This window comes from Pezoporus flaviventris, unplaced genomic scaffold (genome assembly GCF_033815535.1).
Source record: "Pezoporus flaviventris isolate CSIRO_AGI_PZ_B2104156 unplaced genomic scaffold, CSIRO_AGI_Pfla_v1 ptg000047l, whole genome shotgun sequence".
NCBI classification, from domain to species: Eukaryota; Metazoa; Chordata; class Aves; order Psittaciformes; family Psittacidae; genus Pezoporus; species Pezoporus flaviventris.
Window position 1 is genome coordinate 8882844 of NW_026892595.1, and position 58788 is coordinate 8941631.

The window sequence follows — 58788 nt, forward strand, 5'->3', positions numbered from 1 at the left end:
AGAGTTGGGGTTATTCAGCCTGAAGAACAGAAGACTCTGGGAAGACCTTAGTGCTGCCTCTCAGTTCTTAGAAGGGGCCATTCCAACCCAAACTATTCTATGATTCTATGATTCCATGATTCCATGATTCTATTTCCTACCTTCCCATCATTACCAGAGCTTGTCTCCACCTCCTGTGGAGCCAGAAAGAAGCTGGCTGTGATAAGTGGTCAATTTTTATTTTCTGCCTTATTGAGCTTAAAAAAAAAAAAAAAATCAGTAACCCTTTATGGCTGTTTTTTACAGTGAAAACATTCAGCTGGACCCCCTCTCTTCATGTCTGCTCTGTTGTCAGTGAATCACTCATGATCTGATCCACTGCCAGATTATCCTAGAAGTCTTTTTGGTGCCTGTCTAGGGGGATAGGTGTGTGTCTGTAACGTATTCCCAAACACAGGTCTACTTTTCTCTGGAGTTATCTCCAGTAAGGGAGGTGACCTTTTCCAGCTGGGTAACTCTTTGACAAGAACTCAAGTGTCTACATGACACCAAAAAGCCTACTCCCTGTTTTACTGAGGACAGATCCCACCTATGTGAAGAGCTGTTACTTGTGCTGGTTTGTTAATTTTTCCACAGTTAGTATGGGGTGATGTTTTGGATTTGTACTGAAAACAGTGTTGATAACACAGGGATGCTTTCATTACTACTGAGCAATGCTTACACAGGGTCAAAGCCTTTTCCACTCCTCACACCACTAGCAAGGAGGCTGGGGGTGCACAAGAAGCTGGGAGGGGACACAGCCAGGACAGCTGACCCCAACTGACCAAAGGGATATCGCATACCATACAACATCATGCTCAACATATAAAGCTGTGAGAAGAAGAAGGAATGGGAGGGATGTTTGGAATGATGGTGTTTGTCTTCCCAAGTAACCATTACAAGTGACAGCCCTGCTTTCCTGGAGATGTCCTACCTATGGAAGTGGTGAATTAATTCTTTGTTTCACTTGCATGTGCAGCTTTTACTTTACTATTAAACTGTCTTTATCTCAACCCACGAGTTTTCCCACTTCAACCTTTCTTGTTCTCTCCCCATCCCACTGAGGGTGGATTGAGCGATCAGCTGTGTGGTACTTAGTTGTCGGCTGGGGTTAAACCACAACTTTGCCCTAACATGATATAAATCTATTCAAGGAAAATGAGAACAGTGTGTGGGAGACACTACCAGTCTGGAGTCAGATACATTAAAAAACTTAGATTTCAACAAGGTAGGAGCACTGGGAAACAGCTTCTCAGTACCCCTCTCCAACAGAGAAATTCAGAACCGATGTACCTGTCTCAGAACACCTGCACATGGGAAAGGGAATCGCCAGGATCCAGCCTGTGCTAAAAGTTGGGACAATGGGAGATGTGTAACACTGGTCAGAGCCTGGCCAGCTGTTCTATGCTCGCAGGTGGCAAGCCTGTCTCTTTAGAATGAGGGAGAAGTAATACCTACAACTTTTCTTTGCAAGTACTGGCAGGAGTTGCAAAGAGAGAAAGAACAGGACAGAGTTGCTCTTTTCAAAGGAGGGCAAGAAGTGCCTGCCTGTGAGGCATGAGCTAATTGTCTAGGCACCTCTCCACAAGCATCACATCCGAGCTCAGTGTTCTTAGCCAGAGGGCACGCAAATCACCGTCACTTACCAGTGTTGAGATCACCGAGACGCAGGGTATTTTCTGGCTTGTGGAAGATGCTATCCTTGTTACTGCACAAAGTTCTGGCGTACCACAGAGATTTTTGTGGTTTGTCCATTGCAATCACTAAACCTCATTTCAAAGTCTTTAATTTCTTCTGCTCTCACTTTCCCGTTCCATAAACTTGTTTACTGAGAGAGAAAACACAGCAAGACGTACATCACTACTTTCTGTGTTTTGATCCCAGGCAGAATGATCCTTAGTGACAACTCCCTTAAGATGTATTTATTGCCTTTTTCAGAAATTAAATGTTCCTCAGTAGCTACAGATGACATGCAAAACTGAACTCTCTCTTACCTCAGAAGACAATTCTAATTAAAACTCACAGAAGGTGTCCAAGGTGTTCGCCATTGAGAGTGTTCAAGGGGAGGCTGCTTGGGGTTTTGGGCAGACTGATGTAAAGGTATGTGGAAAGGGGCTGCTCCCCCATTGCAAGGATTTGATTAGACAATCTTTAAAGGTCACTTTCAACCCCCAAGATTATATGATTCTATGAAGCAGTGACTGCAGCAGATTCGGGGAAAACAGTAAAGAAAAGGGCTTTGAGCAACCTGGTCTAGCGGAAGGTCCCTGCCTGTAACAAGAGGGGTGGAACTAGATGATCTTTAAGGTTCCTTTCAACCCAAACCATTCCATGGTTCTCTGACTCAGTTATATAAGTTTGGAGGATGAAGTCACGGTGCAGGGCCGCGCACAGCAGCTCAGTACCCGCAACCTGCCCCACAGGAGCGGCCCTGCGCGGCGGCAGAACCGCGGCACTGTACCGGTACCGAGCCCGCTGAGGGGCATGCCCGTCGGAGACCCGAGCCCGGGCCTCGGCGCTGCGGGGGGAGCATCGCGTCCCCGCATGCCCGCCCCGGGGAGGCGACGGAGTACCCTGTGAGTCAGAGAGGGGACGGCCCCGGCCGCGCCGCTGAGAAACGTTCATTGCCTCCGCGGCCCCGTCGGGCAGAAGGCGGCTCTGCAGCGGCGCTGCAGGACACCTCGCAGCAGGAGACCTCAGCGCGGGGCCCCGGCGTGAGGCGCGCAGTAATCCGAGCCCCCGTCTGGCCCATGGCGGGGCCGCAGCATCCCGGGGAGGGCTGCTCCTACCACAACACTAACTGCTTGGAGCGGCCGCTGAGGCGGCTTTTCGAAGGGCTGGGGAGCGGCGTGGCTGCCTGCCCCTGGCCCTTCGTGCTGGTGCCGCTGCTGCTGTCTGGCGGGCTGGGCTCCGGCTTCCTCTTCTTACAGCAGCGGCAGGCAAACGACATCGAGGGGCAGTTCACACCGACCGGGGGACCCGCCAAGGCTGAGCGCGATTTCGTGCTGCAGCACTTCCCCACGAACGACTCGGAGCTGTTCTCCATCCAGCAGCTGCCCACCGAGGGTGCCTACGCCGCCCTCATCGCTGTGGCGGCGGACGAGAGCTCGGTGCTGGACGCGACGGAGCGGCACGATGTGCAGAAGCTGGACAAGGCGGTGCGCGACCGCGGCTACGAGCAAGTCTGCGCCCGCATCAACGGCGTCTGCGTCAGCCCCAACCCGCTGCTGCCGATGCTGGGCGACGTGGAGGCGGCCGACCTGGGGGAGCTCATCTTCCCCGGGAGGGGCCCGTTCTTCCTGGGCACTGCGCTGGGCGGCGTGCGGACGGACCCCAGCGGGCGGGTGCTGTCGGCGAGGGCGCTGAAGCTGGTGTATTACCTGCGGGAGGACGGCCCCGAGGCGGCGAAGAGCAGGAGGTGGCTGGAAGACTTCTTGCAGGACGCCCCGTCGGACCTGGCGGCGATGAACTTCACCTCCATTCAGGTAGCAAAGGGGAGGGTACAGGAGTGAGGGACCGCCGAGATCAGAAGTGCCCCGGGAGCCCCGTCGTCGGAAAGGAAAGGAGAGGGTGGAGGGAAGAGCGAGGATCGCGTGTACGTTGCGAGAGCCTGAGTGCCAGCACGATGTTTAGTGTTGCCTGTGCATGTGTGTATAGACCAAGAAAGAGCGTAGAAGTGCTTCATCTTTTCTTTCCTTGTTGTTTTAACAGGTGACTTACTTCACCTCGCTGTCCAGACAAATGGAGTTTGAGGGAAACACCAAGAGTGTGATCCCACTCATCTCCATAACGTATTTCTTGACAATAACTTTTTCAGTTGTCTCCTGCCTAAGGTAAAATACCTTTTAAGCTAAGGATATTCCAATGTCTCACCACCCCTCACAGTGAAGATTTTTTTTTCCAATGTCTAATATAAATCCCTCTTCTTTCAGGTTAAACCCATTCCCCCTTGTACTGTCACTACATGCCCTTGTAAAAAGTCCTTCTCCCATTTGTCTGTTGTCAGAAGCTATCAGTCATTTCTGTAGTCCCCACCTCATAAGAATCCTTTTTGTAGTAATGGTTTGGGAACTATTTAAATTGACCCCCCCTACACTTTACCTTTTGAAGAGACCTGAGGTGCTGCAGCTTTGGCACTGAAAAACGCTGTGCCAAAGTAAACAGTTTGAATTACGACCAGGTTCTACTTTACCCTGTGCAGGGAGGGTACAACAGCATGATCTGGCCATCCTGGCGGTGGCAGAATCTGCACAAGCACTTCTGTTGGATAAAACTTAACAACTCAACTTGGCATGTGGAGACATTCACCGTACAGATGCAGAAAAGTTGTCATCTGAGGGGGCGGGAAGAAATAAGTCGTGCTGCTCCTAAAGTTGTTCTTCTACTTTCATAGCTTCTATCCTCATCCTGCGCACAAGGGTCAGTTAAAAAGGGGAAGGACACAGGGGAGGGGGAGAAGGAAGTATGCCATGTTAAGATCTGTTTGCACACTTTTTCTGCCACCTGCTCAGTTGTACAGCTGAATGAGTTGTACAGCTCAGAGTACAGCTGAATGAGCACAAGCTTCATAGATTGCTGCAAGTCTGGGTACAGCTTTAGGTATTCTGCTTGCTAGGAGAGTCTGAGCCTTTAGCTGCTCCTCACAGAGAACTCAGCTTGCCCCTTCTTTGTGCTGGTGGAGGGTGAACCATTGCACATTTGACAACCCTACGGCTGTGCTTGAGAAAGAAAGTACTCAGAGGGTGGGCTTATTGGTTTAGTGCTTGCATCAAGCATCATGCCCTTAGGTTGTATGATTTCTGGGTATCAACTGCTTCACACACGGCCATTTGTGAGCGTAGACAGAGTAAGGGTGGTTCTGCCAACACACGCTTCTTGCCTTGGAAGTGAGAGTCTCTTACAACTCAGAAATGGTACAGCCTGGAAAACATTACTGACCAGGCAAGAAGTAACCCTTTACCCCCTCAGTGTGGTGTGTAGTTTCCCACTGGGAGCATTTCTTGAGGAATCCTTGAGCCAGTTCTTGGAAGTGTCTTAGCAAATGGCTGTCTGAAAAGAAAGATTCTCTACACAGCACTTTCTGCCTGGGATATGCTTCTGTACTACAGTGATGCCACACCAAGAACCCATGCAAAAGGACGCAGCTTCTAAAACTTATAATTTTTTTGGGTCACCCTAAATCTGACCTCTAACAGGAAGAGCTTTCATATCTTCCTTTGCCAGCTCTCTTGTTTCTGATGCAAAGACTGGTACACATCTTTACACTTATCTACATAACTGGCCAGCGTTAATAATGTATTTAGCAACTCCTGCATAAGTTAATCTTATTCAATACACCTCCTAGCAGCTTTTATCAAGAGTTCTCTACACATAAAGGGTATCACTGATATCTCTGCACTTGTCATGACAGGTAGCTTGGTGAAATATTTGACATGTAACTAATATATTCCTTAAAATATTTTCAGACTGAGCTGTATAAGAAATAATGTCTGGCTTGCATGCTTTGGAGTGATTTCTTCAGGTTTAGCTGTATTAAGCAGCTTTGGATTGCTGCTCTTCTGTGGAGTGCCATTTGTGATCACAGTAGCGAACGCACCATTTCTTATTCTAGGTAAGTAGAAAAAGTGAGTCACATTCAGATATAAAGACTAAAGCAGAGTTAAAACAACCTGGCGGTATGGCTTTTACTTAATGTGAGCATCAGGTCGTATGCAGCTCCGTCCCGCAGTGAGGGGAGGAGACGCTCAGCTCCTGCAGGCAGGGGCACTGCTCAGTTCAGCGTACCCGCTCTGGGACTGCAGCTGGGCTACGGCAGAAGGGCCGCTCTTCCCCAAAACTGATGCCTGCTCTAGTCCCACTGCTACAGCATGAAAGCTACAAATGAGAGGGTGGTAAGGTTAGCACTTCTGGCGTTGCTCTAGTATCCCTGGTAATTTAGCTACGACGATTAGTTATTTAGCTAGTGCTAATACATGAGGTGAGGTTCTGTCACGGCTGTTTTCTGTAGGTGTACTGTAAGTATTTCATAGAATCATAGAATAGTTAGGGTTGGAAAGGACCTTAAGATCACCAGATTCCAACCCCCCTGACATGGGCAGGGACACCTCACACTCTCCAGTACTTATGCTGGATAAGTTTGTCTACTCTGAACCAGTTTGTTGTAATACCATTCTATGGGGCTGCTGAATTTGTCAGAAGTTTAAGCAGGTGCAGAGGTCTTCCCCAAACCATTCACCCCCTGGCCACCTCTTTTTGCAGTACAGTGAGAACTTCCTAATTCTCTACTGTTACTCAGCCTCAGGATAGCTCAACAGCAGCACCATGAACGTGTGGCCAGCATGCAGCTCGTGCTAAACTAGAACTGACTTAACCCAGTACCTGTATTATGAAGGGAATATGGGGAATAAGTTACCATGAGTCTTTGTATCCCATTTTTAGAGTGTAGTCTTTGGTGGGATAAACTTGGGCCTGAATATGGCTTAAGCAATGAGCAGGACTTTGTAATTTTAAATAAGAAAACCATTTTGTTTTGTTAAGATGTGAAATTTCCTCTGCAATACAATGACTATGTACTTAATGGTCTCATTTAGCTACGCAGCTGAAGTGATGCACCATTCATGTCACCAGCTTCCCAATGCAAGGAAGTATCATCACATCACATTTGCACAGACTGCTTGACAGCCAGTGCTGAACTTTCCAAATAACATTGGATAATGTTGCTGAAAATAAATTACTGCTTTTAAAATCCTTAACTGGTCTCCTATATGATAAAGGCGTATGATATTTTCTTGGTCTTGGTCTCAAGCAGAGGAAAGCACATGGAACTCCTGGGATGATAGAGGCTCTGCATCATACTAGATGTCTAATGCAAATGCTCCTTGGGATGACGCATGACATTTCTTTGTTTCCTGCGTAAATCAAATGCATTTTGTATTTGCTTTTGTTTGCTTATCAATTGCAGAAGCTTCAGAAAGACCCTTTTGTATACTTGGGAAAGGGCTTACGCCAGTCTCTTCGGATCTTTGTAACTAACATGCAGACTTTTCCTTGCGCTAAAGCAAACAAATTATCAGTACTTTAGATGAATTGCTTTGAAGCCTGCCTGCTTTCTGGAAGCAGCCTGCTTGCTGCCATCCAGCTGTACCTTTTGACTTGCTGCCTAATTAATCTTTGTATATCTACTGGCAATTGCCTGTTCAGGCAGCACATAGTGACTTCATTTATTCTTTTATGCTTAGCTATATCATCTATGCTTGTTCCTCTGTTCATGTGGTCTCACTTTTTTTGTGTGATTAATTTTCAGGGAATACAAGGGCCCTTGATAGAGCAACATTGGCAAAATATTGAGAGGTCTATGATTAAAATCTTGAGTGCTAGCAGGGCTGAGAGAAGCACATTGGCTCTTCCTTTTTGAGCTGCAGCTGACTTACTCTTGTGTCTTAGCAAAAACCCTAGCCCAGGATCCAGTCTTCCAGGCAGGATTTCCCAGGACTCTATGTGAGCACAGCAGTATAAATGTGTAGACAAATGAATAATAAATCATGAATAAAGGCTCAAAGATAAACTGGAGAGAAGGCAAGTGGAGAGCAGAAAGCATGAATAAATGAACCACTGGAAAACTGGGATCACTGTTCTTCCATATGGTAGCAACTGTCCTCCCTGTCTGCTGAAGGCAGAGAAAAAAATTATCTGATTTGTTATAGTGATAAAAAAGATTCCAGGGGTAATGGGGAACACTTCCAGTGATGAGGACAGTTGAGCATCAGAATAAAGGATTCATTGAAATCTGCATCACTGGACACCTGGGCAGCAGGTATAACACACGTATCAGAGCTGGACTAGGTGTGCTCAGTCCTTCAGCAGACTACGGTGAAGGATCAACACACATCAGGCCACCAGGAGTTTCTGAAATGTAATAAATTCAGCTACACACAAAGGATTTTTCCCCCTGCTTCAGCACTACAGCAATGTCAATAGGCTAGCCTTCTTTTCCAAAATTTTATGCAGATTTAAGTGTGAATAATTTTGTACTTGTGTTGGATGTTAGTGGAGGTTGCCATTCACAAAGCAGCGTTAACATTTTCTGCTCTTGCAGGAGTTGGTGTTGATGACATGTTCATCATGATCGCTTCCTGGGAACAAAGTTTAAGAAAGAAAGATAAATCCGATGTTAAATCTCTGCTGGCTGATACCTACTCAGAAGCAGCACTTTCTGTGACCATCACCACCCTCACAGATGTTTTGGCCTTCTTCATTGGCACCTGGACTGCCTTCCCATCTGTGAGATCATTTTGCCTCTATACAGGCACTGCCTTTGTCTTCTGCTATATATATACCATGACCTTCTTTGGGGCAATTACTGTATTAAATCATAAAAGGGAGCAAGGAAACCGTCACTGGCTAACTTGTATGCCTGTGGGAGTAGGTAAAGACCAGGCTGAGAAGTCCTGCCTATACAATGCTTGCTGTATAGGCAACTGCTCTAGGCAGTCATCTCAGCCAGAAAGTGAACACCCAATGAGCGTGTTCTTTACAAAGTATTATGGCCCTTTTTTAACAAATAAATGGATCAAGCCACTTGTGGTATTGCTGTACGGAGCGTATTTGGGTGGCAGCATTTATGGATGTACTCAGATCAGGGAAGGTATCGATCTTCGAAACCTGGCAAATGATGAATCTTACGTTATTCCATACTATGACGACAACGACAAATACTTCTCAGCATATGGGCCCAGGGTCATGGTGGTTGTTACTGAAAGTGTAGATTACTGGAATGAGACTGTTCGTCTTGGCATTGAGAACTGCATGCAGGATTTAGAGGGCATTTCCTATGTAGATAAGAATTTTTCAGAGTCATGGCTAAGGGCATACACAGAATATGCCAAACAACAGTCACTAAATATAAATGATAAGGATATCTTCATTAGTAACTTACCTGAACTGTTCCAGTATGTTCAGACTTTTGAGTGGGACATTGACAAGACTCGCGATAAAATAGAAGCTTCACGTTTCTTCATCCAGACGGTGAATGTGACCTCAGCCATCGATGAGAAGAATCTTGTAACTCAGTTGAGAGAGACAGCCGAGAAGTGCAGTATTCCATTAATAGTGTACCACCCAGCATTCATCTACTATGATCAGTACCTGGTAATAGTGCAGAACACCATCCAGAATGTCATTGTTGCTGCTGGGGCAATGCTTCTTGTCTCCCTTCTGCTTATTCCCAACCCATTGTGTTGCTTGTGGGTGACTTTTGCTATAGCTTCTGTTATAGTTGGTGTTGCTGGCTTCATGACATTTTGGAACGTCAATCTAGATTCCATATCCATGATCAACCTGGTCATTTGTATAGGGTTTTCAGTGGATTTTTCTGCTCATGTTTCCTATGCCTTCGTTGTGAGTAGAGAGTCATCAGCCAACAACAGGGCAATTGACGCTCTGTCCCTGCTAGGTTACCCAGTATTACAAGGTGCAGTTTCTACTATATTAGGAGTAGTTGTCCTGGCTGCAGCAAAAACCTACATCTTTAGGACATTTTTCAAGATCATGTTCCTTGTTATTTTGTTTGGGGCTCTTCACGGTCTTGTTTTTATTCCAGTGTTTTTAACCTTTTTTGGAAACTTTGGCAGATCACCCCACAATACCAGATCTAAAACAGAAGTGCCTAGGTATAGAGATAATGAAGATTGTCCGTGACCAAGTTAAAAGTGAAATATTTATATTAATTCAATGTAAATGTAAACAAATCATTTGTAAATGTGAAATACGTATATTTATTATGCGTAGAATAAAATGCAGTGACTTTCAGAGAAGAGAATGGAGAAAATGAAGGACAGAAAAATAAATACACCAGGGAAGCAAAGGCTTCAGAAAAGCCAGGCAAGAGAAACAGAAGAAAACACAGAGAATGCATTTGCGTCTCTCATTGTTGTGTGTGCTTGACTAACACCTTAATGCTGCAAAATGTATAAAATTATTCTAAACACTGATCACTGCAACAGCTTCATGGATTATGTTACAGGTTTGTCAGGAAATGCACACAGGGGGGGAAATAACAACTCCCACAGGTTTGCATTTCCTGCCTGGTTACTTTGATGCTGTAACTCAGACCAGCACTGAGCCTGGAGACAATTTCCCCCCAAGAGGGGAGACTCAGACATGGAGGTTTTACAGCAAGATTACAAGAGGTCAGAACTGCCTTGGACTGCAATGACTCATAAGCTTTCAGGAGACAAAGTCCCCTTCATAGGATTCTAATGCAGCACAAGAAACCCTAGGGAAGAAAAACTCATCTTCTATTCAAATCCTTCTTTTCTTGGCGTCCTGTTTTCTAACTAAGATTAAAGATCATGTAGCTTTAAGAAGGTCGTGTGTCACGGCTGTTAACTGCGTTTGCAGAGATGCACTGTAGGTGATTGAACTTGTGTGAACCTCCTGGGTGACTAGGACAGCAGAAGCTGTGCCATGGCATGACCAGGCAAGGATGCACAATAGAGAATCACACCCTTACTGAGGACAAAGTGGAAAAGCAATTCAGGTTTAAGCTTCATAAACTCTACTGTGCTCACCAGTGACAGCCCATCCTGTGACATGTCGATAGAACAGAGGAGCTCTCACTGAGTAAGAGCTAAGACTGTAAGAGGTAGTCAGCATTACAGTCAGCAGCATTACATTTCCAACTTACTTCCAATTCTCTACCTCCTGCACCACCACCACCACCCCCATCAGTGCAGAGGGAATGGGGGCTGTGCTCAGTTCATGATGACTCTGCTGCTCCTTCCTTCTCAGAAGAGAACTCTTCACACTCTTCCCCTGCTCCAACACAGGGTCAGTCCCTCTCATGGGAGGACAGTTCTCCACAAACTTCTCTTCAGCTCCTGGATGCACCTGAGAACACCAGTGCCTAAAATAGGTAAGTTTCTTTGAAACTCCACAGACAACACATGCACAGAACCATGTAGGTGCATTAGTGAGGTCTAACTTATTTTTCTCCTTCAAAAGCTTCTTGCTATATGCAAGTTAGACATCACTGACTTCCACCTCAACCAGATCATCCACTACAGGTTTTGGGGACTTCACAAGTGAAAAGTTTTTTCACTTTTGTTTCTAAATGCAGATTCACATTATTTAGCTGGAAAGGTCCTATTCAAGTCCCATTACTGAAGCAGCAATTGAAAAAAGATTTGAATTCCTAGGGAGAACATCCCCTAGAAATCTAAGCAGAGAAAGTGCAATTTGGCTGTCATTCTCAAATTTATTTACAAGTTCATATGTTTCATACACCTCAATTTACACAGTAGGGAACTTAGTATTACATTTTATAGCCATTTACAGGGAATAAAAAGAAAACCAATATGCATAATTAAAATTAACCTTTATTACTTCAAAAACAGATGAAAAATTTGCAGTATATTTGTTGGCATAATCCTAAAATACATGTACAACTGTAACTAGTCAGCCTACACATTTGGTATACTGGTTTATAACATTCAGAAGTTCTCCCACACTGCACTGGGATGTCACTAGTAAGCTGACAAAAATAGGCAAATAGAAAGTCATCCTGGTTTTGAAGGGGGGAAAAAAAGCATGTGCTTTTACTAAAAGACTAGGTTATAATCAAGCATTACACTCAGAAAACTGTAAAATACTATTACTTCTAGTTTTAAGTGTAGCTACCAATTTCCATTCACATTTATTGGCACCAGCCCAACTATTTTAATGTTCAATATAGTAACCTCCAACATCAGTACACTCATAAAGGCCCTTTCTGCAACAGAAGTCTACAATTAACTGTGCAGAAGGATTATGATCAAGATGTGTTATTCCTAAAAACCAGTTCCATGATACCAGAATAATACTGGCATATGATTGTTCGCAATTACTTCCACTTGATTGGAAACTGCTTGTTCTCAAAACCTTTTTGTTACCATCTCAGGAGTTCCAGAGGTTTCTGTAAGGGTTGAAAGACAAGGTTTTTTCCCCTACCTCTACTATAGAACAGAACTGGGAATGTTATTTGAAACAACACATGCTCCAAACATTTTCCGAACTACTCTTCAGTGAGCAATATTACCCCCTTGGAAGAAATCATCTGTTGGATTATCAAACGCCCATACATAGTATTAGCAGAATTTAGTTCTGTAGACTCTCCAGCAGTGTAAAAGCACTGTCATCAAAGCACTGTTATCCATTTACCGCAGTAATAAAAACTCTAAGACTCTTGTCAGCAGCACATCAGAGGTCACAGGTATTTCTCTTATCCCTGCCATGGTTCTGCCCAAAACATGGTCCAGAGAGGCTTAGCCACATTTAGCCTGTTGATTTTGCATTACAGATTCTCTCCCTGCCATACATGTGTGTATTTTAACCCCAAGAGCACTGAAAACACAATCATACTGGTTGTCTAACATGAAGTTTCAACACTTCCCTTTAACAGAGATGCACTATGTAGCCGCTTCACTCTTAGTCAATGCTTTGCTGCCTAAGAAGTCTTTAAAAGTGACCTCTAGCTTCAGAGTATGAGCATTAGACAGACTAGTTAACGAATCAATCTGTCAATCTGTCACACAAACATTACACAGCATGTATTGTGGGGTATCACTTCAAACACACACGCAGCAGCATAACCCAAGCAGCTCTGCCAAAACACACCAGTGTATCTGCATGTTTTTATTCTCAGCTTCAACACATTTGACTGAACCAGAACACTGAATTCAACCCTGAGTTTTATCCTCCTGAATAACTTATTGTGGGAAGAGTAGCAGGACCAGAGGATGAGAAACTTGCTTTATTTTGTGTGCCTTATTTTGATGAGACACAACAAACAGATGAGTAACAGAAGCTCACAAGAGACAGAATATTAAAAAGTCGCTAATGCCATACACATCAGGAAGGGAAAAAAAGGCTCTATGCTGCGTAAGACTACTGCACTGCTAGATGTACATTCTTCAAATTACCAGCATCCCAGAAGTTATCATCTTACTTCTAGTTTTTTTCCCTCTAGAACAATTTGGATTTCTTTGGCATCCAAAGTCTCATATTTCAATAAAGCTTCTGCTAAATTCTTGTGTTCTTTTGCATGGGTCTTCAGGATGTTCTTTGCTCGCTCATATGAGTCCTAGTATTAGGGGAGGCAAAAAAAAGGTGGAAGGAGATTATGAGTTTAGAACAAAAAGAACTGCAAGATTTCACTTTAAACATCATTTCCAGCTTGAAGCAAGCATCTGAAGTGCATACATTCATAGCTAGCACAGCTCTTCTCTCAAAGATTTAAAATCTAGCTGGCATAAATCAAAAAACCCAAACAACAAATAAAAAACAACACCACACTTGGTGCCACCTTTGCATTTTGCAGAGGTAGGGACTAAAAAGAAAATCCTGAGAAAAACCTTAGTACGTATGACTTAGAAAAGACTTACTAGATTTCAAAACTTGCCAATTGATGTATTTGATTTTACATTATAAGCAGTGTTATTCAAGGCATGTTCCTCAAAGACTCTAATTTTTAAGTTTATGAAACGCTCAAAGTATTAATATGTGCTTTTAGAAAGATGGAAGATACCCAACAAGTTACTAGTTGCTGCAAGGGGATGCATGCTGCCAGCACTGCCAGCTTCAACTTTAACTTCTAGTTCTACATAGATGGTTCTTAAGTGACCAAGTCAGCTCAAAAACAGCTACAGCAAAAAGGTGTTACTAATTTAAATGTTATGAAGAAACAGTTCTCCTGCCTGTACCAGCTCAGATTACCAGAACAGCCATCTGGAAGTTCTGTGGTTATTGATGTTACAAACTTCCCCAAGCAGCTGGTACTGACCACTGCAAGGAACAGGCTATTGGAAAAGGCAACTCTCTGATCCAGTATGGCCACTCCTGTGATTCTATACCAAACCATCTAGCTGCAAGTTATGAAATGTGGAAGTAACAAAAAACATTCTCACCTGTTCTAAAATATTTTATGGCTGTATTTTTTTTTCCTATGAACTGAATAGGAAAAATACAAATCCTGACCAAACATAAGAGGAAGTCTTCAAGAGCATATTAAAGAACACAACACCATCAGCTTGTTTCTCATCACTTGTCCATGACAATAACCAAGAAGTTTTCATATGCAGGGATTTAAACTTGCACCTACATTAAGTAGGTGTGAATGCTTTCATCCACCTATTTTCACCAATACACATTTACCAAATGAATGTATCAGAGTGGAGGAGGAGAGAACCTTACCCGTAGAAGTGTTCTTACTTCCTGTTCAATTGCAGATTGAGTTTCAGGGCTAACTTTCCCCGCATCAGTATAGGTCATAACACCAAGCTAAACAACAACAACAAATACCTTTATCTTGCCACTGTTGCAGTAACACACATAAAACACTGTTAGAGCTTCATCACCTATTGTTTCTATGTGCTAAGTCAGTTGTACGCTTGTTGAAGTGCTTGTAACAGAAGCAAAACAAGAAGCCTATTCATCAGCTACATAGTCAGTGCAGAGTTCTATTTCAACAGGTCACAATACAGAACCTGATTAAGCATTTTCTTATTAAAAAAAAAAACAAAACAAAATCCTAAACTATTAACGTTTGGGTGGGTAATAAAGATGACTAAATAAGATTCTTTTAGAAATCTAGAAAACCCATCATTGGTGTCCCAACCCCCAAGATAATCCTCTATTCCAAAAGAGATTTAATTTTATTGTAAGCATTTTCTGCAGACATTAGTAACTTCCAAGGAAATTCTGAGGTGAAGATCTTGCAGGGTGATTTTTAAACTGTCAAAGGTTTTCTACTTGAGCTCTCTATAGCAGGGACAGCCAGAACTACCTAGTGTCTCTGATCACTGACAAACTGACATTCAGTTACAGAACATTCATTTGTATCAAACAAATATTTAAGGATTGCTGATACTACCTTCTCGCTCATTCCAAATCTAGTCACCATCAGTCTGGCAATTTTGGTAGCATTGTCAAAATCACTGGAAGCACCTAGATAGAGAACAGAGGTAAGTTATGTTACTGAAAGCAAGTTAAACATGCCAGTCCACAGCTTTGATCACAAACACTTTTAACTACCAATCAGCTGACCTGTTGTGATGTGATCACTTCCAAATATGAGTTCTTCTGCTACTCTTCCTCCCATACAGACATCCATCTGTGCAAGCAGCTGGGATCTAGTTTCACTCCATCTGTCATTTTCTGGGAGCAAAGACACCTGTAAGATTCAGAACTGTGGTCAGGTAACAACAAATGGAAGAAATACTGAAATAACCTGAAAAACATTCTTGTTTATATCCAAAAACAGATATAAAGGCTTTCATGCAACAGTGTGAATGCTCTGGGCCTGCTCCTAATCTGGACACGCATCAGGTTTGCTTGGAGGTGCTTAGTCTACCAGCTGAAATAGCCTCCTACAGGCCACAAGCACCACTTAAGCAACTTAAACCTACAACCAGAAGAAACAAAACAACCTATTCTATTAATTTCTCCTTACTCCCTACACTTGTATTGAGCACAAATGCACTTGCCTGGAGTATTCAGGCCAATGGCTTTCTTTAACTGAACTTTATTAACATTACCTTCAATAAAGTCCAACAGAAACAGACATTAGAGGTATTTTTCTGTTCAAATGCTTGGCAGCTGAAGGCGGAATAGAAAAACTTAGGGATATCTATGCTAGAAACAGTAGAAACAAGGTAGGTAACCAGTTAGATTTAGAAAAAGTCACACTGGGCAAAGAAGAACTTGATACAGGATGTCTGTGTTAAAAGCACATTTGAGCAATGCTTCTACCTTCCAGTTCTTTAGATATTCTTCAAAGTTTTGCTGTTGCGAGCTATCTGAACTGCAGCAGAATCAGACACACTTTTATTTCTTTCCTTGTATATATGTACTATCATAGCAGCACAGGCTATTTAGAAATGGAGAAAGAAAGCTTTCTCCATCACACAGAAAACATGACCAGAAAGTTTTCCAAGAGACTGTTACTACAGCCTGCATTAACATAATTACAACAAATATTGTTGGCAAATTCTTCACCAATATCAAAACAACATAAAATAGTCACATGTCCAAGTGTTGTTCCTCGCGTCATGATTGTAGCCTTGTTGATCGGCATTGCATCTTTGGTGTAATATGCAATGATAGCATGTCCAGATTCATGGTAAGCAGTGATAGTTCTGTTTTTCTCATCAATTTCTACACTTCTACGTTCAGGTCCTTAAAAAGAGGAACATAAATAAACTTCTCTTTTACAGGTACCCACCACAGTCCACACATTGCATACACTCACATTACATACACTCAAACAGAGCACGAAGCAGCTGAGGAACAGCATGCAAGCAAAATTAACACTCATTAACTGCAAATGTTTATGAGTAGGATTTTAATGTCTAAAATACACCCTAGAAAGAAGCTGCTTTTAAAGGAAAAGGTTTAAAATGCAGTTTAAGTATCTGAGAAAAATCCATTTCTTCTCTCAAGTATGAACAGACCAGATTTTTAGTGCGTAAGCCTCAGATGTTTTAGTTCTGTGTTATCATGTGACAAGCTAGTAAAACAGAAGTTCCAGGTTTCTGGTCTTTTATTCTCCCCTTTAGGAGTAAGTAGGGGAAGGGTAAGAAATTAAGCCTGTGTCTTCCACTATGAAGTACAACATGCAGCAATTCTGATTAAAAAAACAAACAAAAAAAAACCCACGAAGTCTTAAAGAATGAATTCTGTATTAGATTTTACATACTACTCTCTGGTCTCAAAAGGTTCTATTCAGAATTAGTTACCAGAAGACTTATTTGTTTAAAAAAAAAGAAAAAAAAACCAAACAGAACACCAAATTAAAAAAAAAAACAAATAACAAAACCACCCCTAACAAATCAGAAGACAACAGCATAAAAACTCTTTGTCTGCAAAAGTCTTAACCACACAAGAAAAACCCTGTGTAGTGTAACATATATGTGTCTTTTGTATAAAGCCCTACCCATTAGAATTTTGTCCTTGGAGAATTCTAGTTCTTTCATGGTTACCATATCTTTTCCATCAACAGCTGCCTTTAAGGCAGCTTGATTTACAAGATTTTCAAGCTCTGCTCCAGAAAATCCCACTGTGCCTCGTGCAATTATTTCCGGATCTACAGCTGTGGAGAAAAACAAACTTGTCATAGGGTCCATGCTCCTCCTGAAAAAGTTTTTATCGTGAAGGTATATCAAGAAATTATCAAATTTTAAACAAAATTCATGTTCTATTAAAAATAATGAGTTAAATAAAAAATGTTCAGCTTTAGAAGAGCTGAAGTCTAATTCTTAAAACACAGTAAACTGCTGGAGACTAGAAAGAAATACTGCCTCAACAAACTTGTAACACTACATACCAGGCAATTTTTGTATTCTTGAGACACACAGTAAAGCCACAATTGCCAGTGGAATAAGGACTAATACATGAGTGGGCTGATTTAGTATAACAACTGTTACATAAGGTGTTACAGTAAAGTACTTACTTACATGGATCATACTTTATTTTATTAAGGTACCACTTCAGAATTTCTGTACGACCTCTTACATCAGGCTTGGGAACGGTAACTTGCATATCAAAGCGACCAGGACGTATTAAAGCACTAAGGGAAAAGACAATTTAACACACTTACTTAAAAATGCTGCAGTAGAGTGTTACTAACATATTTAAGGAACAAAAATCTATCTGGTATTTCTGAAGACATCTACACAGACTATGTCTGGTGCACAAATGCAAAAAATACATTTTTCTTAACTTTTTGTAAAAAGACAGATGAAAGATGTATAGTACCAACCCATTCTAAAGGGTGTTTTGGGTTTGAAAAGTCTGCATTGTGAAGAAGGAATGGAGCTGATCAACTTAAGCAGAAAAGCTTCCAGAAATTTTGGGTGCTTAGAAACATGCTACTTATTTCTTCATATTTAACTAAACAACCTTTTAAATACCCCAAACTGGTCAAAACACATCATTTTTAAGGGGCGGGGGGGGGGGGTGTGGAATCAGCCACGGGACACTGGAGCAGGCTGCCCAGAGCAGAGCCCAGGTGGCGGCTGCTCCATCCCTGGCAGTATTCAAGGCTGGATGGGGCACTGAGCAACCAAGTCTACTGGAAGGCATCCCTGCCTATGGCAGGGGAGCTGGAACTAGGATGGTCTTTAAGGTCCCTTCCAACCCAAATCCTAATCTGATTATCATACACAATTTTGAAGTTGCAGTGTTTTGGGGGTTTGTTTGTTTCTTTGATTTTTGAATACATACTGTGTAAAAATGATCAATTCATTATACTCACTTATCTAATGCTTCAGGGAAGTTTGTTGCACCAATGATAACAACACCTTCATTAGGTTTAAAACTGCATGGGGAAATAAAAAGGTAAGAACTTTTTTGTTTTGGAGACAGAATTTACACCTTTTTTTGTCAATAACTTATCCAGAGAAGAGATTCAGAGCAGCCCTGCAGAGAAGGACTTGGGGGTGCTGGTCGATGGGAAACTGAACATGAGCTGGCTTCAGTGTGTGCTCGCAGCACAGAAAGCCAACTGTATCCTGGGCTGCATCAAAAGGAGCGTGACCAGCAGGTCAAAGGAGGTGATCCTGCCCCTCTATTCTGCTCTCATGAGACCTCACTTGGAGTCTTGTGTGCAGTTCTGGCGTCCTCAACCTAAGAAGGACATGGAACTGTTGGAACAAGCCCAGAGAAGGGCCACGAGGATGATCAGGGGACTGGAGCACCTCCCGTATGAAGACGGGCTGAGAAAAGTTGGGGCTGTTTAGCCTGGAGAAGAGAAGGCTGCATGGAGACCTCATAGCAGCCTTCTAGTACCTGAAGGGGGCCTATAAGGATGCTGGGGAGGGACTCTTCATTAGGGACTGTAGTGATAGGACAAGGGGTAACAGGTTCAAACTTCAACAGGGCAAGTTTAGATTATACATAAGGAAGAAATTTTTTACTGTTAGCGTGGTGAGGCACTGGAATGGGTTGCCCAAGGAAGTTGTGAATGCTCCATCCCTGGTGGTGTTCAAGTCCAGGTTGGACAGAGCCTTGGGTGGCATGGTTTAGTGGGAGGTGTTCCTGCCCATGGCAGGGGCGTTGGAACTAGATGATCTTAAGGTCCTTTCCAATTGTAACTATTCTATGATTCTATGATTATTTTGGATGACCTCAACTAGCCAGTCAAAATCATGCTATCAAACAATATGACATCCAAGCATGACCATGTTCAGCCCAGCAACTGGTTAAAAACATGTCTGGATCTGAGCTGAACTTCTTCCTTTAGATATGTAGGTAGCCTAAAAAAAATGAGCAATTATAAAAATAATTGCAGTTATTGTGCTACTACAACTCCAAAGCTTCCATATGCTTTACAGTAAGGCCATTAATGCTACTGTTGGCAGTACTAGAAAGCGGTCATAAAAGCATCTTTAATTTCTATTCTTTAAAGCATTAAAAAAAAAAAAAAATTACAAAAGGAAGAAAAATTCACCCTAATATTCAAAATAGTCAGTCAAGGACCTTCTGTGCCCTCAGAATCCCTATATTTACCCATCCATTTCAGCAAGAAGTTGATTAATGGTCTGTCTTGAATAGGGATGCATTGGAGATTCAATTCTCTTCCCACCAACAGAGTCCAACTCATCAATAAATATAACACATGGTGCATTTGCTTTTGCTTCCCCTGACAGAAGAAAAACAGAAGGACAATTCAACCACACAAAGAGTGTATCATAGGACTTAAGATTCTACTATTTCTATTACTCTTGGATTATAAAAAGTTCTATTTGATTATCACCAGAACTGTCCTGATTTTAGCCTTAAAAAATATTCAATCTATTTCTCAAACGAAGTGATGCAAAGAGAGGCAAGGTTCTTTATCTCTACATCAGCTTATTGTTACCATGCTACAAGGCATTACTACTAAAATAGGTACAAAAATTTATTGTATTTTGCATCCACTCCCTACAGCAGCGTATTTCATAGGCTTGGGTGGTAGACAGCATTGAGGTATTAAATAAAAATAACATGAAATGTGATGGTATTAAAAATATAAAATAAAAAAATGCAATAATAAACTTTAAGATCAATGACAGATATATGCATACCAGGATGCAACTCATGTCACCCTGCCAGACATATCTGTAAAATATTAACGTACAAGTCAGTCATCTGAACCTCTGTAGTCAACAGAAAGTAATGCACACTTAAAGGTACAACACGTTACAGTTTGCATCCCCTTGCACGTGAAGCAAATCGCATTTCTTCTACAAATGCCAACTAGTTTCCTACATTGTATATGCCTGACAGCATCAATCTTCCATTTAAGAGAAAATTGGATTCCCCCCCTCCCCAATAATATTTATGTGCATACTTCAAACAGAAAGCCTCTTCTGTTAAGGTTAATTTGAGAAGTTTATAATGTCCTTCTTACTCTGGGCCCATTGATGGGTGTGAGAAAGGACATCTTAGCCCAGTGCTACACTGTGATGCTGTAAAGTTCCCATACAGATTTAAAAAAAAAATAAAAATAAAAATTAAAATATGAGGGAAGTAACCGAGAAGGTTAAGGTTTTTATCTTAAATTTACAATTAAATTCAAATTTACAATAATTTACATATGACAGTAAGCAAATTACAACATAAATTATTCCATTTATTTTACAGGACACTGCATTTCTAATTAAATTACTTCTCTCTAGGAGTGCTCTAACATCAGTTGTAATTCTTCTGTAATTTTGCCTGACGGGCAAGATTTTACAGTTAACTCATGCTCACAGAATTCTGAGATCTACCTCCACAATTACTGTTTTATTAGCCTCATATCTTACTGTCCAGTAACCAGAACTGTACCTAATCAACAAGGAATGCTTAATCTCACATATGAAAACACTTCAAAACCACAGAATATTTAACTTACTGAATAGGCTTCGGATGCGACTAGCTCCTACACCAACAAACATCTCATCAAACTCTGATCCAGATGCATAATAAAAGGGAACATCAGCCTCACCAGCTACAGCCCGTGCAAGAAGAGTTTTACCCGTACCAGGCGGTCCAACTAACAGAATACCTGAAAAGACAAACAAAACCCCAAATAACAAAACCACCAAACCCACACAGTCTTATTACACAGGTACTGTTTCTTCCATGCATTAGGGGAAATAATTTACACTTGACTTCATAAGCATCCCTTTTCAGGTACTGCTCATCACTTGCCACCTGAAGAATCTTCCTATAACAAATCTAGATAGATGATGATCCATATTCAAACAACAGACTTGTAAGGCTATCAAAGAGAATACTTCAGGCTTCTGTATCTATTAATAAATAAGCTTTCACAACTCTTTGAGGATTCATTTGTTCCTCAAGTATTTTAAACAAACAAGGAAATCCACTACCCATGTCTAATATTATTTCAGCATTTTTCCAGATCCAAGCTAAATAAAACAGTAGTATTTAGGCCCATTTTGTTATATACTTTTCTGATTCCCTAACTAAAGGAAAAAACATTCAAAAGTTAGGCTGTAAATCAGTCCTTCAGTACAAAACAAAGCTACAAAGACAGCCAAAGTGACATATGAATTTTACTTCTGCTGAGAATGAATTCTTACCTTTTGGAAGTTTACCTCCCAGTACAGTAAATTTATGTGGGTTTTTCAAGAATTCCACAACTTCTTGCAACTCCTGTTTAGCTTCCTCAACCTACACATAAAAAGCATGCCACAAAATATAACCAAGCATTTCTACAATGCGTTTTGTAGGCAAGTTTTGTATTAGAGACTAAGTCTCTGAGTATTGATCAAAAATACACATCAGAAAGAGGAGAAAAAAGTGTACCACAGAATTTCTGTGGATACCAAATGTTCATGAATTTAATTCAATCTATTCCTAGAACTGTTCATAGGAATCAATAAATACTAAAGTTGTTAATACTGAAAGAATAACCAAACGGTTCAAGACCTGATCTGACCGACAATACAGAATCAAAACTACTACATCAAGATTAGTCCAATTAGTTAAAAAGAGATTAAGTCTATTTGCCAAGGGAAAGGAGAGGGGGGGGTCCTCATTTGGCCACTGACAGCCAAAGAACAGCTGAATAGAAACAATAAAGCTATCCCATCAGCAGCGACGTGGCCACTTTTTTCTGGGAATCTCTGTATCTCCTGTCCTAACATCAGAAATCTGACAGAGATGGTACTAAGAAAGAAATGATCAAATGGCATTACCACCTTCTTGTACTGGTCAACTTTTGCAAAAAACAGATTAACATGGATACTTATGGCCTGGCTTTTGCTATTCTAACCTTTAAAATTGCAATTCAGCAAGTCAGGAATGCACTTTTTATAAGGTATAAAATGCCACAAAGATACCAGATAGAACAAGAATGGTTAAAACCCTCCTTCATCTTAGGTGGTCAATATATACCAGGCTTCTGCTCACACAAAGTTTCATGGACAGAGTAAACATTCTTCAGGCTGACAATGATTAGTTAAGCAGAAACTCAGACTTTACTTCGGAACTTACCCCTTTTACATGTTCGAAGGTGACATTTTTCAACTGGATTGGATCAACTGCAGCATCAAAGATACTCGATGTTCGAAAGCGTACTGATAGCAAACAGCAGATGATGAACAAAAAATTTACCCAAAGTCACTTTATTCCACAATGAAATTTGCACTTGAATGCATATCACCATTAAGCCACTAATTTTACACCTGCCCTTTTAACAGGGCATGTTTCCATTTACAAGTGCCCAGCAAGAATTAAGTTTTATTTAAACAAAGAAAGGAAAAAATATCTGTAAGTTATTTGGTGATGTCAGAATCACAGAATCCTAAGGGTTGGAAGGGACCTCAAAAGATCATCTAGTCCAACCCTCCTGCAAGAGCAGGGTAACCTAGAGTACATCACACAGGACCTTGACAAGTGTCCAGGCGGGCCTTGAATATCTCCAACGTAGGAGACTCCACAACCCCCCTGGGCAACCTGTTCCAGTGATCTGTCACTCTCACAGTAAAGATGTCATTAGTCATCTGTAGTACAGAAAGCCAGAAGCTTTCCCTCAGTGTTTCTGCACATAACCTTTCTTGAGACCCAAGCTCTAATTTAGCATGAAGTTGAAATTCTCTATTTATGTTAGCTCAGCGTTTGATCATTCCACTATTCCCAACGGGTTTCTAAGATGACAATTTGGCCTGCAATTACCTAGTTGCTGTAAACTAAGCTGTGATTACAAACAAAAACCAAACTGCTGACTTAGATAACACATCATCTAAATTCAAAGACAAACACATAACTCGTGAACAGTCTGACAACTTCTCCGTCTGGTTCCATGTAATTGTTTCACCAAAGAAACTGAAAAAATTATACCAAGAGACAACTTTTTGTCTCCATAAACGTTTTGGTACACCATTGTCTGAAAGGCTGTACACAAAAGCAGCAAACACCTCTTCCCTGTCATCCTAAAACTATCATAATCAAAACACATTTAATTTGTGCTAAACCTGCCGGAAGTAACAACACAACAGAAACAATGCAGGAAAAAAAGTTAACTAACCAGCATCAGAAAAGGAACCTTTCCCAGGTAAAAATGATGAATATATAGCAAGGTAAAAACAAAGAACAAAAAGAAAGAAAGAAAGCAAACGTGATCTTCTCAAGGAATCTGTAAAAGATAATAAAAAAAAAAGTTTTAATATGGGCTGAAATAAGCTACTTTCTGAATGCAAAGACAAAATACATGAACTAAAACAACTTACCAAGTGTTTTTTGCAGGAATACCTGTGCTTTCAAAAAGCCTTCTGCAAAACCAGTTTTAAAAGCATCCTGGTGTGCCTCTGGGATGTTTTTTGTTTTCATTAGTGCATCCAAATTTTCAACATCAATCCTGCGCTTTCTCAGGATAAAGCCCTGAAATATTTTCCACGTTAGCATGCACTGAGTTTTGCTACATAGTTAATTTGCTACCATGTTAGCATGGGTGAAAAAAAAAAAAAAAAAAGGCACATAATTCATGTGCTATGGGGTTAGTTAGATGACACAGGGCCCTAGTTTGAGTGTGGAATCACAATGGCTCCCACAGGGACACCCCTGAACAGGTCCGAGCCCTCCTGGTCAGAGCCCAGTTTCAAATAGAAAACACAGCCAAAGGCAGATATGTACACAGCTAGCTTTGTACATGGGATACACTGGGAGTTATTAGCTTAAGCTTTTTGCTTCATTAAATCAACTTAAAACATATCTTTGCAAGTACAGCTCTGACAGAGCCTAATACATCTCATATACCCTAACAAATTTAAGACTAGTACTGAATGGAGCTAGCTCTGCTTTATCTTCACCCACAGTATACCTAGACCACAGATGACATAACATACATATGCCTAGAAGAAAGAAGAGTTCAAAGCTAATTTACACACAAAAGTAAGATCAAATGCTTTAACTAGCCTGACTTCTGTACAACCAATCAGGAGCAAAGATTATTTCAGTTAACTTGGTTTATTAAGTCCTTTGCTACTCCAAGCCTGAAGTCATCTGCCAAATTAAAAGTATGTAAGTGAGTTTGTAACTTATAAACCCACCGAATTTCAAATTTTTGTATCTTAAAAATATACTAGCGACAAGTAATGATATTTTCTATTCTGAAAACATCAATCACATGTTGAACTGCTTAAAAAATGCACATTCTTGTATGTTAAACTAACTGTATTTGTTTAAACAGTTTCATTCCAAGCTATTTTTTAAAGCTACAAAAACAGAACACAAAGAATTTTATTTCTAGAATTTAAAACTGAAACCTACTGAAACTACTCTCCTAAAAAAATTCAAATAATCTTTAGAGTGGTGATATATGAAGCAAATCTACGTATTAGTAAGAAAAAAACACTATGCTGCCACTAGCTCAAGTTTCAGAATTAGGAAATTTTTTCACACAAGTAAAACAAAACACCCTTGGTAAATTGTGAAGGTTCATTCAAGAGAAACAGATGGCCTGAATAACCCCAAACCAACTTCATAACGTTATTTGTATTTACCTTCAGAATTGAAGAAAGTGAACTTTTTGTTTCTGTGAATTGTTCAGATGTTGACTGCAGGCGCCTTGCTCTTGATCTCAAAGTCTTAAAGTTCCGTGTTTGTATGTAAACTTAAAGTAGTAATAATCAAAAAAAGTTAAAAATTATCCACAACTACCGCTAAACAAAGGCCTAAGAAATTTCAGACACTATTACATGAAAAATACTATTGTGATTGAACCGAATATAATCTTCCCAATATATCCGTAGTAAAAAGTGAAAAGAACTGCAAACAGCAATATGTTTAAGATGCCTGACCAAAAAAGCAAGAACAGCAAACTGTATGAAAGACACCTCTGTATTTAATAGTAATAACTGGATAAATAAACCAATAAATTTCAGTATTGTAAATGTACAGTTAAGTAACTGTGAACCATGTCTGTAACCTGAACTCACAAGCAAACTACTGACTGTTTCACTGTATTTTCCCAATATATTTCTCTGTTAAAAGAATCAGGAGTTCATGCAGTGAATTACAGGTAACTGCCTAACCCCATCACCATCTCGGGGAACAGAAAAGGCATACAGCCGAATTAAATCCAGGCTGGCTGACAACCATGAAATATTCAGAAGTTAATCCAGAAGGATGGGAATGAAGTTTCCTATTCCAAGATAAGCTTTATCTAAAAGCTCAGCTGTGATGGAGATTTTATCACATAAACAGCAAAAGCCAAGAATATTTACCTTTTTTCACAACTACATGTAAAAATAATCACTAGTACCAGTGAATTATATAGTTTTCACTACACCTTCTATTATAGAATAACACCAGATAAAAGGAACTTCTGGAAGTGATCTAGTCAAAGCCCTACCTTCAACAATCAATCAGGTACTGCTGGACTTTGTCCAGCTCAGTTTTGAAAATCCCCAAGGATTAGGATAACCTCAACACTCCAGGCCACCTGTTTCAGAATTTAGCCATTCTCATTGTGACAATTTTCCAAACAAGAATTTCCTTTGCTTTTACTTGTAATTGCTGCCTCTTCATCAAGATGTACAAGAGAAGGGCAGCTAATATGGCTCAAATATCATTTACATCATTCCTTGACTTCTCTTCAGCTAACTTTAAAATGTTAAAGCTTCCCCTGTACATTAAATGCTCAAAAAACTGTACCCTTCCTTTTGTCCCATCACTGAGCGATAGGATCCATTTTGTCAGCATTTCTCTCAACCATAGGACACAAAACCAGACACAGTATCCAGATGTAGTATCAAAAGAACTGAATAGAGGACAATAGCTGAACTCCCTGAGCTCCTGATTATGTTCCTGTTAATGAAGCCCTGTTGCTACCCATCCCATCACACATCCAGGAATAGTTTAAACTAGTCATGAAGCACCTTAGAAAGTTCATCTGGATGAGTAACAGATTCAACATACTTATTGATTCAAAAGCAGTCAGCTCATTATCATCTTTTAAGAATATGAGCCAGAGATAATGTTACCTTTGAACAAGATTCTATAGTTACACAATGTTTACTAACTTAATTCTGGAAACATACTAGTCAAATGCAAAAATAACTTCATTATTTAAAGTGTTAACATCAATATAAAGCTCCCCCTGGAAGTTTACAGTATTTCCTGAGTGATGCCTCTAAGACAAAAGTAAAAATACTTTCCCAGAATAAGAAGATACTATAGAGATTAAAACCAGTGTAGTTTATTGTTTCATACCTGGCCAACTCCGAACATCTGAACAGAAGTTTTGGAGGGGATTAGGATGCTGTCTGTACAAACAAGATGAGCGCAAAACACTGAAAACATCCACGAAGCCTGTAAAAAGATGCAGCAAAATATAAATACACCCAATATTAAACAAAACTAAACAATATTAAACAGCTAAACATTTCTTCTTCCAGAGGATATTAATTCTATTTTACTGTGGCCCTTCAGGCATCTGTAATTAAACTGTCATGAAGCTGAAGGACCAACATTCAAACATTTAGTTCCAAAGGCTTTAAAGAACAGATTGCTCAGTGGCACTTTAAAACAGGCTATGTATAAAGTATGAAAAAATTTTAAACTACACCAAGTCTACTTAATTGTACGGTCCTCATTCAATACAGAAGCAAGAAGAAACGAAAGAGGGCTGTCATTTATCTGTTGTACAGTTACCAAAAGTTAAGAGAACTCATCCCATTTAGCAGGTGAGAATTATTTAAGAAACATCAGAGACCTGGGGAGGGGAAAAAAATTGAGGCCAACCCTACATATGCTGTCATCATAGTAATTCAGAAGCTAATGTAATCGTAAAAAGAGTGAGGCTTATTTTTTGGTTTATGTATTCTGAGAAAGTTATTACATCAATTAGACATATCTAGGGTAGCAAAAAGAACCCTGAAAGTTCTTAATATTTTTTGAAGTTATATGATTGTAATAACAGCTTACAAGCTACCAACTGAAATGCTGAAGAACTATGGGAAGAAGAAAAAAGTATTAGCTGTTAATTCTACAATACTTTATAATCCATTATCTTCTATACCATTGCACATTAGCTAATTTAATATAATGTGATTATGAACACATTAGTTTAATAAAACAGAAGTACTCTCCTGATTTCATGCAGAAGTATATGCACAACATACATATATCAATAGTAAGTCATTCACAGCCTGCAGTGTCACCTACACAAAAGTACCTTCTTGAAGATTTAGCATCTCCCTCGCCTGTGGCAGTTTTCCACCTATAACCTTGCTTTGACAACCAGTCCGGTAAGTTTCCAGGTCAATCCAGCAAAGCTCTGAAGAGTTTGCAAGTCTTCTTAACATTTGGGAAACTGCCTCTGGGCCGAATTTTTTTATATCTAACATCACAGTGCAATTTAGTACTTCTTCTCTAATAGTAGCCCTGAGATACTACACTTCTTTTTCTCCCAACTGCAATACTATATAGGCAGTACCTCAAATGTTAGCTATAATGCTTCTGTTTCCAACACATTATTGAGCACCTACAATGGCCTTGCTTCTTGTATTTTAGATTAATCCCAACAAAGCATCTTTAACTGTTAAGGAACCACGCTTTATTTCAGTAATTAAATACTCTACATGGACTGTCAACAGTGTGCCACCCATAATTCCTTTCTAATTAAAGTCCTTGTATAATGTTCCTTCAAGCAAAAAACCTTTATGTAAATTGGAGATGTTCATGACTGCGTTACGCTCTTCATCAGGGACTGTAGTGATAGGACAAGGGGTAATGAGTTTAAACTTAAACAGTGGAAGTTCAGATTACATATAAGTAAAAAGTTCTTTGCTGTGAGGGAGGTGAGGCACTGGAACAGGTTGCCCAAAGAAGTGGTAAATGCTCCATCCCTGGCAGTAGTCAAAGCCAGGCTGGACAGAGCCTTGGGTGACATGTCTAGTGTGAGCGCCCCTGCCCATGGCAGGGGGTTGGAACCAGATGATCTTAATGTCCTTTATAATCCTAACTATTCTATGATTCTATGACTCTATGTTAGTGTATTAGTAAAATCTCATTTCTTCTACTTAGTCAAAAAAATCACAGGTCATCCTTGGGAGACAATGCACTTGTACTACAGCTGAGTTCAGACAATGTTAATAGCAGCCAAATTCAAATCTGAATTTGCAGAAACAATTCCAAAATCCAGGTTGAATTTTCTCAAAATTCCCAAGATTTAAAAGCACTACTCTAGAGACAACCTGTGCACAATGCAAAAACACATGAATGCTATTTTTATTAGAGCTTTTTAAAACTCTCAAGTTATCTACAGCACAAGACATTAAAGAACAACTGTGTTCACCTTTACAATTTATCTCCAGTTTTCATAAGCACTTTATCCTGAAACATACCATGCTTATTTTCAAAGAAGGATTCAGCAGAGATGTACGATGTATGCCACTGTGAAGAGACTTTGCTTTCTAGACAGTAGCCAGGAAGCAACCTGCTCACCAATTCTTTGAAATGGTTCGCTTTCAGATCAGACAATCCCAGATCTCTTAAATTAAATACAGACTGAAAAACAGAAATAAATGTTCAGAATTTACTTAAGATTACCTTAGGGGGAAAAGTTTAAGAATAACTGAGTTAACTTTTTGGCTCAATACAGCATCTATATTTCACAGTTCAGACTGAAACAAAAATTTCTAAATGAAATTAAAGGACACAATCAAAGAAAGAATATTTGCTACTGTCAGTACAGAATAACTTTTCCATTTGCACACACTGATATGTTAACTGTCACCATACATTTATGACAATGTGTTTTCTTTCAGATTTAGTCTTTTTAACACCATTCTGCTCCCTGATTGAAGCACAGAAAAAACACAACACTTCTAACTCTCTATACTCTTAATGATAGCGCAAATACAGAGTGTGAGGGGCAACGATGTACAGCAATAGCCACCCATTATGTTTGTATTAAGTGAGCAAATAGCAAAATCCCCCCCAACCTCTTTTTTTTCTATTAGTTTTTTGCTACCCTTTTTGCAGCTAGTGCAGATGTAGCAGCAGCACAAAGACTGGATACTCTACCCAGAGTTAAAACCTTAAAAAGCCACAAGATATGCAGACACACAATAAAAGGCAAAAGTTTCTATGGGGTAAAGGGTAAGTACTAGGATATGGGATTTCCTACAAAGCAAATTAACTATTAAAAAAAAAAAAAAGGATAGAAGTCACATACACTTGAGTTACTAAAGAAATAACCTCAATCAAAGTAATTTCACTCTTGTATTTTACAGATAGGAGAAAAACTTTTCAGGAAGAGTATGTTTTAAGAAACACATATTAATTTGGACCCTTTAAAATACCTATCAGCATTTGACTTTTACACGTTTGACTGGTTTAAAGGAATAGCTCAAGCCTTCCTACTTCAGCTTAATAGCTGTCTGGGAAAGTACTGAAATGCTGGGGGGGTGTTAAAAAAAAAAAAAAAATTAGATAAAATGTGCATTTCTTGTGACCCTTCAGAACAGGTTACTACTTCCAAACACATAATTAACTTTGCAGCAGAGAAGTCTCACTTTCTCAAATGATGGTTTTTGCCACAATAATAGGTCAGCTTTATTTGATACTAGAACCGCATTTACTATGTCAGTACTTGCTGATTTAACATTTGAACTTAACCTTTATTTAAACTTATTGTAGTCTAATCAACTTGCTTTAAGAACTTCCTTTAAAAATCCTTTGAGAGACTTTTTTAATTCTTATTTTTATACTTTTATCATGCTTGGAGGAAGCAAACAGGTGCATGATGAATCAGAGAAAAAATATTAAATGTGAAGATCCGTTTGTATTTAAAGGAGACTCTTGCTGAGTAGAAAGACAAATATAGAACTGGATAAATGAAACACATTTTTAGTTTTATTCAATAATCCAGATCTCCCACTGAAATAAATTTTTATCACCACAAGCAAATAAGGGATCACGAAAAATAAAAAATTTAAAAAAGCCCCAATGGAATCACAGTTTTGGACTTTCTGTATTTTGATTTTCAACATGAAGAACAAAAAATGCCTAATGAAAATTTAACATATTTTCATAGAAAAATAAGAATTCATGCAAATATTCTATTTAACATCTTAAAAACCCTCAACACATTTTACGTTACAGCCCTTTTTCTTACAAGCAATAATGAAACAAACTGTGCTGGAACTCAGTGAGTGAAAAGATAATAAGAGGTTTATTAACAGGAGTGTTATTGTTACTTCAAAGAAAGAAACCTTAAGTTGAAACTGAAAACAAATCCCCTCCTCATTTGCAAATTAGTATCAAGACAAGTACTAGTTTTTTTTCTTGCTAATGAAGTACTGTATTTTTGTGGAATCCTTAATGACAAAGCACTGACCAAAGTTCTGCCAAAAAGTTACATCTATGTGTTAATGTTCTGTTTCGTTCAGTTACATTGCATTGTTTTATGAAACAAGTCAAATACTAAATTCCCTTAAGCTAATAGTATTCAGATTTAGTTCAGTTAAAAGCAAATCACCACTTTTCCCAAAGGTTTTTAGTACCTCACTCTTCTGAGGATCATGCTCTGGGGAAGTGTCCCTCTGAACAGGATGTACAGATGCTGTGCTGGTAGTAGTAGTGGAGCTTTTTGGTGAATGAAAGGCATTAATAAGGTGACTCAGAGGAACAGTAGCCTAGAAAAAAAAAAAAAAAAAGCTTTAAAAGCTTTTTTAGACTATTTAAACACACCCCCCCCCCCCATTCCAAACCCTGACTTATAACCATACAATTTGTACACTGCCTTCCAACTGAGGACTTCATAATAAAGCACAAGAAGTTAGCTTCAACACCACAGTGTCAGATAACACCTCTAAAAGAAAAAACAAGCAACCAAACAAGATGTTAAGCAAGTTTACATATGCATGACAGATTAGCAGACCATAAAGCTTGGGGGGGGGGGGGGGGGAAATGGCTACATTTCCTTATTTTCAAACATAAGCATGGTTTAAAGAAAGTAATTGCCAGATTTCAAAATAGAACAGTAGGTATAGATCATCAACATTTAAGAGATGCAAAGACTGCCCTTGATTTGCACTTAAGCCAATGTTCAGTTACAAAAAAAGATAACTTCTTACTGCTATACAAACATACGTATATACTTCCTTCAGAATATTTTTCTGTTTTTCCTTTTGTTTTTAATGTATCACTTGTTTGCTGTGTTAGATACGTACTGTTGCAACCAAGCAACAGAACAAAGACTGTTGTGTCTTTGATAAATATTACAAACTTAATTACTTCACAAAACAAAACCTTGTGAAAGGATGTTTTTCCCTTAGTCACCATGCTCCCATTAAGTCAATTAGCTAACATCCCAAACAGTTGTGTTTTCCTCACACAGCAATAAAAGAACACAAAAAAAGGAAACATAATCAATATGGGGAGAGAGGGAAAACAATAGCAAATTACTTCTACTGAAATGCCTTTCAAGCCCCCATGGCTTGAAATTAAAACCTGTTTACAGTTATTGTCACTTAGGCACTTCTCTTTGGAAGAAATGTTCACTTAAAATATTCCCGATTATTGATGTCTGCAAGACAAAGCTAAGATCATCAGCCTGATAAGACTTCACAACACAGCACAGCCACATAAGAGAAGTAATGCTCTCTAAACATGAACAGAAAGAAACAGAAGAAAAAAAAGAACAGTAAATGAGGTACTCCACCTATTTAGTAGAAGGCCTTAATTTCTGTTTTTAATATGAAATATTGTAGTATAATGAATTTTACATTATCCCTGGACAGATATCCAAGCAACAGATCTCATCAAGCTTGTTCCCTTGAACAGAAATCTCAGTGGCTGCTTTTGAATAGCACAGAATCATGAGGATTTACCAACATGTATGTATGTTAATGTATGAAGTAGTACTTTCGTAACTGGAAATATCTATCTTTTTCCCTAAATTATACAAGATATTCCCCAAAGTTTCCTGTTTACTTCCTTGGGATCCGACTTTAGCAACATACCTAGGCATCAAACTATCCTATAGAAAGCATATGCACACATCACCGTCAATTCTGCAGTTCAGCAGCACTCAGTGACACCACCTGATGAATCAGAGTATAAAAGCCTAGATACACCATGTATCAGGGCTCCTACTCTAGCACATGACTATGGTGAATATATGGTTGTCCTGGGTTCAACAGTAGCAGTCATTTTCTCCTTCTTAGTAGCTGGTGCCGTGCTGTGTTTTTGACTTTCGGCCTGGGAGCAGAGCTGATAACACCAATGTTTTTAGCTGCTGCTCAGTAATGTTTACTCTGACCAAGGACTTTCTGAGCCTCATGCTCTGCCAGGGAGAAGGAGAAGCCGGGAGGAAGCAGAGACAGGACACCTGACCCAAACTAGACTAAGAGGTATTCCATACCACAGCATGTCATGTCCAGGATGCAGAACTGGGGGCAGTTACCCGAAGGGCTAGTTCACTGCTCAGTCGGGCTGGGTATCGGTTGGCGAGTGGCGAGCAGTTGTATTCTCTTCTCTTGTTATTTCCCTTATCATTATTATCATTGTTGATAGCAGTAGTGGTTTGTGTTATACCTTAGTTACTGGACTGCTCTTATCTCAACCCACCCGTGGGAGTTACATTCTTTCGATTCTCCTCCCCATCCCTCCAGGAGCGGGAAGAGGAAAGGAGGCGGGAGTGAGCGAGGACTGTGTGGCTGATTTATGGCAACTTAAACCACAACAGTGGTACAAATAATTCCAACACTCCCAAAATGCCTCAATCTTATTACGTGTCACAGAGTTGGAGTGCAACTCTGGCTGCTAGAATGACACCCAACCACAATATCTGACTGAGCCTCTGCCTATGGCAGAGGAACATCCTTCCACAAGAACTTCCATCTCTGTGTTGACTAGAGAGAAGATTAAGAGGGACAGTGCTGTGAGAAATGAAAACTGCCTCAGAATTAATTGTCCAAAGTTATAATTAAACTCTTGGGAGTTTGTATGATAAAACCATAAAGCTTGCAGAGGTCAAAGGCAGCATGCCAGCCACTAACCACACTGACATTTCACTATGCTAACAAAAGCAATTAACACATTCTCCACATCCGGCAAGAACAACGGAATTCCACTGTGAAGTAAGACTATCACATACAATCCCCCTAGCTCAAAACATAAACCACACTGGTTCAGCTCAAAGTCCATAAACCCCACTAGTCCCATCAGACTCACTAATAAAAGATGACTTCCTGATTGCATCCAGACTGTTCTGTATAACAAATAATTGAGGGATTTTTCCTTCACGAGCTCTTCCAATGCCTATGTTTCCTTTTGGTTTTCACAACCACCCGTGACAATCAACAGCACAGTTTAACTTCAGCTTTAATAACACGGCCAAAGCGCCATCTCCAGGCCACGTCTTCATTTCATATGTGACAAGCTTTTACGTTCTCTCCTCCATTTACGTACTTTTTTCCACAAGGTAAGAACCCTCGGCCACCGTAGCCCCTACGAAGCCGGCAGCCCCTCGCTACGCGGCCCCCACACCCGCTCAACGCTCTCCAAATCTCCCAAAATGTGGCAGCAGGCTCTCGGCTCAAGCCGAGGCCGCAGACCCGGGTCTTCCGAGTGCCTCCGGCCGCGAAATGAGCTTCCATTGGGAAGGGAGCCCCACGCCCGCCGAACTGCGCAAGGCCACGGCCCGAGACCACGGCCGCTACGCTCTGCCAGCCACCTCACCTGAGGCTGCACGGTTGAGAACGAAAACATCCTCACAGCTGGGACGGCGGCGGCGGCGACCACAGGCGCCTCTTCCGCTTCCCAGCACAGACGTAAAGACTGTGCCCGCCCGTGAGTCTCCGCCGCTCAGCCGCTGTGGCAGCCGCCGCCGCCGCCAGCAGGAAGGCCCCGCGCTTCCACTGCTCGGTAAAATGGCTGCTCCCTACGGCGAGCGGTGACAGGCCCAGAGCTGGCCCGGAAGGGGCTGGAAATGGTAGACCTTCCGGGCCGCCTCTCCCTGCCCCTTCCTCCCTGCCTCCCTCCGTCTCTTTCTTCGTCTCCGCGAGCAGCCGTCGCTTAGTAACCCGTGCTGTCCTGGTTACGCCGTTTAGAAGGTCTAACCATCAGTTACCGGAGGAGGAGGCGGGTGAGGAGCAAACCACCCTCCCGGGCAGACCGGGACCGGGAGACGCGGCGGGGCCGGGGCAGCCCCGCGGGGTGCCGCTGTCGCCCGCGAGCGGTGGGCGGCCAGAGCTGGGCTCCTCACCATTCTTAACTAAGGTGGTTAGTTAAGGCGAGGAAGGGTGGCAGGCTGGGGACAGCCAGCGGGACTGGGCACGGGGCGTGCTCAGCGCTACCTTCCTCCAGATACCTCTGCAGAGGAGAAGGTGCTTTGGGCCCTAGGGACTCCTCTGGACCCCGCACACCAGGCTGCTGCTCAGGCCAAGGTTGGAAAGGGCGCAGCTCCACTGTGCCCACGTCAAAGCGTGCCTGGGGAGCTGCCACTGCAAGCACAGTGCTGTGTGTCTACCAGCTCGGCCGGGCATCACCAGGAGCAGCACCATCAGTGTAGCTGCTGCATGTGGGTGTAAGAATATGTGTCATTTAGGTCACATCCCGTACAATCAGTACTGAAGATGCCATCCTTAAGCACTGGAAATATTTTCAGGGAGTTAAGAGTATACCACGTGTAGGAAAAAAAAAATGGAATCAATAACCTAAATACTATTATTTGCATTCAGTTTAAATGTCATTTAAACAGACATTACAGGCACATTCATCTGTACAGGGCAGAATTTGGTCTGATAATCATGCTTTTTCTATGCCTTGTACTATTTTTTTCCATGTGCTCTCCAATTATTTTGGAGGTTTGTTAGCATTTTCTTTCTTTCATCTGACTGCTCTCTTCCTTTTCTCACTGAAAGTGCTATCCCACACTGATTTACCGCAGTCTGGATCAGCGCAGCCACAATGCTGCCTTCCCCTGCCTTCACGCACATCTCTTCTGTTTTCCACTAGCATTCTCGTGATCACAGTGATGTGTCTCAGCTAGCTAATTTGGCAGAAACCTCATCCAACAACAACAACAAAAAAATAAAACTAAAAGGTGATGAACATTTATCTGGATCCACCCCATGAAGAAGTTTCCATGCAACTGCTGCCTCAAGGGAAGGGAGTGAACACTTAGGTCTTAGGTCATCTCTTAGATGTGCTCAGTTGTAGCGGAACACATGCTGCCCCGAGGGTAGAATTTCACAACTGAAGTAACATGATGTCAGCATGTGATGCCAACAAAAGCAGCAATAAATCGGTTCTGCTCTAAGCTGGGCTTCTCTGCTGAAAATTGCTGCCAAGGAGATACGGCTAAACTAACGTACAGAGTTAAAGGACAAATACAGCCAGTGATAACCTGTACTTATACCAGTATAGAAAGCTACTTTAAAATATATTTTTTACATTTGCTCATTAAATTGTACCTATTACTGGGATCTGTGGGGTGCATGCACTTTTTCACAAGCACAGCCATGGCCTCCCTGTGCAGTGTGAGATTGTAAGTAGTGATGGGACAAGGGTCGGTTCTGCTCTAAGCTGGGCTTCTCTGCTGAAAATTGCTGCCGAGGAGATACGGCTAAACTAACGTACAGAGTTAAAGGACAAATACAGCCAGTGATAACCTGTACTTATACCAGTATAGAAAGCTACTTTAAAATATATTTTTTACATTTGCTCATTAAATTGTACCTATTACTGGGATCTGTGGGGTGCATGCACTTTTTCACAAGCACAGCCATGGCCTCCCTGTGCAGTGTGAGATTGTAAGTAGTGATGGGACAAGGGATAATGGCTTTAAACTATCAGAGAGTACATTTAGGTATTAGGAAGAAATTACTCATTGTAAGGGTGGTGAGACACTGACACAGGTTGCCCAGAGAACCTGTGACTGCCTCAACTCTGGCAGTGTTCAAAGCCAGGCTGGATGGGTGTTTGTGCAACTTGGCCTAGTGGAAGATGTCCCTGCTCATGGCAGGGAGGGTGGAACCAGATGATCTCTAAGGCCCCTTTGAACCCAAACCATTATCTGAGTCTATGAGTCTGTGTATTTTAAAGCAAAACAAGGGCCTGATGAGACTAACCAACTCTGTAAATAGAGACCCATGGCTCTGCACTGACTCTGTAGAGAGAGCTCTTTGCTGATGCTGAGACTGCCAGAGAACAATTCAGGTTCATGTAAGTGAATCATGAACAAAAACATAAGTGCAGTAAAGCAAAGGTTAAAAGAATGACCATGAGCATAAATGAGAGCAGTAAATCTGGTAAACTGAGAAAAGCTGTGTAAGCTGAGAGCAGAAGGCCTGCCTTCTGATAAGGCTGTACTATTGATACACGGATTGACTCCACAACTCGTTAGAGTTGTAAAGTAGGTATGCTTTATTCAGCGCTGAGGCACATGGGGGTTTCTCCTCCAAAAGCATGCGCGCCCCCCTTTGCCACTCAGTTCGTTTATATTACATACAATGATTATCTAAACACGAGATTGCTTCATGCCTAATACATATGCAAAACCTATTCCCGTCTAGTATTATAATTAGTTTTCTGCATTCATCCCATTGGTGCGCCTGCGCAGTGCCTCCTGGTGGTGGTCGTTAGGGGGTCGTGAGGATGAAGGCTTGTAGTTCCTCTTAATCACCGCGAGTAAGCTCTTGCTTTCACACAGACTCAATAGGGTTTCGGCTCCTGTCCAAACCTCACGTTTGGTACAAGCTGGTTTTATGTATCTTAAAGCAGAAACTTGTCAAGTTTGCAAATTTTGTTACTCTGGCTATCTTTTGTTCCTTTTCTTTCCAAAGATACTATTTGAACAAGAATGTCTTAAATACTAAGCTATGAATCTTATCTACTACAATTCTGCCTAGCAGCTGTAACTCCTACAATTCTGCTTCACCATTCTAGCAACTTTGACTCCTATGGTTCTGCTTCACCCAGCATAGCAACTGCTTAAGCAAGCAGGCACAGTGTTAACCCTTTATTTCCCAGTATCAATATCACAGGTGATTTGTCAAAAGGCCTCTGCCCTCAGAACAGAAGGATGGCAGCAAGGTCACTGCATGCTGTAAATGCCATCCCTGCCCTGGCTGTCACAACAGGAAGTCAGGGTGTAGACATGGAGATACCCAAACCAAGGAAACAAAGAAATCGGTGTGATAAACACGTAAATGTATTGGCTTTTGCAAATCATAGGTGTGGGTATGTGGATATAACTGTACGAGTTTACAATAACATAAATAAAACTCGATAAAGACACAAGACTAGACAACAAGTTAAAAAGGTTCAGATCTCTTGATCACAACGGAGTCACATAGCAAAAGAATTTGTAAAGGTAAAAGAAAGAAGAGGGCAGGGGCTTGGTATAAGGAAAGCTAGTGCCTGGAAAACATAAAGTACTTTTTAGCTTAACTTAGGTTGTAGAAAGAGAACAGTGTTTATGTTGTAAGTCTGTGGAATGTAGTGGCCCCACTAAACATGAGTTAATTGTTTCACACTAATCTTCTAAAGTATCTTTAGTTTTAAAGAACAGTGTTTGTGTTGTAAGTCTGTGGTGAGATAACAGGATTTAATGGCCCCCCTAAACATGAATGAGTTATTTCACACCATCCTTCTACTTACCAGTTAGTTTAGAGACAGAGCATCCCAAACATCTGCCAGCTTGGGATACTCCTTGTCTGCCTATCCTGCAATAAATTTTGCAGGAAGGTCACACTGTTTTAAATCTTTGCTAGTTATCAGAATAATTACAGATATAGCTGGTTGTGTGATTACTGGGGGGTCCAACTGTGCCAAAGGTGAAAAGTACACTGTGAGGAAGACTGCTTACTTCATCTTGAAGACCCCTACTCACAAGAGGAAGACTGTTTACTTCATCCTCAAAACCCCTGCCTACAATCACCACAGAGCAGTGTGCAGACACCAAGAGGAGGAGACTTATGATAATAAAATACTGGAGTTAGTTATAATATCCCCCGCCTATATGCAGGAATTATGAATAGGTATGTAACTGATGTAATAGTGAAAGTATATAAACCTGTAACAAATACTAATCGTGCCTCTGGCTACGGTCATGCGCCTAGTGCTGTTGCTTTTGCTTTATTGACTTTGTCCCTCAATAAAACCTTGTTATCTTGTTTAGAGGAGTGAGTTCGTATTTTACAACAGGGAGCAGCCCTGCCTGAGATTAAAGGAGGCTGAAGTAATAAAAAACTGGAGTAATGACCCACTGCCAAATTTGAAACATAAATGGCAAATTGAGTAGCTATTACTCAGACCAAAGCTTTGACAGATTGTCCTAACGAATGGTCTAAGAAAACCCCAACCCACCACAACAGAATGTAATTCCATGGATGGGTTTTAACTGCTATATGTTATGAGGAAATGTTTGAGGAGCCCTTCTAATCAAGCTGGGAAGGCTGTCATAAGGCAACGTGCTTTAGCCAGATACCGTGACAAGAACCTGTCGGAACCACTTGCACTACAGCAACACCCACAGCCCTCGAAGGTGACATCGCAACCAGTTTTATTCAGCTTGACTGTGCCAGTAATAAACACTTAACTCCCGGCTGTGAGCAAAACTGAGGGCGCTGCTAACCGGACACCACCCGAAGCAGCACCGCACGTAGGACACGGAAGAGCGGGCACCTCAGCAACTACAGAGGCGGGTGCAACGCGTCTTTAAAGCACCCCTCCCGGTCCTGCCTCTCCGGCCGCCATTGTAACTTCCCCCCTCTCTCCCTCAACGGCCACCGCGCGAGGGTTCTCGCGAGAACACTCCCACTTCCTCCCCCGCGCCCGGCCGTTGGCCGGCTACCCCGAGGGGCGGGACTCGCGCCGCTTTGAATCGGTGTCGGGCGCCAGGGCCGGGACGCGACATGGGGACGGTGGAGCCGGTGGTTGAGGCCCGGCCAGAGGAAGGGGATGGCATTGTCGCGGCTGGTCCGAGGCGCCTGGAGGTTCCCCGGCCACCCTCCATCGAGGAGTTCACCATCGTGAAGCCCATTAGCCGTGGCGCCTTCGGGAAGGTGTACCTGGGCCGCAAGGCAGGGAGGCTTTATGCCGTGAAGGTGAGGGGCCACGCGGGCTAGGGGCGCCTCCCCGTCCTCTGCCGCCCTCTGCCGCCCTCGGGGCTCGGTACTGTTTCTTCGCTGCCCAGTGTCGCTGTGCTTCCGTACTCCGCTGTCGTTTAACTTAGTGTAAGAAAAGGGGTGCCTAATGAAGGCCTACCGCGACCCGAGTCCCCTGTCTACTGATTCCTGGGCTTCTAGGGAGCTGGCGCTGTTCTGGCAGGAGCCCGGTGTCTGGGAGATGGGCTGTCGGCATGACTCTGTTTAGCGTTCTCCTCACAGTCGTATTTGCCTGGAAGCTTTGGGTAGGAGGCACCTGATAACGGCAACTGTTTCTTAGAACTACCTTAGCTGTCGGAGAAGGCTAAAAGCTTTACAAAGTGCCACCGCCCTATTTCCTTCTCGCTTGTAAATACTAGAATCGAATGCATGCAGCTGTCGTGCTCCAGGGACGGTGTTCTCGCATCTAAGTGAAAAATCTGCCTCTGATATGTATAGGGAAAGCAAATTATTTAAAGAATTTTTGCTGAGTACACATTTTAAAACCCTTACGTTTTCTACATTGATATGCAAAGGATTGAAAGCCGGCCTTGTCAGTGGTAAAAACTTTACTGATGGTGTGAACTTGACCTTGCAATAAAAGGGTTTATAACTATCTGCATAGTGCACAAAGAGGAAAAGTAAAACTAGTCATGCAAAGCAGACATTGCTCTTCACACCTGTGTGTCTATATGATTTACTATAAACGTTTTGAGGTGAAAGCTTATTTGTAAACTATTGTCGTGAAGTTTATGGGCTGTTCGCAGCTACAACGTTTAACACATGCTTAAATATTTGTACAGTTAACAGTTATTAACAGTGCAGTTCTATGTGTTCTGTGTATATCTTGGAATTTATTTTTTTTTTGCTATCAACTGTGATAATAGTAATGTAGTAGTGGAAACTAGTTTCCTGCAGTTTAGGTGCTGCATATAGAGTGGTTCGATTGCATTACTGCAGTATCTTACACAAGTTTATTGGAAGTTTTGTGACCTAAAGGGTTTTGTGTAAATCCTTTATTGTTGTTGCAGTGAGATTTACGGATTATTCAAGCTGCAGAGCTTTATGTGCTAGGTGGTTTTTACTGTTAACATCAACACCTATGTTGATGGTATCAAATTACGTTTCTTAATGTCTTGCTGTTTTTAAATGTTACCAAATTCTGTTATTGAATTCCAGTGGTAGCTGTAGATTCAACTTTAGTTATGTTGCATACAGAATGGATAAATTAAATTTGCTTTAATATCACCATACAGATCTGGACCAAAGATGTTGAAAGTGGGCAAATTTTCAGGGTGTATGCAATGCTTGCCTAAATACCCATCAGCTATGCTTTTATGCACCTTCTGTTCAAGGTTAAGTGGCCATCAGCACAGATGAATACAGGAATTAGATTGTAAATCACAGTTAAGCTTCTTATTTCTTCATTGTGAGTTGCATGTGTTTGAGGCTTCTCCCCAAGGAAACAAATATTTGTTGGGTGTCTTGACTGTAAATTAAAATTAAGCTAAAATTCACTGCTTTCTCTGTAAAATTAAGAATTGGAGACTGGAATAGTTGCAGTCTTGCACTTGAGGATGCCAAGACAGAATGACTTACTGCTGCACTCTTCAGTCCTCAGAACATACATCTCAGTCTCTGGAGAGCTGGAAAGACTTTGTCAGCAAGTGCATATCTAAGCATTGAACAAGCCTTTCTGGTTCTGAGTTGTATGCTGTGGATAAGAGGATTAACTCCAGGCAGCTTAATTTCACATACAACTTAAACACTCATTTTCAAGTGTGTGCAATTGCAGATAATATTGGTAGTGTGATTTCCATTCAGGAGTGAATTAGGAGGAGAGCAATGGAAAAGGTTCTTTAATAACCTGTGTTTCCAAATTTTTTCTGTATGTGAAGTTATAACTGTTTTATTTGTATGTCTATGCAAGGTAAGAGATATGTGAACTGACTGATGAATTATGGGTTGAGCAAATAAAAGAATGTTTATTTGATTCCATTTTGTTTTTCAGGTGATGAAAAAAGCAGATATGATCAACAAAAACATGGTTCACCAGGTCCAGGCAGAGAGGGATGCATTGGCTCTCAGTAAAAGTCCTTTCATTGTGCACTTATACTACTCACTTCAGTCAGCTAATAACGTCTATTTAGTGAGTAAATAAATTATTCTGATGGTTTATGATAGGATTGAAAATGGAGTGCAGAGCTTTATTCATGTCAGAAAACTATTTTCATGATGGTGAAAGTGACCAGGGAATGGACTTGCTTTCTTTCTTGGAATGGTTGAACAAGTGAAATATTTCTCTTCCCCTGGTACCTTTTGAAATCATTCCACCTTTTTTCCTTTTTTTACATGAAAGCCTTTTTCGTAGGTAATCTGAGGAATATGTAGAAATCTTAGGGAAAGCCAAACAAGAAATCATTCTGTTCAAGCGGAATCCAAGTAACTGAAAAATACCCTGTGGCTCACTTAAAGGAAATCTGTTTCACTTGTTGCCTGTGGTCAAAATTCATGATGGTGGTTAGCCTAGATGACAAGAGGATAAATGAGTGGGAAAACTAAATGCTAGTCTACATGGAGCACTCTGGAGTACAGAGGGCTTGAACGTAATTTTATATGCTGCCTCCACATGAAAATGGTATGGATTAAGACTCTCTATATAAGGATCTGCTGTATTGTCTTGTTTGCTATAGGGACAGACAGTGAACAGCTTGATTAAATTGAGGTGAGGTTGCTGTGCACTCCTACAATGCATTTTGGGTATAAATGAAGGCTTCTTTTCCTGGAATCTCTGTTTAATTGCTGTGTAGAGTAGAGGAGTTCAGGGTGAAGGATTTTAAAGGAGATGCTAATCATAATATATGGAATAGTATTGTATGTTGGAATTTAAGTACTGATGAGATTGATTGACAGAAAAGCCCATAAAATCATTCTTGTTATTGAAAAGTGAGCTTCTGAAACCCTGCTGACTTTTCTTTTGTATTGACTATGACATGGGCCATAATAATGTGTGGGTTTGATTAAATTTTTTGTGTATTTTTGTTAAACATGCTTGTTTCTTAAATACAGTAGCTCTCACTGTATACATTCCTGGAAATTTGCATTTATTTCACGAGGCTCAGATCTGAATTTGCTATTGTGTATAAATAGTAGCAAAATAAAATCATTGAGATACCTGTTCTATACAAACCAAATACCAGTGGTATTTGGCTTCAGGCCTTGAGCTTCCCAGAAGTGCTTTGTAATTTATTTTCTGTAATACAGAAATCTGTCAGAAATTAAAAAGCTGAGCTGACTGCAGGAGTCACTTGAGAGCTGACTATTGAAAGTAGGCTAGGCAAATAAAATCAGCAAATGGTCTATTAAAAGAAAAATGTTTTATGTCCTCTATAATTTGAAGTTTTAACTTTATCCAAGTGAAAAGTACCCTGTGAAAAATGAAGTTGGCACAAGGAAGCTGCTTTTGTATTCTGCTCTTTGAAGTTACGTCTTCCTAGCGGTGAAAGATATTTTTTATGTTTGCAAACTTTAAATGCATTTTAAAAATTTAAAACATTTGAATGGCAGGTGATGGAGTACCTTATTGGTGGAGATGTCAAATCTCTTCTCCATATTTATGGATATTTTGATGAAGAAATGGCTGTTAAGTATATTTCTGAAGCGGCATTGGCTCTTGATTATCTTCACAGGCATGGGATAATCCACAGGTAAAACCTACTTTTTGTTCTCTTACAAATAAGCATCTGGTAGTTTGAGTTTTTAATTTTTCCCTCAAACACATAACCAATCACCATTTCATAGTAACAGTTGACTCACTTGCTAGAGCTTCTGAAAGGTCTTTTTGCATGTGTACACTGCAGCAATGTCATGAAACAATTAAAATCTTTCTATATATGTTAATCAGACAAACATACTATACTGCTTTCCCCTGCCTGTGCATTCTTCCCCCAGTACTGAGATGTATTAGTAACTATGCTGCCTCCTAGGTCCCCCCCACTCTTAAATGATTGTTAGTTCTGAGTACTGCAAGCATGTAACTGTAGGACAAATGGACATTGACTACTCTAGTGCTTCCCTTGTAGTGAGAATTCTTTGCTGCATTCAGTAATGCCACACAGAGAAAAATATTTTACTGGAGGCTTGCTTGTCATATGTTGGAACTACACATTAGTAAATGTTGTGATGTTAGTACTCACAAAAAACTTTTAAAACCTTGTCCTGCTGAACCCAGGACAAACCTGATGAAACAAACACATAACGTGCATGGTCATTTTACAAGCTGACAGGTTTGTACAATTTTTAGTGCTAGAAATGTTTAATTGTTTTGGTGCATTCCTCCAGATAGAATCTTCTGCTGGCTAAGAGTTGTTACTGAAAACCAGCTATAATCAGTGTTTTGTATTGAGTGTTTCTGGATAGGTAACTTTCTTAATATTGCTTAGTTGTCTTTGCTGACTTGAACTATGTTCACGTCTTTAGGGATCTGAAGCCAGACAATATGCTTATTTCTAATCAGGGCCATATAAAGTTGACAGACTTTGGGCTTTCCAGAGTTACTCTGAATAGAGGTAAGGGTTGTCTGTATCCTTTTACTTGTATTGAATTGTGTGTTTGTGTCATGTGCCCATATTCCTGAATGCTTGATATCCCCATAGAGGGCAGCTTTCAATTAAATAAGCACAAATGTTGCCCTATTATCTGTTTTCTAGTAGGTAAGTAGTAATAAGGCCCATGCTGTAAAGGGTCTGCTCTATACCTTGCACTTCAGAAGCTAAAATATTTATTCTTTGCGATGAGGGTCCATGAAATATGATCTAGAGCCATTTCCCTTGAGGTGTATGGATTTAAAAGTTTTATATGAAGTTCACTAAGAGAATTCAAATGGTGAATGAATAATTCTGGCTTTTTTCTTTGTGTTTCTCTGGCTATTTCTGTACTTGTATATATTTTTTCCACCTTGAACCTTCCTTAATGTGAGAGACAGGAGGAGGTGGTGAGTCTCTAACAGAAGATTATAAATCAGTGCTTTAGTATATGAACATACTGTTTTCAAGTAGCAGAAAATATAGCTGAATAGCCAAATGACTGTCTGGCACAGGCAATAGGCTGCATGTCTTAAGGTGAATAGCCAGTTCCTGAACTAGTTTGCATCTCCAACCCTTTAGGTGCGTAAGTCAGCCTAATGCCAAACAGCACCAGGGTTTTTTTTCTGTTGTTGTGTTTGGTGTAAGTGGATTTTGTTGTTTTGTGGGAATTTTTTTTGTTTGTTTTGTGGGGTTTTTGTTGGTTTTGTTTGTTGGGTTTTTGTTTGGTTTTGTGTGATTGCTGTGGGTTTTTTTGGGTTTTTTCTTTTTTTTAGGCAGTTGCTGATGGGTACATCCTTTTATTGAGTTAAAGTAATGTAGAAATTCAGAGTTGTCTATAGAGTTTGCCTTTAAGCGTATAGAGGAAAATCCTAAGTTTAGGGTGTTTTCAGTAATATGGTGCTTTAATTGATAAATTCTAATGGGACATACTGTGTCTAGCTGAACAGATGTAAGCTATAAACTTACTTGCTTTTAGCGAGCAAAAAATGGCATCTAAGGTTAAACTTTCACCTATGAAAAATTTGCCTGTAGCTTTGTTGCAATATCTTTGGGAGAGAAGGCATGCTTTGAATTAAATTTACTATCTTAGCCCACAGGCAATAGGCCAATTGCTACCAAAAAACAAAGCTGTTATCAAGTTGGAATACGTAACACTTCCAACATGGTATGTTGGAAAGGAAATTGGACTTTAACAGTTTCTGTATTTGTAAACTGTAGTTTTACGATATACAGGATATCCTCTTGAATAAGTATGTATGGATAGGTCTTCATTTGGGTTTGGTGGCTTCTTTTGTATATTTGTCCAGTATGTGGCACCACCTCTTAACGCTTAAGTAAATGCCTGCAAATTTGCTTATTTAATAGCAAAAGCAAAAACTGACCTGCTTTGTATCTTTCTCTGTTTGTAGAGATAAATATGATCGATATCCTTACTACACCATCAATGGTAAAGCCAAAGCAGGACTACTCGCGTACTCCAGGACAATTGTTGTCTCTCATCAGTTCTCTGGGTTTTGTAAGTAATTTTCACCATCTTTAAGTACTTCATTCTTTTGGCTTGCTTACTACTTTTTATGTAAGAGTGTTCAGGCTATACTTGCATCTTTTCTGCCAGCTGGTAGCAGGACTTGTTTCCAGTACCTTGAAGTTCTGAAGTGATTACCTAGGACTATGTTTCAAACTGCTGACTGTCAGTTGTGCTTCAAAAAAATTGGTAAATGGGCATGGCTAAACTCCAGTGCAGACATAATAAAGTATATGTGTGGTTACACTCCCAATCCTGGATGTTTTGTTCAGACTTCATTAACTTGTAACTGTACTTCTTACTGTTTGATAGTATACGCCTGTTGGAATGAAAATGCCGGAGTACAAGTCAAGCGAATCATCTGAGAGTCTGCATGGAATGGTTTCTCCCTTACCTGTGGTCCAAAAGGAAGAAACCCCTCTTTCAACTAAATTATTCAAAACATGTGAGTATACTACACCTTGTACTGAGTAATACTCTGGCTATAAGATTGTAGTCTTTCAATTTTATGGGAGTAGCTTGAACCCACTTGATGAAAGGTGTGCTTCTGTCAGTGTCTTGCTGTCTACTACCCCTCTAGTATGTGAGGTCTGACATGGTTTCACCTACATTACTTACATCATCTTCTGATTTATTTTTTTTTTTCAAATGCACAACTACTGAATGCAAAATGGCCCTTTAAGATTTTACATAGATAGTGTGAGTTCCTGGCATTTAACATAATAATGTGCGCTTTTGTTTAAATTGCCTTATCTTACTGCTTCTTCATTTCTGACCTGAAATGAGGAAGAAGGCTACCATGGCACTAATGTTAATATTGCTTTTAAATTCTTGGTAAGTCCTTGCTTCAAAAAATGAGTGAATTAACTATGCAGGAAAGATGAGAGAAATGAATGTCATGCATGGCTTTCCATAACTTCCTTCAGTATGAGAGCTTGCCATACTGTGAAGCTGGTTAATATTTGTTGCCTATTTGTATCAATGCTTGATTATTTTTATTTTTTTTCCTTTCCCCTCTCAAGATCTTGATACTTCTCCATTAACTCCTGTGATGCCAGTGAGAAGTTTAACTCCTACTCTGCTTCAGTCAAGAAAAAGGTTTGGTACCTCCAGTGCCAGTAGTCAATCCCAAAAATACCTGTCTGGTATGGAATCGGGATGCTGCAGCAGCCCCAGGTGGGAGAAAGATGTAGAGGTCAGGACTGTTTTATCTTCCCACTATACATTAAAACTAGTTTGTAGTTTTATATATACTGCTGCAGATATCCTCTACTTACTTCCCCCAGTTATTTCAGATGTAGAGAAGCCTTCCTACAGTAGGAGCAGTGGTTGTAATCCTTGCTGAGTAGGAGTTTTGGATCAAACTAGTAGTATTTCTTTCTTCAAACCAATAGTAGTCCTGTGCAGCATAACACAAAAAGCAAAGGCCACTTAATCTGCAGCCAAGGCTTCTGCTGGACAGCACTGGCTTAGCCCTGTTCTTCACTCCCTGTACAGTTGTATTAGCTCAGCATGCAGACAAAAGAATTTCTTTTAAAAGGCAGAACTTGGTAAAAATTATAAAATACACTTCAAATTTCTACTAGCTATTAAAAATGGGAAAAGCTTAAGGTTTATACTACTGGAAGGTTTTGTATCAATTATTCAAGCACCAGTAGTTATAGCTGGTGTTGTATACAAAATACTTTCTCCTAGTTTAAACTATTAATGAAATTCTGTACAAATACAGACCGAAAAGAAAATGCTGCTATGATATTTGGTCCTTTGCACAATTCCTCATGTTTAAAATAATTTATAACTTTGTTATATCTGTCCATTTCTCAAGATGATGTTTTCAATATTGTGTTACCAAAGTGGTAGTAATACAAGTTTTTTCTTTTGTCATCTCTGAAGTATAAACAACAGGGTAGTATGATGGGGTTCTTTGATTTGGGGTTTGTTAGAACCTGAGAACTTCTGTAGCTTAACTTCTTAACATAAAATCAGAAATACAACTTTAATTGCTATATTTCTTTCTTAAGCATTTAAAAATACTTTATTTTCTATTGTATTCTACCAAGCTTATGTTCTTAAAGTCAAATTATCCCTAATCTATTTTTTTTTCATGTATTATGTCATGTTTGTCACTGCTAGTGCTTATAAAGAATAAGTGATGCTTGGCAATTTGCAATTTTTTTATGGAAGTGGAACTGAGGTATTTTAGGACATTTCTGTAATGCTGTAGCCCTATTTTTCTTGATACTCAATCTGCTTGTTTGTAGCAAAGTGAAGATGGACCATGTTCTACAACAGGCAAACCAAGTAACAGTGGGTCAACTCTCCTTTCAAATGTAGAATTACAGAATAGCAAAGGTTTGAATATTTTAAAGACAGAAGAACTGGAGTCTGCCATTTCTCCCATCAGCAGCAATGACTCTGGCAATCAGCAGAAGTTGGGAAGTGAACGTTCTGATATAACAAATACTCCTGTGACCGCACTGGATATGAAAGGCATAGTCAGAAAATGTCTTTCTGAAAAAAAGATTTGGGAGGAAAAACTCTTCATAAGTGAAAGAGATAGGACTAATGAAACACCAGAAGCTTCCAATGGACGACAGTCATGGTCAAGGCAGAATGAGCCTGTCGAGCCTATTAAAAAGGAAGAGATTTTTGAAAAGCCAGGTGTAAAAAGAAGCTTTGAATTAGTTGACACTAGTCCTTCTGAGGAGCTTAACTATGTTAAGAAGAGCAATGCAGAATATAAACGTGGCTGTCAGATCATAGAATTTCCAGCACATAAAAGGACAGGTTTGACAACAGAAATTCAATCCTTAATGCTTCGTGATGATGGATGCCTACAGGACACCTGCAAAAGCAAGGAACAAATTCAGAGTCTTATTGGTAACCAGAAAACAATGGAAAGTTCTCTTATTTCAGTTATAGCCAAAAATCTTGCATGTGATCTGGATGCTGACTATGAAAAGGATAATAAAAAGGAGTATATGAACTCAAGTTTTTTTGGCAGTGATGATGAAAAGCCTTCAGGAATCCTCAGTGCAGATTCTGACTTGTCATTTCCTGAAATGTCTGTTACAGAAAAGCAGCTTTTAGATTTGGACAGAAGTGTTAAAGACCTTTCCTTTGAGCAACTAGAACCAGAAGGCGTGCTTGTAACATCACCGAAGTCCCAAGATGCCACACAAAATGGAGAGGAAGCACATGCTGTCCAGGAATACAAGCCATTACCTGATGAAAAGGGTAATGACCAAAAACACATGAAAGAAACTCACCATGACATAGTATCTTCTCCTTCAGAAAAGATGATGGAAGCACTGAATATGTTAAAAAAAAATGCTGTTGTTTTTCGAAGTTATAATAGCCCAATTAATATGTCCAATATATCTGAGCCATGTAGCATGGCTTCCTTAGATATAATGGATGTTTCACCTGCGTGTAGTGGCTCTTACCCAACAGCTATTACTCCATTACAGAAAGGAAGGCCATACCGAGTCTATCAGGTATGTAAGGAGACATTTGGAGGCTTTTATGTGCATTAGGCATTAGTGATCTAAAATTTTCAGTTGCTAATTTAGAGGGAAAATTGTAGTAGCTTAAGGTAGTCTGTCATAGTGACCTTTGCGGACAGGCTTTCACTTGTTGCACTTCGGTGGACAAAATTACAGTTATTGGTAAGCTCTTAAAGAAATTATGTGTCCACTGGTTTGCTTCTGTCTCGGCAAGTGTTGTCTGTCCACCTCTTGGAGAAATCCTTTACTCTTACAGTGTACCAGTAAAGAAAGCCTGGGCTATTTTGTCTTACACATTTAGTGCAGTATGGTATTTTCTGTGGGTAATTGTATGCTTCCTGATGTGATGGGAAGGCTTTGCTTTATTTATTTATTTTCCATCCTGCATTCCTCCCAAGACAGTCTGCAAATGCTGTTCAGGCACAATAAGAACTATTGTGCCTGCTGTTTTCTTATCCTGGTAATGTGTACTGCCACGTATCAATTGCAAGCTTATTACGAAGCTTAATGTAAAAACTTGCTGTGGATTTGACATTGGAGGATGAACTTAGGCAAAAGTTTCCTTAAGAGTAGGTATCTTAACTTTTTATGTTTTAAGACAGTTGAGATAAAGAAATGGAAACACATTTCACAATTTCTCAGGGAATGTACATTGTGATATGTGTTTGACTTTGCTATTGACTTTGAGTATCAGCTATTGCACCAATGGGTGCAACTAAACCTGGAGATGGGAGTTTCTCAGCTGTTTTTGATTGACATCTGAAGTCTTTGTTGCCCCTTTTAAGACACCTCATCAGGGAGATGCTGGCACACCGTATAGGACTCCAAAGAGTGTAAGAAGAGGAGCTGCTCCAGTAGAAGGTGAACGCATCCTGGGGACCCCAGACTACCTGGCACCTGAGCTGCTTTTGACAAAGCCTCATGGTAAGACAAACCATGGAGTTTCTAAATACTAGTTAAGGTGACATGCTTACATTTCTAAAGGTCTCTACAGCTCTAAACCCTTTAAATAGTAAGACTATAAGTTATTTAAAAATACCTAGTGCTTAGCTTTGGCCAACATGCATGGCTGTGTTTGTTCAGCTGCCCCTCTATTTTTTTCACATCTCCAAAGGTTTTGACTGTCTAGTGTAGTCTTGTCTGCTGTTAATCTAATGCACTGGAAGTGGGCTTAGGCAGCCTGGGACTTGTATGTGGTTTAGGAATCACAACTTGGTCATCCTGAGTGTTCTTAAAGATTCTTTGGGGTGGGGCAGGAGGAACTTAGTGAAATTTAGTATGAAAGGATTAAGCCTTTGTTTATTGATATTAGTGTTATGTGTATCCAGACAAGTTTATAAAGTTGCATCCAAATCAGTTACTGAGTTGAATGACTTCATGAAACACTTAAGATGTTGGCAGGATCTTTCAGACAAGTGGACAGTAGTAGCCATCAATTTTATGTTGCTTTTCAAAAATACAGTAATAAAATAGCAGAACTTTGAAGTCCATAAATTTCTTTGGCTCAAATACTGAGATCAGCAAGAAGTCTTGAAGTATTTTCCTGCTAACTTGCAAGAGCCATTAACAAAATAACTGCAATGTATCCCTGATATATTGGTTGTATTGATAATTACATTTTATTTCCATATCAAAAGTATACTTCTATTTTGTAGAGCTAATAGTCTTAGGAAAATTGTATGAGATAAGTGATCTTCATTGAGAAATAAAACTAATCTGTGGAACAATAAAATTCTGCTGTATGCAGCTAATATATGTTAACTAAAACTGCATGAAGTGACTTAACAATTTAATGACTAAAGTTACTAAACATACGTAGTTGTTGTTTAGCAATTCTGCTTAAAAATTCTGGTGATTTGGCAGGCATTAAACAGGATAATAGCTTGGAATACAATTAATGCTACTTAGGCAATGTGAAACTTTGTTGCAAGGTGACATCTGTGCAGTTACTGATTGTCTTCAGGACTTCCGTGATAACTTGCAAAGAGTCTGGGGTTGATGTCAAGAAATAGCAAATCTCCCATTACCTTCATGAAGGCAGGGCTTTCTGGCTTCAGAACTTAAAACTTTCACTCGCTAAATATTTCTGGTGTTGCTGACTTGCTTGTAAATGTGGTTGTAGTCCTAAACTGTAGCCATGTTACAGAACTATTTCTGTTTCTAACTTAAATTTAGCATTGACATCTATCTTTATTGTTGAGTTACTACCTTAAGAAAAAGTGTATTCCTGTGCCTTCAGAGAATCATACCTGATATTTGATGTTCATGTAGGGTTTTCATGCAATAATTTTTCTTGCTTCATTGTCTTTTCATATGCAGGGACTCTAATCTCTGGTGAGTTTGCTATATGCTGTGCAAAAATGGAGTGTTCAGCATAACTGTAAACAGTCAAAGTAAAACTAGATCACAATTTCCAAGAAACTTGTTTGAGTGAACAGCATTTCTATATGGAAAGAAATGCCCATTATGCACTGCACATAAGAATCTGCTGTTTCTGTAAGGCATTCAGGAGACATCAGTGTCACTATGACTAGGCCATCGGAAATGGCACACATAAGCCTATACTTCAGGAGTAAAGTCAGCATTCTTAAAGACTTTGTGTAAAGGAAATAAACCAGAGACACCTTTTTTCATTTCTTCCTTTCACTTTATGCAGTCAGCCTGATTCACTTTGTGTGTGGACAGAAAAAAGGCTCGGATGCTTGAGACCTGGTATTTGTTTCTTGCTTCAAGTATTGATAAACATAGTTTAGTAGGGGTATGTAGTAGGGAGTTAATCTAATCTCTGGTTAAACTTTGGGTGGGAAAAATTGCTGGTGATACCCATGTTACTACACTGTGCGGAGTTGTGATCTTGCTAGACTTTGACTGAAGTTGGGAGTATTTTTACCTGAATGTCCAAGTGCCTCTAACAGTGGATGCGATCGCACAGCTTTGATATGCTTATAGCTTAGTGGGCCACTTATGCAGTTAAAACTTGCTGAAATTGTGCTAGATTACTAGTTACACATTTCAGTTTTCAGCATTTCTAAATTTAGTTGATAGTCCTTTCAAAATGGCTCAAAACATTTGCTTTCTTAACTGTCTTAATTTTTTTATGTGCCAAAAACAAAGCTGAGAAAAATTACACATGCCTTGAGAAGACTTCTCTTTTGCAGCAAGTGTGGCATCTGTTCTTTATACAGCAGAGTGGGCATGGCTTGAAGATGCAGAAAGCTTAGAATGCATGCAGTAGTGTCTGAGATTGCTTTGCCTACTTGTTTTAAGTAGGCTAGTAAGATGGGTTTGGAAAGAAAAAAAACCTGGAATGAGAACCAAAATTACTTAGTAAGAGGAGAGATAGCTAGTGATTGTGTTGCCCTCATCAACTTTAATGTAATGTGAAGTAATTCCAGCTTCTCACATGTGGCTCATCTCTGCAAGCTGTCGTCAATAATTTGACATGAACTTAGACAAACAAATGAAGTTCAGTAGTTTGAGTTCCTGGAGTCCTCTCAAAGAACTGAGAGAAGGATACGGGTTATGACAGGGAGCACTGCTCCAGGCTCTAGAGCAGCTAAAGGCAACTGTTTCTCACTGTAAAACAATTTCTTGGAGAAGTTAGCTCCTGGACTCCCTGTGATGGGAGTTGATTATCAGATTGTTTTTAAAAGCCCCCTTGCTTTTATCAGTAAACCCTGGTATTATCTATAATGAACTAAGGAGCAGACTAGCTTCTAAAAAGCCCTTTAATATACTTTTAATTTTTCTACATGGCTATTAAGTACAACTTATTTTGTCTCTTCATTTCCAAAAACTTTGTGGGATTTAAACACTTCAGTTTCTGTCATGACTAAGCTTCAAATCTGTGCAAATATCATTCATGTTAGTATAATGACCTGGATTTCTCTTATCAGGTTCTGCTGTAGACTGGTGGGCCCTTGGAGTTTGTCTGTTTGAGTTTCTAACTGGAATTCCACCTTTTAATGATGAAACACCAACACAAGTCTTCCAAAATATTTTGAAGAGAGGTAATCTATCTCTGTAACTGGGGGAAAGTATGTATGTCCAGCATTTGTTTTATGGCTTGAGTTACTGATTCTTCTGCATCTTTGTAGATATTCCGTGGCCTGAGGGCGAAGAAAAGCTGTCTGATAATGCCCAAAATGCAATAGATATTCTTCTAACAATTGACAGTACTAAGAGAGCTGGACTGAAGGGTTAGTACTAAAATTCTCTTATGTTCCTTGCAACTAGTTAAATATGACAAAGTGGTGATGTCCTCCACCTGAAACTTAGACTAAATCTGTAATGCCAGTTTGGGTACCATATATAGTGCCAGAACACTTAAGTTGTGGTATTTTCTGTATGTTTGTAGAGATTTGCCCTCTTGAAGGAAATTTTGAGTGTTTGGAAACACAGGAAAATTAGAGTGTTTCCTGGTTTGTTTTTATCGAACTTTTGATTAGCTCTAAATGCTGTTCTGCTGTGGATGTTTAGTGTTTGGTATCTGACGTACCAAAGTTCACTCTTGCCTAACTCAGTAACAGGTATTTGTGGGTTTTGACCTGATCGATTTGAGCAGGGGCTTGATTAAAAGCCTATAATTTGGGAGAAAAGCCTCCTGCAAAAGTTACTTCAAAGGAGCTTTTTCTTAGGAGTCAGCCTGTCTTTACTGAATGTACAGAACAGCTAGATGCTATGTACTATACAAAGTCTATGTAATATTTTTCCCTTGTAGAAGGTCTTAAATGTGTACAGTTCTAATGGTGACTATATTTTATTTAAAAAATAACATGAAGGAAAGTTACAGTGAGAAGTTTTCAAAAAGGTAGAAGGAATCTTGAGAAAGCTACCCTAGAAATCACTAGAGAAGGAAATGATTATGGGAATGCTTACTCAAAAAGAGACTAAAGACTAGAAACTGAAACCAGGCCAGATCAAATCAGAGAAGGCACACAGTTATAAATGAAGATTGTGATGTCAAATGGGAATTCTGTGGCTCTTTCATGTCTTACAAAAAAGCATCTTATTGTCTTGTGTTTAACTGAAACATCTTCAAATCAAGTTATTGTCTTTATCCCTGCACATTAGGGTGAAATCTAATTGCCTGCCATGCATAGAAATTTTAACTAGGTAACATAATGGTTTCTTCCAGTCAGAAGTTTTTGGAAATCTGTTCTTTGTCAGGACCTTTATAACTCTATCTGATCTCTCTAGCCAATTTATAGGCTGCTGAAGTGAGTGAAGTTCTGTGAGTAGCTTTCAGGGCAACTGTTAAGCTTTCCTCATTGTGACTGAGTTTCCATCACTGCCTGTTGTTTTCTCCAAAACACATGTTCTCACTCTCTCCAGCATAGAAGGCTAGCTTACTGAGAGAAATCCTGGTTATACCATGTCCTAGCACAGTGCTTCTGCAAGTTTAGTCTTACCAAATAGGAGAAGCTTTAATGAAGCATTTGGCAGAGAATGCTGGTTCCAATGTCTGGTTTTGGCTTTTACCGCCCCTCTTCAGACATATAGACAGGAGCTGACTGACAGCTTTTCTTGGGGAAAGACATTGAAGTCTGCTCACCTTTTCGGCTGAAGACAGCTTTCAGTGTATGGGAACTCTCTTAAGAGCAGAACTATGGACAGTTCTGAGATAGTGGATCTGTTCAGTGCCCTGCTGCATATATGGGAGCTGAAGTGATTAGGAGTTAGAAGACTCTGATTTATTGCCTTTTGACTAAAATAAGCAAATAGTGTTACATTATTTGATCAGGAAATGTAGAAATAATAAACATTAATTTCTTACTGTCTATTGGGTAAAAGCATGAGCTATGTCCTTAGAATTAAAATTTGCAGTGAGTGTTTGTCTTGGTCAAACTTCCGTCTTTTAAATGCTATTTTTACTTGTCCTATTTGCTTTTGTGTGGGGTAGGTGATAAAAACATGGGTTTGTCACCTGCTGTGTTAAAAAGGTGCTTTCTTGGATTGAATCCAAGTAGCAAAGTCACTTTCATCAGGGAGTGGTGTTTTCAGGCTATGCAGAAGAAACACCAGACTTTGTGTGGCAGGAGTTGTGTTCTGGTCAGAATGGACAGGACAAGGGAGTTCTCCTTGGGTCAGCAAGTCTTGCAGCTTGGTTAGTTAACCTTTGGGCTGGGAAAGATGAATCTGGTGGTCTGTGGTATCTTTTACCATAACAGTGTTTAGACTCCTGTGTCCAGTAGGAGGCCAGAGAGGACTGTGCAGAGCAGAGAAACCATGAGCTAGGAAAAGGCAGGTGGCCTGGAGGAGTGGAAGAAGATGGGAGGGACTCTCACATGTTCACTCAGCACAGACCTTTGGCAAAATGAGAAACTGGCATTGAAGTGATGCTTAAAGTTTCTGTGGTGTCCTAGCATATGAGACATGCCCCAACGGCACCTCTGATCTGCTGTGTAGAACAGGTTCTCTGGTTGGGGGAAGATGGTTGGTTGGCATGACAGTTGTTTGATCCCACTGAGGTTACAGTTATCCATCAAGGGAACAAAGTGACTATGGGGCTTGGACAAGAGGATGTTTATAATGCTTGTGTGACTTCTGTTTCAGAACTAAAAAATCACCCTTTCTTTCATGGTGTGGACTGGGATAATCTACAAAATCAAACTATGCCATTTATACCTCAGCCGGATGATGAAACTGATACTTCTTACTTTGAAGCTAGGAATAATGCTCAGCACCTGACTGTGTCTGGATTTAGCTTATAGCATCAAGATAAGTGAGCCTTCTCCATGTTTTTGCACATTTACAGGTTGTCCTACTACACTAGCTTGGTCTTAAGCAAGTTTCCTTGCCAAATTTAGAGTGTGTTTTAAGTCAACAGTCTGGTTTTATTATTGTATCCTTTATTCTAAAGTGAAACTACTGTATGAATCTTAGCTGGTATCAAGTGCCTTCATGCTACATTTTCTCGCTTACTGCACCTTACTAAGAGGCCAGAACGTTGTATTTCTTGGAGCTGATAACACTTGGCAATGATGGGACTTTTTTTCATAGCAATGAGTAACTCCAGCAAGGTGGTATGAAGTTATTTCCCCCTTAAACATAGTGGGGAAAGGACATGAGTGCATGTAAATTGTAGCTAATTATAACTTACCTATTGGTGGGTTGGTGTGATGGCAGCCTTGTCTGGGAGTAAACCATTCTGGTCAGTTTACGTATACAGCCACTGTACAAAACTGTTTCTATTTCAGGTGGGAAATTGAAATGTTAATGCAGTGTTGAAATGTTTGTCTTCTGTTTATCTTATCCCAAGAAGGGGTGGGAAGAGGCAGTGTTGCTCAAAGCTAACTCAATGAGATGTGGTGGTGACATTGACAGCAGCTGTCCTGGAGAAGGATACTTGGGGAAGTCCAAATGCTGTTTAAATTGTTGCACTGTAACCACTTGCACCATACCTAGATGGATTGGACAGTATATGTTTTAGCAATTACTCATTTTAAATAGAAAATTCTGAGTGTGTGTGTGTGCTCACTCATGTTGGATGATAGAAAACAATCACCTGAGTGTTTGCCAATAAGTGAAGTAGTATTCATACTGAAGCTGCTGTATATTAAAGACAGTAATGCACTGTAAACAGGCTGTTCTGTAAACTCAACAACCAGATCTTAGATGTTACTAGAACTTACAAGTGTATATTAAGTATTCTAAATCCTAATTAGGGGGATATATTTGAATCTATTTTTAAATGCAACATACAACTTGCATCTGCTAGGTTTTAGAGGTTTATTTGCACATCATTCTGTTTTAATCACTTTTAATATTTTTCTTGCATAGGTATCTTTGTCAGCTGACTTACTGAAGAGGTTTGTGTTTGAGGTTTGTACTTGTTAGATAAAGATAGCTCGTGCTGATGGTGCCAGCCAGTGGCTGCCTGTCAGAAGCCAAGTACTCTGCTAGTGAGTTTGCCCAAGTGGCTTTTGAGTTCCATGAAGTGACCTGTCCTTCAAAAGGAGAAGAGTTGTTCCTCCATTGCCTTGCTTCTTGGGAGACAAGACTTATTAAGGGAATTCTGAGCAAGCAGTGTCTGCTGGGTTCCTACTGCTGCTCAGGGAGCTGCAAAGTAATAGGGATGGGAGCAAACAAGATGTTTCCTACAAGGGCAAAAAAAGCTAATTCTTAACAGCTCAGAATGAGAAATCCCACTCTAGGTGTGATAACGTCAACATAGTGAAGCAGAATCTTGGCAAGTTCCAAAGCACACAGTGACTCTCACTCCCTCTGCTAAGGCCTTCAATAGCAACAACTTAGAAGCTTTCTGAAATCAGTGTTACATGAAAAAGGTGCAAACAATAAAATGTGACACGCTACTATAGCAGTGGCCATAGGCAATGTTCTCTGAACATGGGGAGAAGTTCTTTACCATTTTTCCTGTGTATAGTCAGAATATATAAACTTAGGGAACACCTGAAGTAATCACTGGTATTTTACATAATTTATTCTTCCATTTCTAGTAATCTGGTTTAAGAAAGCTTAGGCTTACAAAGATGTACCTGTTTCATGCTGAGGAAAATACTCCAAAAATGTGTAAGGAAATAATGAAAACAACACCACAGCAGCTCTGGGTCTTCAGTACTTTACTAAATGTTTACAGCCTGTTCCCATTTTGTGTATCATACATTCCTCTCGCAGCACAAAACACTCATTGCAGGGGTATGACACATTAAAGATAACCCCTTGAAATAATTCTCAATCAGCTGCAAGGTCAAAGCAAGCTTCTATCAAAAGCTTTTCTTTACCAATCACAGTGAGTTACAGAACTGATTAGTCTTTCAGGTAATCTAGTGCTAGTGTGCACAGCCAGTGGTGCTCCACTAAAACACCGGGCATTAAAAAAAAAATCTTAACTTTTTGTTTTATGAAAACCTCAAGTCTTTGTATAAAAACTTTCATTTTAGAAGAAAATTATGGTTGTTCTACCCTAGTTGTATAATACAATACAAACCCATGAGTTCTGTACAGCAGTAAATAGGCTGCCTGACAAACCAGAATGTTTAATGTGACCAGTTACCACCACACTGCTGCCAGGAGCTGTTAAATTCTGCACAAGCAGCACTTAAGACTTGCAGTACCCTGTTGTCCTTGATGTCTTGGATTTATCCTTATAGCAAATGTGGAATTGAATTTCATGTTGACTGTTGGGGGTTGTGGTATGGTTTTGCCTGTTGGGGTGTTTCTTTGGTTTTTGTGTTTTGTTTTTTTTTGTGTTATATTTGTTAAAAATGAATTCTAACTTTATTCTTCGACATGGAGTTCAGTGTTAACTTTCAGTTGTGCTGGTTTTGCTCTACTTACTGACTTAAAATGTCAACTGACTTCCAGGCAAAAGTACAAGCTGTAATATAGCTGAAAGATGTAAAGTTTCTTCTGATTAGTAATTAACTACAGCTATTTGTGTAAGCTGGTGGAAGCGGGATACTTTGAAGCTATGGATACAGTTCAGTACCTTTAAGATGCTCTGTACCATCTCTGAAAGCTGTACACCTACATGTAAACGTGTGAATGAGGTGCGTCAGGAGAGT

General features: G+C 40.2%; 3 protein-coding genes across 4 annotated transcripts; 2 read left to right on the top strand and 1 right to left on the bottom strand.

Moving 5' to 3' along the window:
• Window positions 1–2611: 2611 nt before the first annotated feature.
• LOC133276903 (patched domain-containing protein 3) lies at window positions 2612–9901 on the top strand. The gene is made up of 4 exons (XM_061468189.1): window positions 2612–3503; window positions 3730–3851; window positions 5484–5629; window positions 8114–9901. The coding sequence occupies exons 1-4, from the start codon at window positions 2769–2771 to the stop codon at window positions 9712–9714; spliced, it is 2604 nt and encodes an 867-aa protein (XP_061324173.1). The 5' UTR covers window positions 2612–2768; the 3' UTR covers window positions 9715–9901.
• Window positions 9902–11254: 1353 nt separating this feature from the next.
• Window positions 11255–34518, bottom strand: YME1L1 (YME1 like 1 ATPase). Its single transcript, XM_061468190.1, has 19 exons — window positions 34234–34518; window positions 31053–31184; window positions 28890–29052; window positions 26755–26853; window positions 25044–25153; window positions 23772–23922; window positions 23570–23677; window positions 22537–22619; window positions 21621–21711; window positions 20927–21079; window positions 19558–19690; window positions 18305–18367; window positions 17505–17617; window positions 16985–17140; window positions 16076–16227; window positions 15097–15223; window positions 14924–14997; window positions 14245–14331; window positions 11255–13135 (listed from the first exon to the last, which is right to left on the bottom strand). The coding sequence occupies exons 1-19, from the start codon at window positions 34261–34263 to the stop codon at window positions 12992–12994; spliced, it is 2169 nt and encodes a 722-aa protein (XP_061324174.1). The 5' UTR covers window positions 34264–34518; the 3' UTR covers window positions 11255–12991.
• Window positions 34519–39333: 4815 nt separating this feature from the next.
• MASTL (microtubule associated serine/threonine kinase like) lies at window positions 39334–58069 on the top strand. Of its 2 annotated transcripts, XM_061468188.1 has the most exons (13): window positions 39334–39605; window positions 41656–41793; window positions 43212–43351; window positions 44124–44212; window positions 45640–45746; window positions 46068–46200; window positions 46778–46950; window positions 48017–49252; window positions 50047–50185; window positions 53158–53271; window positions 53359–53460; window positions 55817–55985; window positions 57044–58069. In XM_061468188.1, exons 1-12 carry the CDS (start codon window positions 39414–39416, stop codon window positions 55972–55974), a joined length of 2721 nt encoding a protein of 906 aa, XP_061324172.1. In that variant the 5' UTR covers window positions 39334–39413; the 3' UTR covers window positions 55975–55985; window positions 57044–58069. The 2 variants fall into 2 exon arrangements, with proteins under 2 accessions (XP_061324172.1, XP_061324171.1); XM_061468187.1 differs by lacking the exon at window positions 57044–58069 and having other exon boundaries at window positions 55817–56843.
• The last annotated feature ends 719 nt before the right edge of the window (window positions 58070–58788 follow it).

Coding starts and splice junctions, on each gene's coding strand:
- LOC133276903 (XM_061468189.1), top strand. CDS start 2,769: ATGGCGGGGCCGCAGCATCCCGGGGAGGGCTGCTCCTACCACAACACT. Junction 3,504..3,729: donor TGAACTTCACCTCCATTCAG/GTAGCAAAGGGG, acceptor TTGTTTTAACAG/GTGACTTACTTCACCTCGCT. Junction 3,852..5,483: donor TCAGTTGTCTCCTGCCTAAG/GTAAAATACCTT, acceptor AAATATTTTCAG/ACTGAGCTGTATAAGAAATA.
- YME1L1 (XM_061468190.1), bottom strand. CDS start 34,263: ATGTTTTCGTTCTCAACCGTGCAGCCTCAG. Junction 29,053..31,052: donor ATGATCCTCAGAAGAGTGAG/GTACTAAAAACC, acceptor TCTGTTTTTCAG/TCTGTATTTAATTTAAGAGA. Junction 15,224..16,075: donor GAGGAACAACACTTGGACAT/GTGACTATTTTA, acceptor TGAATCTTACAG/GTGTCTTTGCTCCCAGAAAA.
- MASTL (XM_061468188.1), top strand. CDS start 39,414: ATGGGGACGGTGGAGCCGGTGGTTGAGGCCCGGCCAGAGGAAGGGGAT. Junction 41,794..43,211: donor CAGCTAATAACGTCTATTTA/GTGAGTAAATAA, acceptor TTTGAATGGCAG/GTGATGGAGTACCTTATTGG. Junction 46,951..48,016: donor GGTGGGAGAAAGATGTAGAG/GTCAGGACTGTT, acceptor GCTTGTTTGTAG/CAAAGTGAAGATGGACCATG.